General features: G+C 42.5%; 2 protein-coding genes across 2 annotated transcripts; both read right to left on the minus strand.

Annotated features, from left to right (window-relative positions):
* Window positions 1–3,279: 3,279 nt before the first annotated feature.
* On the minus strand, window positions 3,280–20,676 carry pdgfra (platelet-derived growth factor receptor, alpha polypeptide). Its single transcript, XM_075484697.1, has 29 exons — window positions 20,471–20,676; window positions 18,339–18,410; window positions 17,960–18,250; window positions 16,831–17,091; window positions 16,353–16,492; window positions 15,341–15,503; window positions 14,741–14,936; window positions 14,246–14,361; window positions 13,856–14,152; window positions 13,506–13,772; window positions 13,250–13,380; window positions 12,973–13,141; window positions 12,667–12,856; window positions 12,402–12,517; window positions 12,116–12,242; window positions 11,814–12,010; window positions 11,207–11,301; window positions 10,808–10,940; window positions 10,443–10,547; window positions 9,469–9,579; window positions 9,005–9,158; window positions 8,227–8,387; window positions 7,826–7,941; window positions 7,172–7,294; window positions 6,959–7,070; window positions 6,420–6,519; window positions 6,114–6,219; window positions 5,155–5,390; window positions 3,280–5,073 (listed from the first exon to the last, which is right to left on the minus strand). Exons 2-29 carry the CDS (start codon window positions 18,394–18,396, stop codon window positions 4,926–4,928), a joined length of 4,419 nt encoding a protein of 1,472 aa, XP_075340812.1. The 5' UTR covers window positions 18,397–18,410; window positions 20,471–20,676; the 3' UTR covers window positions 3,280–4,925.
* Window positions 20,677–24,854: 4,178 nt separating this feature from the next.
* gsx2 (GS homeobox 2) lies at window positions 24,855–26,130 on the minus strand. The gene is made up of 2 exons (XM_075486195.1): window positions 25,755–26,130; window positions 24,855–25,534 (listed from the first exon to the last, which is right to left on the minus strand). Exons 1-2 carry the CDS (start codon window positions 26,128–26,130, stop codon window positions 25,191–25,193), a joined length of 720 nt encoding a protein of 239 aa, XP_075342310.1. The 3' UTR covers window positions 24,855–25,190.
* Between the last annotated feature and the right edge of the window lie 45,959 nt (window positions 26,131–72,089).

Here is a 72,089-nt window from a genome sequence, read left to right on the forward strand (position 1 = left end):
CTTTGTTGATATTTCTATTCAAATGTGACAGTTTAAGTTAAAAAAAACAAAAAGCAAATTAATATTTTGTTCTCCACTTTCTTATTTCACAGTCTGTCAGATTAATCTTGTAACCCTACCAGACGGGAATCACTGGAAAGACTGTCACTGCCAAGATGAAGTACTTTAAAGTGGCTACAGCAGTGAAATACAAAAGATTTTACATCAGTCTCAGAGACCATTCCATTTTTTAAAGTGAATGGAATAACATTTATCAGATATTATTTAGTACTTTTACTTGGAACAGAAATTTGATGTTACAGTATCAAGTCAGATTCTCCACCACGTTTTGTGTCACTGTTTGATTGTATTTGAAAACACTAGACAGGAAAATGCGCATACAGCGAAATTCAATTCAATTTTATTTATATAGCGCCAAATACAACAAATGTCATCTCAAGGCACTTAGATAGTAAGTCCAATTCAAGCCAATTGGAATTCAATTAATTAATAATAATCATAATTCATAAAATAATCCAATTCGTTCATATAGAGCCAATTCAAAAACAATTTCCTAGCTAAGAAAACCAACAGATTGCACTGAAAACTTTTTGTTTTTCGGTCCAATCTCCCGGCCTGAGCGGCGTGCCTGAGGCGACTGTGGAGAGAAACGACTCCCTTTTAACAGGAAGAAACCTCTGGCAGAACCAGACTCAGGAAGGGTGGCCATCCGCCTCGACCAGCTGGGGTTTGAGAAGACAGAAAAAGGGGGGGGGGAGGGGGGCAGGGGGCCACCGCGACGGCGGCACTGTAACACCATTCAAAGGATATCTGTTGGAACAGGGAAACACGAGTTAATGACCACAATAATATCACATATACATAAAGAGAGTAAAGTGAGGAAAGGTGTGTCAGATGAGGCCCCCCAGCAGTCTAAGCCTATAGCAGCTTAACTATGGGATGTTTCAGGATCACCTGAGCCATCCCTAACTATAAGCTTTATAAAAAAGGAAAGTTTTAAGCCTGGTCTTAAAAGTGGAAAGGGTGTCTGCTTCCCGGACATTTACTGGCAGCTTATTCCACAATTGAGGGGCCTGATAACTGAAGGCTCTGCCTCCCATTCTACTTTTAGAAACTCTGGGAACCTCAAGTAAACCTGCAGTTTGGGAACGAAGTGCTCTGTTAGGAAAATATCTTACAATGAGATCTTTAAGATATGATGGAGCTCGGTCATTAAGAGCTTTATATGTGAGGAGAAGAATCTTAAATTCTATTCTGAATTTAACAGGGAGCCAATGAAGAGAAGCTAAAACTGGAGAAATATGATCTCTGCTGTTAGTTCTCGTCAAAACTCTGGCTGCAGCATTTTGGATCAACTGAAGGCTTTTCAGAGAATATGTAGGACAGCCCAATAATAAAGAATTACAGTAGTCCAATCTTGAAGTAACAAATGCATGAATTAGTTTTTCTGCATCACTCTGAGACAAGATGTTCCTGATTTTAACAATATTACGAAGGTGAAAGAAGGCAGTCCTAGAAACCTGTTTTATATGCGAGTCAAATGATAAGTTCTGGTCAAAAATAACTCCAAGGTTCCTCACTGTAGAACTAGAAGCCAAGGAAATACCATCTAGAGTAACTATATAGCTAGACAATTTCTCCCTGAAACGCTCAGGTCCAAAGATAACGACTTCAGTTTTGTCTGAATTTAGCAGCAGACAGTTCTGAGTCATCCAGGTCTTTATGTCTTTAAGACATGCTTGTAGTCTGACCAACCTATTGGGTTCATCTGGTTTTATAGATAAGTACAGCTGAGTATCATCAGCATAGCAATGGAAATTTATGCCATGCTGTCTAATAATGTTACCTAATGGAAGCATGTATAAAGTAAAAAGAATCGGTCCAAGCACAGAACCCTGGGGAACTCCATGACTTACTCTGGTGTGTGAGGAAGATTCTTCGTTTACAAGAACAAACTGAAATCTATCAGATAAATATGATTTAAACCAGCCTAATGCAGTTCCTTTAATCCCAATAACATGTTCAAGTCTGTGTAATAAGATACTGTGATCGACCGTATCAAATGCAGCACTGAGATCCAACAGGACAAGCACAGACACAAGTCCGCTATCAGAGGCTAAGAGGAGATCATTGGTAACTTTCAGCAGTGCTGTTTCTGTGCTATGATGCACTCTGAATCCTGACTGAAACTCTTCAAACAAATTATTTCTGTGTAAATGATCACAAAGCTGAGCTGCAACTATTTTTTCAAGAACTTTAGACATAAAAGGGAGATTGGATATAGGTCTATAATGAGCCAACACTTCTGAATCAAGAGTAGGTTTTTTAAGTAAAGGTTTAATTACAGCAACCTTAAAAGTCTGAGGTACATATCCTGTCAACAAAGACAGATTGATCAAATCCAATATGGAAGTGTCAATTAAGGGGAAAACCTCCTTGAACAGTCTGGTTGGGATTGGGTCTAAAACACAAGTTGATGGTTTAGAAGAGACTATTGCTGTTGTTAGTTCAGAGAGATCAACTGGGCAGAAGCCGTCTAAATACAAATCAGGTTCTAAAGATACTTCTAAAGCTGCTGTACTTGATGATACATCACTGATAATAGTGGGAAGGACTCCATCAATCTTCTCTCTGATAGAAACAATTTTATTAATAAAGAAGCTCATGAAATCATCACTGCTGAGAGTTAAAGGAATAACTGGCTCAGCAGAGCTCGGACTCTTAGTCAGACTGGCTACAGTGCTGAAAAGAAACCTGGGATTATTCTTATTCTTATTAAGCGAAATGGCTTCTTTGTTTCAAGGGTTCCAATATATCAAACTGTCAGATAAAATTAGTACTATTCATACACTGAATTCTTCTCTGCATATCATATTTTTGTGGCTAGAAATAAACTGTAGAGTTTTATTCATCTGTCTGTGTTTACCTATGCCATACAGACAAGCACCTCATAAATATCAATTCTGTTACTGTTATGTTATATCTGTTTGGGTGAGTAAAAGTTATAGAGGGCGAATGGATTATTATAATATAAATCATCTGAATGTACATGATGTAAAAATAAGGAAACATGGTCTTAAAGCACCATACTGGGTGTGGTTATCTATACCTAAGACAGGCTACCATCATCAACATGTCACTCATCTGTGGCCACGCAACTTTAAACATCTAAGGACAAAGGAAGCCTTTTTTTTTTTTTCCTATTAAAGCTCAGTCTGGCTAATTTTACTGTAATATCTAGAAACATCAAAAAGCAAATGGGGAAAAAAACAAAAGTGCAACAACTGATTGCAGTTTACATCACAGTCGATGGAAAGAGGCACAGCTCATAAAGCTACAGGAAGATACAGAGGGTTACACAGAGTCTGCATGTAACTCACGTTTACCACATCGGATCAACTTGAAAACTGATTCATCATACGGTTGTGTCTTGGTATGACTAGAACCTGCTACACATTATGAGAAATAGTGGAAACCAACCTTTCTAAATCAGGGAATCTACATCTGGTCCTCGAGGGCCGCTGTGTTGCAGGTTTTAGATGTCTCCCTGCTTCAAATCAATGCATCATTAGCAGCCTTGTGCAGAACTTAACAATCTTTTGAAGAGATCTATTTTATCTGAATCAGGTGTGTTGAAGCAGGGAAACAGAAAACCTGCAGGAAAGCGGCCCCCCGAGGACCGGATTTGGACATCCCTGTTCTAAATCATACAAATACTTAATTGGCCATTTTGCAGTGTTTACTCATATCACTTCCCTTTTATCTTAAACCTCCTGCAGTTGTAGGAGGTAAACTGACGAAAACTACACAGAATACATTACAAACATGTGAAAAATAAGTATTTCTCAAGAAATGCTTTAATCCACAAACTCTATGGTATTCCCATGCTGGTTTGAGGAAGTTTATTGTAATAGATTTGTCAAAAGCAATGGCTTCAAATGAGCAGATAAGGGTGCAGAAGCTTTATAGGTGCTCACATAAAATACTTGAGTACTATCCCAATAATTCTCTCTTATTAAACAACTCTGCAGCTATTTACATTACAATCACACTTTGTATCATAAAGCCCATATTAAGGATAAAACTTAAAAGACGGGATCTTTTTGTGTTTGGACGAAAGGAGAGACAAAGCAAATATGTATGCAACTCAGAAGCTCTTTTCTCATAACCATTCAAACAGTTAAGGTCAGTATCTACTCTGTGTTCACAAATAATACATGTTCATATAACAATGACGTACAAAAATAAAATTGAATTACCTCATGTACTGACTGATTAAGGACATTGTATGATCATATAGAAAATTGCACACAGTCCAAATGTTCTTGCTTAAAATCAAAGTATTGCTTCTGATTGTACCAGCATCAGGTCCTTCTGTTGTACCATTTCCAACTTCCTTGTAATATCATTCCTATCATTGGATTCATGATGTTTAAGTAGTGCATCTGTAGTGGTTAAATACATGAACTGACATATCAATGATATTGTCTTTTGCTTATTGGAATTTGATGACCGGCATGTTTAATTGGTCCTGTCTTGCTTATACTGCTGATAAAAGAATGCCCATATGAATAAAGCTCTGCAAATGACAGACAATCTATTTTCCCTGTTTCTTTCTGGATAGTTCTGACACGAAGGCTCCCGTGGTTCTTGGAGTCCATTATGTAAGTCACATTTTCAACAATGTTCATCCATTCCTCCAACCCATAAGAAGGGACTGTCCAGGGAGAAGTGATGGCCGTACCTCACGTCGCCACAGTCTCAACCGGGCTGTGAAGTGGTTTTGTTGTGTCCTTATACAGGGCGGCCAGAGAGGAGGAGGAGTGGCGGGGCTAGAGTCTTTGGTTGATTTACAGGTCTTTCTCTAGTTTCCCCAAGTTCTTACAATCCTGTCCCTTGCAGCTCCTGCTCAGACTGAGCAGTTGTCACAGAAAGCTGTCCTCCACCAGGTCACTACAGTCCAGACACATTTCGTCCAGCAGTGTGATGTCCTCCAGGGTTTCGCCCTCCCGCTTAGCATAGGTGGAGCTGCTCGACCCTGTCTCGATGGCACTCTCTTCAGATGTTTGCGAGCTGCAAGAGCAGCGAATAACTCAAGTTAATATAATCTTTGGTGTGATGTTGTACGCTGAAAATAGAATTGAGTCCATTTACCTGTGTCTGTTCCTCTTTCCATATTCTTCATCAGATATGGGGTCTAGGTCGGGGAGGGGGATAATGTAGCCGCTGTCCGAGCTCAGCCGCTGCTCATCGAAGCCGCTCTCCCTGTCCTTTAGCTTGCCCTGGTTCTTGTATGGAATGTCGACGTAGTCTGCATCATTTTCCACGCACACCCGAGTTACAGCAGGATGGTCACTCTTCAGGAACTCATGGTTCACCTTCTCATAATGCTGCACAGGACAGACCGACACATAATTTAGATACTATTAAAATGTTACAATTCTCTTGCTCAAAAGAAGCAATGTTGATGCAATACAGTGTGTACAAATATAAACCCAAAAAGTTCAAGGAGTGAAGGACGGTGGCATGAACGTGTGCAGTCATTAGTTTTGTCACCAGCTGGATGGTGTGATCCTCATTTTGGATCACACCATCCAACCCAAGCTCAATGTGCTAAAAGAGCTGGTTCCTCTCTCTGTCACCAATCATTAAATATTGTGACGAAGGCAGAGTTACAGCTGCTCTGACATGCCATGTGTGGTGCAGAGTTTAATTGGGTAATTAAGGTTGGGCGGTGGAGGCGAGAACTCGAGCTGTGTCATTATCAAGACTGAGGCCAGCAACTCTGACTTCCAGCTGCAGCATTTAGACTCTAATCACTTTTCACACGTAGACAGCAAGAGCCTCCAAAAATTCTCCTAATGCACTCACAGAGGATGTGGAAGGGGTTTTAAATGAACAGCCTGTGACTTTAATGGTGTTTTTAAAGGATTTTCAACCTGTACTTTGCTCGGAAAAATGACATCTACAAAGCCAATAAAGAGCCACTAAAAGGAAAAAAATAAATGATGGGAGGAACAGAATGTGCAAGTCTGGGTGGTGGTACATTTAAAAAGCAGGTGTTAAGGACCACAAAGGTCTGGGGACGTGAGAGGTCACAATGAGAGGCTCACCCTCTTGTAGCTGCAGGGCAGCAAAGATGCCACAGTTTCACTTAGACCCATGAAAGAAGGCCTTTTCTCAGGCTCACTGTTCCAGCACTTCATCATCATCTCATACCTGAAAATGCAAACACATGCAACGTCACCATAGAAAACAGTACGGCCTGTCCTGTGCCTTGTAATTTTGCCATGACTGATGTCAGCTATTATATCATAGCTCACAAACAAACAGCCCAGTGCATTCTTGAGTTGAGATGATGCGAACTCGGCTTCAACAAATACATAGCAACAGTATAAACATTGTGTGTGATCACGTACAGATCATTAGGTGCATGCTCTGGTTTTGACATCCTATATCCACTCTTGATCTTGTTGTAGAAGCTGGAGTCCACCACCATCCCCGGATACGGGGTGCCACCTAAAGAAGACGACATGATATTTTTTATTTTAATTAGTTTCCCAACTCTCATTTCTGGTATTCATTTATTTTTCACAATATAGTGCCTATATTATAAGGTGTGAGTTTTCCCCTTTCCTTTTGTGTGTTATCTAACTTTTTGTGCATGCAAAAGGTTTACAAATTTTGCCCACCCAAAGTGCGAACCCCAAAAAAAGGTTATTCCCTCCTGAAAACACTGCCTCTGGGCTGCGTTATCATGAACAACATTTGTATCGTGCCTATTTAATGGCTACCTAGGCACACCTTAAACATTCTGGAATATTCTGGACAGAAACGGAAAAAAGGTGCTACAGCCATGTATAGCATATACAATTATTGTGGTAACCCCATATGTAAAATGAGAAACCTCCACATGAAAATAAAATGGGCTCTTTAACTGAGGTTTGCAGAGGCTGACCTAAGGAGAATATCTCCCAGAGGAGGATGCCATACGACCAAACATCACTGAGGGTGGTGTACAGGTTGTCAAAAATACTTTCTGGTGCCATCCACTTCACTGGCAGAAAAGTCTAGGATGAAAGAGAGGAAATGGTTGACCAAACTCAGAGAACCCTTCTATGAAATCATATTATGACCTCAGGATGATTTAGGGCTGTGAGAGGACACTTACGCTCCCTTTGGAGACGTAGTTGTTGTCATGCATGATGTCTCTGGCCAGCCCGAAGTCACAGATCTTCACTATTTTACCCTGAGAGAGGAGAACATTCCTGGCAGCAAGGTCTCGGTGCACACACTGTAAAAAAAAGAAGGAATAATTAGAGTTGCTAAGCCGTTAAGAGCTCAAAAAGAGCTGTTTTCATCAGTTCTCAATCTGACAGCCCGCTCCCACGGCTACTATTTCTGTTTCATTTTAGCCAAGTTCACTTTTTAATGCCATTTAATTTTGCTTTATAAAGCATAATCTTTATGTAAACATGCCAGTTGGAGGGATTGCTGTGACCACTGGATATTTAGGGATAATAACTATGAAGCTGAATGAACAGCTTCTGGCTACAGCATGTCCCTGCCCGGTAATTCCAGCTCTAACTTTGCAGCTACTATATTCAGCCTTTGGCCGCTCTCCTGCGTGGGCTCAGCAACCTTAACAGGACTGCTTATCATACAACCGCTGATTTCCTCAGGCACCCCCTTGGCCGGCACAGCAGTTGCCATATAGAATACTTTACAAAACCCAAAACCTGCCATTAGTGCCTTTGGAAGCAGGGGAATGTGAGGTTGAAGGTCTGTAGATGAAAACAAAAAAAGGGTTTTCATTCAAACTTACATTTTTGGAAGCTAGAAACTCCATTCCTTTGGCCACCTGGTAGGTAAAGCTAAGCAGGTCGGTGGTTGTAAGGCCTTCGTTCAAGTCATCTGACAGCTGGTTGTCCATTTCACAGTCTGGATTGGAAAACACACACACAATTAGGCGGTCCATGTAAATATAGTACTCCCTGCTCAAACCTGGCTTTTACTAATGGCAGGGTAAAAAGTGGGCATTATTACGGGTGTGCTACAATTATCTTCTCCATGTAATTACAGGCCTATGCCAGCACTAAATTCTGACAAGGGTGTACCCCTCAACCAACAATGACTCAAACCCAACACCAAGGCCAAGTAAGCGCACACCAATAACTCAGAGGAGAGTCAACAAAAAGGGAGAAGAGGAAAGGCCACAGTGCGTACCACTCGAGTCTTTCTGCGAGGGTGGGTGGTCATAGTTTGAACTCTGGATATCAGAGTACTTGGAGCCATTGCTCATCTCCAGCATAGGCACATACTGAGTGTTGTCCGCCTGCTTCATATCCATGTAGTCTCCTCTACTCTCAAAGGACAGGATCACATAACTGTGAGCAAAGACAAGACAGGAATGTTGTTAGTGCTGACAGGTTGTGGGACTATTGTAACCTATGGTGAGAATACAATAAGCATATCTGATTCAGTCATGTAGAGAGCAATACATCAGTATTTGTCCTCTCAGTCCCTCTGGCTGAGGTTAGGGGAAGATGTGGTTCAGGCTCAAATGGTAGCCAGGATTAAATCATGTTATGGTCATTTTGAGGTGTGGTCACTGTGAGTCATCCATCAACACAGCTGAGCCTCACAGAGGGAGAGGACAGGCTGGTGTTTCACAATGAACGTTTACACAGACACAATTAACAGGTACCTCCATGGTAACCAAATTAGGCTGAAAGCTGAGACCACTTCAGACTTCAATTAGATTAGGGGAAGATGTCAGACAATATCCTCGACCATGGAGAAAATGCTGATTGAGTTACAGATTAGAAGCTGAGGGATAATAAGTGTGTTTGAGACAATTGTTGTAAATTGGCTGCTTGGGATTGTAAAAAGTATGTAAAGTTAAAGTAAGTATGTAAAAAGTGTGTTTTCTCCCCTTTTCCAACCATGTGACGCTCAGTACATAACAATAGATCATTTGAGAAACAAACACTACATGATGTACCTCCTGCTGCTCTCATCTGCAGGGTTGATTCCAAAGATATCCAGCTCTTTTTTATTTTTCTCTGGGCTCAGGCTGAGGAAGTTCTCCCTGTTCTTGTGCAGATAGTTCACCAGGTCCCCGTAGAAGCAGTACTCAGTGATAATGTAGATAGGGCCTGAGAACAGCACAGCAGATAGGGTCATGCACCGGCATCAGTCTGCAGGCTAATCTTATCAGAGGCTCGTAAAGGCTAAAAGCACAGTCAAGAAGACAAGCCTCCACTTTCCCATAAAAAGCCTATTAAAATACGGCACCCACCCGCTGTTAGAGTTGTAAACGTCTACAGCAGCCGAATCTGAATGAGTTTGAGTGCGTGTGTGCATGTGACTGTGTGCGTTATTCTACACAGTAATCATACAGAATGAATCTCCCCATGAATGAGTGTGTTGGTTTACATCTGCTGTTTGTCAGTGTTTACTATTCACCTGACTTGGTGCATGCTCCCAGGAGGTTTACAATGTTGAGATGCGGTCCAAGATGAGTCATGATCTTCAGTTCAGACATCAATGCCTGTTTTTCACTGGAACGGGCTGTGGCTGGAAGAGGATATCAACCATGACAATCACTAAACTGTCAAAACTCTCACAAATTAACAAGGCTACCTCTTTCATCTAGTTAAAGCTGCAGTCGGCAGGTTTTCAAAATTGCGAGTCTAAAGTCGGAAAATTCGAACTGATACAACTTTCAGGTCCCTCCCCCAACCTCTAACAAGCTCCGAATCGCCCCCCAAACCCCTCCCCCTCTGTGGACGAGGTTGTGCACGTGAGTTCACACCAGTGTGAGCGCACACAAGCTGGGGCAGACTCACGCTCAGCAGCGTGTGCACAAGCTGTGATTGACAGGTAGGATTCCTCCACCCTAACTTGATTGGTTAAAAACAGCCGGGAGCGCTCGATTTTTGCAAGCATGATTACAGGCTTCAGAGGGAGCTACAGATTTCGTTATTTTTCCTAAACAGCCTATTTATTATTCTACTTCCAGAATTCCATGACAGTTCAAGCTAATATGACTAAAAAAAAGTTGCCGACCGCAGCTTTAATGAAGCTGATTGTTTGATCTTGGTTGGTTTTTATCACTGTGTAAATTCTTTTGTGTTTACTCTTTTCATTACTTTTTTTTTTACTTTCTCATGTTGCCCTAAAAAGTTCCCAGGTGAGCAACAAATAAAAGACGTTGGCAGATAAGGTGCTGCTACATCCATCAGTTGGTTCGGTAATTTGTAGATGATTATCTATTTACAGAACAAAAAAGATTTGCAAAGACCACACACTTGGTATAATGACACCACTGAAAGTGTCACAAATATACTTCACTGGCACTAGCCTGCACTAGTAGCCGAGCAATGATTGGTAGCAGCATGACTTAACTGCCATGCAAATTGTGGTTTTATCAAACTCACGTTTCAGCATTTTCACTGCCACCTTCATGACCGGTTGAGAGCGGCTGAGTCCATATGCAGTACCTTCAACCACCTTCCCAAAGGCTCCAGAGCCCAGGATACGACCTGTGAATCACAGGAAAGTATGGAGTTAGTTATCCAGGCGGAGACAATACACACACATTCTGCTTTGTCATCTGTGACTCGTTAAGTGGTCGAATATCCCCTTGATCGTTAAGTCAAACCAAAACCCAGCTAGATTAAACCTTTCCGTCCAAGTCGTAGCTATCACAGACTCATTTCAAAGGCAGAGTGAGATGACCTGGTTGGAACATGTCTGCTGGGAGGACTATAACGTTGGTACATTTCAAGGAGAATCCACTCACCGAGCACAAGTCTGTCCCGAGGAAACTCCCATCTCGAGTCGTAAGGTAGCTGCATTGGATCTACGTAGATATACTCATGGCCATCAGGGCTCACAGACTCTATGACCCTCCAGCGGATCTCATACCTTGGTTTCTAGAGGACAGAGAACACATGAGTGCACTGTTACTCATTTAAAACCTTAAAATACAAGTCATGCAACTGAACAGACCAGCTTTTAACTAGGGGAAGCAATAAACCAAACACTCATTATAAACTTGGTCATATTTTATGCGAAGAGTAATATAGAGAAAACATCACGAAATATAAACTTGCTCTGAATCTTGATATGAATGCTGAAAAAGATTAAGTGGGTGAATGAATGGGAAGTGGAAATAAATGTTAAATCATTAAAACAGTACCTGTTTCCAGATAACAACCAAGACAATGAGTGAGATGATGACAATGACCAGGAGCACCAGCACAGCAGCAGCTACAGTCAGCTCAGGGTGAGGGCCTGTTTGGGAGTAAAACCAGTGGTCGCACATATTAGATGGATGCTTGCAATGAAATATACAGTTTGGGATGCATAAGAAATATTTTCTATCAGGTTTTAGATCCATGGGGTGTCTAGATAACTTGCCCCAAAAGGCATGCTGGGAAGATAACATGGAAATGAGGATGGGGGAGCAGACATGGAACTGCCATAGTAGGGGGGGTGGTGGAGAATGGGAGTGTAAAGCTCATCTGGTAGGACCAAATGGCCTAGAGATCTGTGGTTTCCCTCATTTATCTCTTATAATAACAGTCCCTCCCTGATAGCCTGCTTTCAGCAGTCTCACCACAAACTTAAATGGCAGCTGCTGCAACACTTACTGTCCCTTACAAAACTTGTTGCACTCTGAGTGGCAGAAATTGAGGAACTTCAGAATAAACAAGGAGGGAGCAACAACATCAAATGCCCATTCAAAGTGCAATGAAAGAAGATTGAAAATTGCCCCAGAGGATGGGACGCGCGTTTTTCCTTACCGTTAGACACCAGTTTGACCTCCCTGGAGACGGTGGCCATTTCATTCCTAGCCAGGCAGCGCACTGCCACTGTGCTCTCCAGATGACCAAACATAACCTCGCTCTCCAAGTTATAATCTTCATCGGTGTGTGAGTCCATTTTAATCTCTGTGGAGTTGGCAGGGAGAGGCACCCAAGACGACGAGTCATTGGCACAACTGGATGGTTACAAAAGAAAATAGACGAACAACCAGATCAAGTTATGCATTCATTTTGAAAAGAAAGCCTGTAAACACTTTAGTACTGAAGAAAGTTGATCTTACTTTTTGATGTTTTTGCAGATGAACCACTCCACCACAGGAGTGGGTTGCCCTCTGGTAATGCAAACCACGGACTGACCTGTGGCTGAGCCGTGGTGGATGTCCATCAGGTCCACAATAACTGCCGGCACTGCAACATTGTAAGACAGACGTACAGCAAGTTGTAAGAATAGCAGTGTGTGTAACATTAACAATGGCAGACTGTAAGTGAGGCTACAAGGTTGTAAAATAGGAGAAACATCCAAGGAAATAAAGGAAATAATTTGCTTATATTAGTTTACTCCCTGACCTTTGACTTCAAGGATTAGGCTGGCGTCACGACTTTGGTTTCTGTTCTCCACTCGCACGGTGTAATTCCCGCTGTCCTCCTCCTTGGCCCGAATTAGGGTGAGGGTGCTCATGTAGCTGCACAGAACAACAACAGCAGAAACTGTAATAACAATACAGCCACAGAAGCTTACAAACGCACTAAATCCTAATTAGAGGCCTGCATGGTGTGTGGGAATGTTACTTTGAAGTGATCATTAGCTCTGCTGTCACAGGTGGAGACTCACCTAGTCTCGCTTATCTGCCGCAGGCTGGTGGAGATCTCAGCTGTCACATCGCTGAGTGTGATGCCGTCTTTGAGCCAAGTGACACGAACGTCAGGAAAAGAATCAATTCCAGCCCTGAACTCCCGCACTTCATCTAGCTCTGCAAATTCATATTCTCTGAACTCCGGTTGGATGGACAAAAACTCACTGGCTGTTGGAAAAGGGGAGAGGTTGACAAATAATCAGCACTTATCATCACTACTTCAATTAAAAAACCCAATATAATGCAACATGGTATTTACTGTAGGTAGATATAGAGATTTATACCAAACACTTGAACGGCTAGCTGTTTCGTCTGGCTTTCATTGCTCATTATATTGGTGATAGAACAAGAGTAGATGCCGCTGTCTTTGGTTGACGCTTGTGGGATGGTCAGGGTGTACAGGATCTCCTGATCCTTCTTATTGTCACGCACGGTTTTCATACCACGATTGGCCTGTCAAGTGAAAAGGAACATCAGGTGCTTTGAGATACAAACCCACAACAAAACCCCCATTTAGTTTGGATAATGTTCTGTGCTGTACAGAATGACATGGGCCCTCACCATTTTGCCCGGGTATTTCCAGTGATCTTCCAAAATCTCAGCTCCTTGAGCACGACAGGTGACAGTGATTGTGTCTCCCACCAGCAGAGCAGTCCTTTTGGCGGTCAGCTCAACATGCAGTTCTGTGCCAGCTGAGGTACAAGAAATTCTAAAGTAAAATTTTGTCACTCAACAGATCCAGCAAAAACATTGTGGTCAGCTCATATTTTTCAAGATTTCACCAGTTTCACACATTCACAAACACTGGAAAACACACCTGTCCAACCATGGACGATGTATTCTCCACTCTCGTGCACCTCTCCATTGATGAGGGCCTTGCAGACATAGGTTCCAGCAGTGAATACGCCCAAGGCACCTCTCTTACTGTCATAAACACAAGGCACAGGCTGCTGGGTGTCAACATTCACCAGTGTCACGTTAGCGTATGGATCAGACACCAGACACTGGATCTCCATCTCATTGTTGTTGGTCAGGACATGGTTGCTATAAGGCACCGGTGACGGCACGAAAGGCACATCAGGATCTGTGTAACAGTGAAATGAGTATCTCAAAACCAGAAAATAAAAACAAATAACATAAACACACAAGTAGCTGTGCACGCCATACCTGGTACATAGATGTAGATGCTACTGTCGTCTGCATCCTCTGTGGTGTTTCTGCTGTAAAAGCATGTGTAGTAGCCGGTGTGCATTGCTGTGGCGCTGTTCACGGTGATGGTGGTGACAAACAGGCCACTGCTGTCTTCCTGCGTTTGCTCGGGCAAATCGAACGGTGTTTCCCACATCAGTTTTGCCTCTCCGCGACATGTCAGAGTGAACGAATTGTGGAGCGGCACTATCACCTCATCCAAATCTGGCAGCAGCACAGGGGCTGAGGAAGGTGGGATCACTGCTCCGATGGAAGCTGAAAAAAGGTCACACAGAAAGCTCAGTCATGGAATCATCAATCTTCAACTATATTTCTAATCTGTTTACCTTTTTTGTCTTTGTATCTTACCTCTCACTTTGAGGATAAAGGAGAACTGTGCAGTGCGAGAGCCACTTAGGACTGCGATGGTGTAATTTCCGTTGTCTTTCTCCAAAGGGTGCCGGAATGTCAGAATGCTCTGATACCTGTAGGAAGAAAATTAGCAGTTACAAACAAATATTTGAATGGGAAATTCTTTAAATGTTGGCAAACTGGATTTCTTGCTTCGAGTTGCATGATAAAACTGATACAACTCTCTCATCAACTCTCTAAATCTAAAAGCAACCAGGAAACTTAACGTGAGGACTGCATGCAAGAGGAAACAGTTAGTCTGGTTTTGTGACTTTTTTTTCCACAAACACCTTGCTAATGTATGACGGGTTTGATTTGAAAGTTTGAAATGACCACTTTCTGTTTTTACAGGGTGTCATGTGCATCTCATATCCTTTAAGTTTAGAAAAAAAAAGAAAAGGAAAAAATGCTATAGCACTGAGAACTGTAATAAAACTTAATCTTTATACTCACCGATTCCCTTCAACATGGCTTGTTTTGGTGGAGACGTAGTAGCTCTCTCCTATGGCTTCTCCATCTTTCAGCCACGTCACTTTGGGGACTCTCGGATATGCATGAATGAGGATGGTAAACTCTGTCTCCTCTAAAATGTTGACAAACTCCGTCGCTAGAATCCCACTGTGGTCCAGGGTGACAAAGGAGTTCTCCTCTGAGTGACAAACAGTGAAAAAAACAATTATCAGATGATTGTAGATGGTTCAGAAACAGACTCGGTCAGTAAAAGCTGAGTGACAGCGGGGGAAAACGAGTCAGTGATTCAGGGGTTGAGGTGAAATAAAGGCTTGACACACATCTGTTGAAGCCATCTCATAAAACACAGTAGCTGATGTTGAAAGCAGATCTAAAGCTTTATGGTTGGATAGTAGAAAATGACTTCCACACACTGTTCAAAGCACCTTGATCACATATGTGAAGCCTCTACTTCATCTGAATGATGATGAGATTATGAGATATAATTATAATTAATGTGACTGTAAGTTATTGATTTGAGCACTTATCCTGCTGGAAACCTATTGAGCACATCTGTGAAATGTTTCTGAGAGGGAGACTTACCAAAAATGGTTACAGCCACCCTGCTGACTCTAACGTCTCCACTGATTTTGTGTGTGACGGAGCATTCAAAGGTGCCGCTGTCCTGAGAGGTGGCTTGTGAGATAATGAGGGTATAGATGGCCCGGTCAGGGAAAGTCTGCTTTGTTAGAATGCCATCCACAGCCTATTCAAACCACAGAACAGTACGGGTTTAAGAAGCTACTCACTGGAAATTGAAATAGATAAATAAAAAGAAATCCAAGTAAAAACATATTTGAATATCATAAATTTCTGCTGAAATTTCTGCTGAAAGCTAATGGCTAAAGCACTGGCTTGACCACAAGAGATAAATCAGGATCTCAGACTCCTAGAAAAGGCCTGTAATTGCAGCTGAGACCAAATTCCAGGAGTCAGGACTCCTGTGTTCCTACCTCACTATCTCTGGAAAAGGGCTTAAAGGAATCCCAAGAAGAAAAACCACCAATGTGCAGTATACTTTAAAGAAATATAGTATAAACAAACATAAATTGCTTGTGAAACTTTCTCAGATTGAAATTATCTCATCAAAAGCATTAGATCTTTAGTTGGCTGTCACGTGCGGACAGCATCTGCCGTACACGTCTCATGGTCACTGAGTTTAAAGGATTTACCATCATTTTATTTCCTCTCTTTTGAACTGCCTCCTTGCCTCCAGCCATTTGTCCTGAACTTTAAATTCCCTGCCAAACTCTTTTAAATGGGGTTAACTGCCACAGCGAGCTGTTTTGGCTGATGTCCTCAGAAGGAGGACACAACATTCAGCCGCTGCTTTCCTAACACATGCCTTGCAACCACTATGGGCTGTGCTCTGAGCTATATTCAATTTGCCACTTAAAGGTTTGGATCCAAAACCATTATTCGCTTATTTAAGGCTCGGTGCTGCTGGTTAGGAATCCCATGGAAATATAACAAGACAAGGAGGACGGGTGGATGGAGCCACAGAGCAGACAAAAATTGAAAGAAAGAAAAAAGAAAACACAGAAGAGAAAATTGCCTGTTTTTTCGGATGCAGCCACTGCTGCTGGTAGTCAGAGCCAGAAGGGGCGACGCAGGTGATGTTGAAAGGCTGCCCGGCTCTCACTCTCTCCTCGGTGGCCCTTGCTTCCACATTGAAGTCCTCCACCTCCTCAGGGGCTACAGAGGAACCACCAGAGAGCAGACATCAGCACCGCAAACAACTTGGTCATCTTGACCTCGTTTATCACAGAGTGATGGCTCAGTAGATCATTACTGACTCACACACACAGAGCGAACACGGCCTTATTAAGTCATCCTCTCTTGTACAAATGACGTCATGTCATGGCTGTCACCCTGCAGCCTTCTTGTGTTAAACACGCCTAAGGAATGTTTTCAGTTATGTTGTTTTCAATCTATACTGTCACTTCAGAGTCACAACAAGCAATCTCACTGTCATTATTTCATTTTATAAATAAACCGCATTATGAAAGAAATATATCTCTGTCTTGGCTTACCCTCGGCATTCACTGTGTAAATGGCACTTCTGAATGTCTGGTTGTTCACAGTGGTCTCACATTGGTACTGCCCAGGAGAGAAGCTCCCGATAAAGCCCATCCTGCTATCATAGTGGGCAGGCATCTCCTCTCCGCTTGGGACACTCCTCAGGGTGACGGGAGCATCGGGGTGGGACACACGGCAGGTGATGGCCACCACAGACAGCTCCATGGAGACAATCAGGTTATCAGGCGTCTCGGGGACGAACAGGACGTGGGGATCTAGGTGTGCAGACACAGGACTTTTTAGACTTCATGTCATAACTACAACAGTATATGTTGGTTTGTACATTTGTACAATGTAATCATTTAAAAGTAGACAAACTGTGCCTTTGGAAGGGAGAAAGAAGAAATAACACATTGTCCCCCTTACAACCACACCCTGAATTCATTAGAAATGCAGTGGCTTGAATTGAATGATTGCACTCAGAGGTTTTGCTGCTTCAGGTGTACTTGGTCTGGTATGCTCACTTAGTTGTCTATATTTGTCCCACCCATGGACAAATCTCAAAATAATGATACCTTGGGCAAGAAAAAGACACCTAAGCTTAAAATGAACACAAGCCAGGATCATACGAATGCTTGTTTTGTTTCTCCGACTGTGCATCTCGCTTCTCTTTGTGGTCAGTAAGCTTTATCTTTCATATCTGTTTTTCGGTCACATTTTGATTATTTTGTGTCTCATTTTGGTTGTTTTGTAGTTAAGAGTAACATTTCTAACTTCTTTTTGGTCATTTCGAATCTATTTTTTTCAATGCTTCTTTTCTGTGAAATCATGCCCATTTTTTGTAGCAGTTTTGTCTCTTTATTGTACATTTTGCATCTTGGCTGTACTGAATCTCAGGCTGTTCATTAGAATAACATTGATGAGTTGAACCTCTTCGTTTTTACAACTCTTCAGCATCTTAATCTTTTTTTTCTTTTCTTCTGGAAACCAATTCTGGGATAAGACCAGGATCCTCACTCCTCGGGCCCTGGTCCTGCGCACTGTAGGCCTTTTATCCACTTACGTTTGTGCTTTAGCATTAACAAGTACTCTTCAATATTTCGGGCTGCACAAAAATTGCACAACATTTGAAACGATATTTACCTGGGACAAAGATATATATTTCCGCCTCATGTTCGTCATCCGATTCAGTGTCCGCTTCTCCCTCCCGGTATTCATACGTGCACATGTAGTAGCCGGTGTTCTCCACTGTCGCGTTGATAATGAAAAGAGTCTCGGTGTAGTAGCCTGTGAGAGTAAAGGCGTTTTTCGGCAGGGGCTCAGCCCAGACCACATTTCTTTTCCCGGTGCAACTTATGTTGAAGATGGAATTGGGCTGCAGGATGAACTCCTCCTCGTTGGACACGATAGTTGGTGGCAACAGTCCAGATGTAACTGAGATAGACATTTGCCAACATCATGAAACAGTCAGAAAAATGACTGAAAACAACAGTTTTGTCTGCTGTTTCTCTCAGCTACTTACCCGAGAGGAGATGCACAAAGACGCCAGCAAAGACGACGTGCGTCCTCACTCCATCCATGGCTATGCTCAGGCCTGTGGAGACAAAACAGCGATTAGCTGCACGGGTGATGGAAATACTTTGGGGGTGCTCTTGCTAACAAACACTGTCTCCACGTTGAACCAAGCGTGCCACCGTTTCATCAACCGATCATCATTAACTTTTTTTGGAGCAGTCACACTCCTCCCTCGGTCATAATCCCAAGTGACACTTAACAGCAACACTTCATCTTCGATTTGATGTTTTACTGAAACGGAATTAACTGGAGAATAACGTGACAGGTTTGAACCAGGTGAGGGTGGAGATTGCAAGCCTGTTGCATAGAAAGAATCCACAGTTATGTTGGAGAGGACGGACGCTGAAGCCCTCTCCGCTGCGCACCGCTGCCACTAGGGGGCGACACAGTCCATCTATTAGGATCGGACAAACCTCGCAGGAGCTCATTGTCCGAAACTTCCCAACATATTTTTTTAATGAAGTTTTTGTTTTAAAATAAATGAAGATCGTGATTGTTTTTCGATTTTGAAGCATGACTTAAAATGCTTCAAAAAGTCTGCACTGGATTCATCCACTGGATGTCTAATTAACACAATCTTAACTTTTCAGTGTCTATAGATTTCTTCCTTTCTTTCTGTTTTTTTCAGAGCTCTCTCCATATGTAGTTGTAAAACGGAGCTCTGGAAACCATTAAGGCAATCGCTCTGTCTGTTGATCTGTCTGTAGTCTGGATTAGGGATTTCATCGGGGCCACGTAGTTTGAGAGCCGCTTGAGAGCTCATAAAACCCAACTTTCTCTATTCAAATAAACTCTGCTTGTTTCTTTTTCTTTAACCCTCTCCATTTTCCCCTTTTATTTATATTGTATTCAGTGTCCCCAAACAATAAAACTTGTGGCTCTCTCGCAGTTTCCTGTGGTTGTCCGCTCTGGCTCAGCCGGAACAGCCTAAATAATCCATTGGCAACCTGGGTTTCTGAGCTCTATAATTAGCGCACCCACTCCGCACAAAAGTACATATTCGCGTGGGAATCAGTTGACGAAATGCCTAATGCGTTTTGACGTGTTTGTGCACACGCCTTGTCTCAAAAGATTTCTGAAAGGGACTTTTTCTTTTTTTGCTTTGGATTAGCGTTGATGTTCGAGTTAAACACGTTAAAAAAAAAACAAAAAAAAACTGGAGTGGCAGTCAGGGTCCGCTCATTTCTCTGCTCTTCTCACCCCCCCCCCCCCCCCCCCCCCGCTGTCCCACCAAGTGAATCAACAAATGTGCAGATCCAAAATGCATCTTCTGCTGGGCCGGAATACTTTCGTGCAACATCTGATAGCTTATCTCGACTTTCAGTGGATTTCCGTTAGAGTAATCGTGGCACTGTCTAGAAATGACAATCTTGCGTGTAATGCGCGCGACACAGCTTCGATTTTTTTTTTTCTGTCTAAATATTTAAGAAATTCTGACTACAAGCAGTATTCCTCTGAAAACCCCCTTAGTGACACAGCAGGGTAGGTGGTAAAAGAAGAATGCGCCGTGGCTCCAAAACACGCAGCTCTTCTTTCCTCTCACTTGGACCGAGTCCACCGAAGTTCTGAATCCCCATTTTGCCTCATTCCAGTGCTCCCAGTGCTGACTTTCCAGTTTTTAACCCCCCTCCCCCGGATCGCACGGACAGATGAGAAAACAATGTGATGCACAAATTCCTATGTGTTTCCCATTAGATGCCAAGCAGCATCCCACAATGGTGCTTTCAGTCTTCGAGGTGACACGTCCAGCTGTGAGGCCGAAATCCAACGCCAGAGTCAGCGACATCTCCGCACTCAGCGTCCAGCGGTGAGACCATATGGTGCAAGAATTCTCAAAAAAATCTAATGTAATATCTGACACAGAAGTTGTACACAGCTTTCAGTGCTGTAGAGCATCCGTTGTATGACGAATGAAAGCTTTAAAACAACTTTTCTATAACTATGCTATAAAAAGTAAGAAGGACAGAAAATCCAGTAATTGAAAAAACTAATTAGGACTGCAAGGAAAATTATTTCAGCCTCTAAAAATGAGTTTAAAAACGACTAAGAAAGAAATGTTTCAATCGACCTTTCAGTTACCTTTGACTAATCCCCTCTTTATATTCCTTTCTTGTAAGTATATCCACTGTGAATTGGTCGCTCCAAAAGGCGCAGTAAGGGTCCTTTGCAGAGGTTATAATCCTCAGAGATCCTGCGCTGTGAGAGCATATGTGAGACCCACTGTCCGCATCCACGACCGCCTTCACAACTGCACTCCAGCAACGGCGACCTGTAACTGATTCAATGTTACAGTCCACCCCCCTCAACCCCCATTCGAAAAAAAAGCAATCATCTGGCTCAAAGTAAATAACTCTCAGGAAACGACAACCCCCCTCTCGCTCCTCTCTTTCTGAGCGCTGGACCCCTTTTCAAAGTTAGAGTCGTTTAGTGGGAAATTCAGACGAGAACGGTCACTTAAATCACAGCGTAGGACAAGACTTCCGTTGAATTAATTGGGAAACGAGACCTTTTGCGTGTCAAAATCAGTTATAAAAGTTAGATCACATGGGATGTTTCTTCTAAAAGTTCACAAATGTTCCATTTGTGGGTTTATTTGTCAATGCTGGTCTCACAAAACGATTCCATCACTTAAAGTAAAGAAATGCACTTATGAGTTGTTGTTTTTTGGCACTTTGCATTATAGCTTGATAGTGAACGGACACAGTTATTCTGCACCAAGCAGAAACTGTGAAAAAGTGACGCGGTAAACTCATAGAGGGCGCTCCAACACCATCATATCCCCGCTCATCTCTCCAACACACACACACACACACACACACACACACACACACACACACACACACACACACACACACACACACACACACATCTCCCTTAAGTTTCATCAAAAGAAAATACACAGACAAGAAAGTTCTATTCTTCTTTTTTGTGACAGAATTAATGGGACCCCTGTTTACTGCACACATGCGTCAGCTGTGAGCCGAGCACTTATAAGCGCTGCCATTTTTTCTTTTTAACCAAACCCCCTTTACCCTGAGGCTCCCCTGACGGGTAGCAGAGGAATAATGGGCCCCTATGAATCACCTATCTCTGGGCACAGAATCGGACTCTCAGACCTGTGTTTCTGCAGGGCCCCGGGGCCGTTGCTGCACTCCCCCTCCTCCCCTTCCTCCTAACTCCGTGCAGCCGCTTGGCGCAATTACTTCCACATGTTAGCGAAAAGAACAGTATCCTTGTTCTCCAAACAAAGGATTTCAGCTTCGAAAGACCAAGCTTACCTCAAAGCTGCTCGAGGCTCTCACTTTTGAGGGACTGTCTAACAGATTACATCCAGGTAAACTGCTTTTGAAAAACCCCAAACCAACTGAAACTGATGCAGATAGCTGATGTTGTTTCTGAGTCTTCCCAACATTAAAAAGAAAGGCGATCATAAGCCGTCACTAAAACCATTCTCCGGGGTCTTTTGAACTAAAGTCATACAACTAATAACCACAGAGCACTTCTCCTAATTCTTCGTTATCACATGTCACGTATCCTTAAAATATTCCCTGTTATTGAAGGCAATGAGCCCCTTTTATGTTTACGAATCAAAATATAACCCAGAGTGATGTTTCTGGGTTCCAATTTTCATTTCATCCACCAAGAGGAATCCTGGCTAACATCACTCACCTTCCTTTTAAAGCGACCTGCCTTGTCCTGTCTCCAACTGGCCACCAGGGGGCTTTGGATTTAAATAAATCATCTGTGGCCGACCTAACACATGAAGAATAAGATGTTTTAAAGAATAAGATCACATCAGGGTCCTCATATTACGTGTACTTTACACGCACAGCGTGTCTCACATTTAAATCTGGAGAAATCTTGAGAAACAAGAGTCTTAAATCCCTAATCTGTGCCTGATAACGACATTGTGCTATAAGTGCTTTCGTGTCTTATTCATTCCGTTTTCCAAAAGTCATTCATTTGTCATTTAAGGTGGCCTGTTGTGTCACTTTCCTTGTTGCGTAAGTGACCCGTGTCCTGCGTTTGAAAAAAATTGACAGTGGCCCCTGTGGGCGGATGTCCCCGTGGGAGCTGTCCAGCGTGCTGAAATCTGTCTTAACCAGGTGGGGGTGGTGTTTCTATCTATCTATCTATCTATCTATCTATCTATCTATCTATCTATCTATCTATCTATCTATCTATCTATCTATCTATCTATCCTTTTACAAATAAGAATCCATGAGCTGTTCAATATATATATTTTTCATAGATATATAAAATCATTTGTCATACATATATTATGACAAATGATCTCCCCCCTTGCACAGTGTTGCCAATATCTCATGTTCGTTGTGTTCTGTTTATTTCTTCCATGAAGCCTCACATAGCACCACATCCTGGAGCTTAACTTATCCACATTTACCTCTGTGTCTCGCAGCCATAGGCCACTATCATCCTCTATAGGTTTGATAGTACATAAATGTACCATGAATAAAAAAGACCCTCCTCTCCCACGACTCTTCACACTTGGCTATATGGGAATTAAATAAGAGATGTAGGCCACGTGTATGGAGCACCGATTCACTAATAAAGTGGACTTCACTGAAAATAGAGCCAACACTGTTCCCCCCTCTTCTTCTCGGGTACTTCAGCTTCTTCTAACCTCTATCTCTCCACAGGAGACAGCAGCTGCAACCGGCTGAAAAGCGCTCTTATTAATTGTCTTTTGTCATGCGTAATTGCAACGTTTTCAATTGAGGGCAAACGTCTTTGGAGTGTTCTCGTTTTGCTGTGCATTAGCAGGTAAAATCCATTTTCTCGGCAAGTCTAAATTGGACATTTTCCATGTTGCATGATTTTAAACACTTTGCCTGATAACAGCGATTTGATCAGAATGTTTGGGTTTGAAAGAGACCATTTCGACCTGGACACGTCTTCAAAAATGAGCTTCAGTCCATTAAAGTGGCCTTACAGTCCAGGGTCACGTCCTGGGGGGCTGAAAAAAAAAGGGGGGGGGGGGGGTCTTTTTAAAAACTGTGGTTTATTCTATTGTTAATGCCTCTAAATGCTGCGCTGGTCCTCCACACCTGCAAAGGGAACTCTAATTCGATTAATGAGAACTTCAATATATATTCATTAGATGGCTTTCCCCCAATAATATATGATCACCAGCGGGATGTGAAAGGGGACCATTTATTTCTGCTCTGAATGGGCCTGCGTGGGACCAAAACTTCACCTGCTTCCCCTCTCAATTAGGAATGTATCCCAAACTCTGACAGAGACGAGTTAAATTAGGCGTCAGCTAATTTTCAGTGGCTCCTCCCATATAATCCCTTTCCATTTGAGCATGTCCCCTTTAATTCACCATAAGTTGAAAGGTTCAAATAGGGCCTAATGAAACAGTGACTAAATCGTTCTCTGTCGCTCGGAGGAACCCTGTAGCTGTCCCTCAAAGCTCTCTGAGCACACAGCCGTCGGGGGTCTCGGGCTAAATGCGAGTCCCAAGGCAGGACAATCTAACCTGTCAAAGCCTTTGCCCACTTCTATATATCCTCGTTCAGTGGTTTCAGGCAATAGCAGCATAATCAACCAACGTGGGACCGAGAACGCAATTAAACTCGCTTTGGACGACTAAAATCTTTTCAGAAGCAAACATTAATGGACGATTGGCTGCTCCCCGGTGGGCGTTATCGGGTACCCTTTTGTGGTCAGATCTAAGGAGAAATTACAGCTACACTTCCATAAAGCTCACCCATTTAGCATTTAATAGGCAAAATCATATAAGCCGGGCTCAGCGTAACGTTTCAGAATGAAACACGTACACTTTTCAGCACCGAGGTATAGCGTGGTAATGAGAGCTTAATAAAGAATAGCCGTCCTGATAGAAACAAACAAAGCTAATGCTGTAAAATGTATTAAAGAAGCAGAACTGTGCTGCTTTGATGGTGGCAAATTGAATGGATCCAACAAACCGGTCAAAATATATTATTATTTTTCCAAAAGATAAGAGTTATTGCTGCTGTTTTGCTTGATTGAATCATGTCGCAATGACATTATATAGATTATACTTTTATTGTTCTTCATAATACCCCTACAGCTTAAGGACTAATTTATCTTTTCAATGGCATAATAATAATAATAATAATAATAATAATAATAATAATAATAATAATAATAATTATTATTATTATTATTATCTACGTTTGTTCAGGTGAGAGTTTTTCTCTCAAGAATAATAGATGAAAATGCATACTGTTACTTATTTTCCTCCAAACATTGATGTATTTGATTTAATTTGTAACCATGTATTCATAATATTTGCAATTTTAGGTCACAAAAAGTCAAAGCACCCACACATTCTTGACACATGCTTAACTCGTCATATTTATTACAATAAATACAGATATACACATTGTTTACAAGTCGCTGCATACAGGCACCAGGTCTACAAGTTAGACCTAAGGGCTTTTTTTGCGCCACAACTTCGCTGACAGTGTTGGAATATCTGGCAGCAGCTGATAGTATTTACCGGGGGCAATTAGGGAAAGGTAGATGTAAAGATGTGAACCCCAAGAAGAACCACACATCAGTATATAACACACAGTGGCTCATGGTTCCAAATTACTTTACAAACATATATGGTCACATTTATTCTCTTTTAATTGAACAACAGGAGTAAACATTCAGCCAAGGACAGTTTAAACACTTTTCAAGCTTCATGCAGGAGACTTTTGGCTGAGAAGTTGCCACGACCCATAACTGCAGCATGCAGGGCAGAGTAAGTGCCAGCTGTGGGACTCGGGGAGTGGAGTTTCTCTCACATGGGGGACACCTCTTTCTCCTCCGAAGCAGAGGCCGGAGATAAAGACTCCTCATCCTCTGATCTTGAATAGTCCGTGTGAGCTGGTGTGCACTTGCAACCGTTGTGTGCTCCGCTCCTTTGGGTAGCTTTGCCCTCCTTCTTGTGCTTCACTCTGCGGTTTTGAAACCAGATTTTCACCTGCTTCTCCGACAGGTTCAAGTACGTGGCGATTTCGATTCTTCTGAGTCTAGAGAGGTACATGTTCGTAGAAAACTCCCTTTCAAGTTCCAGGAGTTGCGTGCTTGTGAATGCCGTGCGCATCCTCTTGCCATTCTGTAGGTGGCTGTTCTCGGTGGTACCTGTTGGAGGAAAAAAAAAACATTTCTTTTAAATATCAGAAGGTTAGGTAACTAATATCTGACTGAAAAAGAACGCACATTATCGCGCGTAAATCCTCATGCGTAAAAGTTGAGTCATAACGTTAATTTTAGTCTGACAGAACGGCACTGAGGAAAATCAGACACGTGCCGGAACAGTAGTTGCAGTAATAACTTGAGTCTGTAGCAAACAGGTGCTTACCAAGAGAAAGGCAGTGGTATCTCCTGGGATCTGTGACGCTGAAGGTGGGCGTGCAGACAGGTGTATGTCCAGGATGCGCGAGCGCAGGAGACTGCTGCTGAACTATTCTCTGACAGTACTGTGCCTCTGCTCCTGGAAAATGACTCTTCAACATGGGAATGCCGCTGCGAGAAGAGTGAATGTGGGACGTGACGCACAGCGGGCAAACACAGAAAGTCCCGTTTTTCCTGGACGGGCACACCGGAGCGCTGACCGTCATTACGCTCGGGGAGTGCATGCTGATGGGAATAAAGAAGTCCTGTCCTGGATGCTCAGCTGGTCCAGGTCGCACTGTATCCTTGATTATTAAAGAATCAACGTAGAAAGATCTCGACATGACTGCGCCGTTGATAAGTGATCGCTCCGTGCGTAAGATGATGGCTGTTTCTCATCTGAACCCTCGGGATCTCCAAAGGTGCTTATGTTTGATGGTTCAACAAAAGGGACCCCGAGGAGGGTTGGCCCTGCAGCGTCACCCACGTGCAGCCAGCTCCAAGGGTTTATACTGTCAGTGACCCAAACCACGTGATGTTTCTCTGGGTCTCCAATCAAAAACAGATTCACTCTTTTCGTCTTGAATTTAGAAAAGTCCTAAAAAATTTTACGTAAAAGACACTTTTGAAAAAAAAAAAGTATTATTATTTTGCATTATTTTTTCTCTTTAGGTCCTTCACTGACACACTTCTCGCACTGTTGATTAAATGAAGTATCTCTTCATATAAACAAGGATTAAGCAAATCATATTTCACAAATATCACAACGTTGGTATGTTTTATTTTTAAATAAAAAAATATGGTAAAATGTCATTTGGAAAGACTTCCTGTGAGGTCACTAAACAACATTTTATAACATGAACTCCCCCTCAAACACAAAGAAAAGAATGAAAAGAATGTGATTCCCACCTGAGATCAGATCATGTTAATAATTTCTTCAACATTAATGCGAAATAAGGTCGGCATATAAAAAAAAGCCATATGGATACGATTCAGACCTACTTTATTTATGAGATTTAAGGAATTGTTCACGTGCCCATAAGCACTAATCATACTCTGAATCCGGTTGGTCCAGGTTTCACTTCCAGCAATTAAAGAATTATGAAGTGATGGCGAGTCTGGGCTTGCGGTTATTTGACGGCGATTAGGATTCAATTAGAAAGTGTTTATAATAGTGGGTCTGTGCGGGGGTAAACAGGCAGCTATTTCAGAAATGCAGTAATCCTTCATCTTGTGACAATAATTAGCGAGTTTGATCCCCCGGGCGGGTCACCGGCAGGTTTAGCTTCTGCTTTCATCTGCCAAGTAACGCTTCAGACCTTCAGAGTCGAGCAGGGGTTTATGGCGCAAACGGGCCAATTCGAGGTGTGTTAGTTTCTCCTGTGGTCTCAGATAAGAAAGCAAACAAAAAAGTAGACAAATGGTAAGTGGAATAAGCCTGATGAGGAGTACGAGTTTTAAGTTGCTCGTTTACATTTTAGTCATTTTTTGTAAGATTTACTAAAACCTCTTTGTAGAGCAAACACGACTAAACAAACCCCGAGCCGTGACTTTAAACGCACTCATTGAAAGAATTAGAAAGTCTTTAAAATCCAACCATCCTACAGATAAAATAGGCATGTCTGTCACACAGACGGTAATTGCTCTAATAAAGTGGATTCAGCGTTTGACAGGGAAGACGCACAGTTGTTATGGTACAGATACGAACAGTATAAAACCACAGAGGAAGCGAGGGGGAGAGGAGAGCAAGCAAACCAAGCGGAATGATGCGTGGCGCGCGCCCTCATCACACCATGCGAGGTCTAATATTATTTTTCTATAATTCTGCACGATAAAATTTCATTGTCTATTAAGTAATCCCACAAATGAGATCCTTTATGAGGCTATAATGAGGCCTAATTGCCAGGACTAGTGGGGCCACGTGGAAGGATTTAGGAAGCTTTAAGCCGTACCGGGTACTGAGCACAGGCTGTTACCTAGCCATTACTTTCATAATTCAAGGAGAAAATTAGTCCATTTAAGGGAAAAATCCTTTGATTCCCTTTATTCTGCTCCAGGTGACAGGGCTGCAGCTTTTTTGTCTGCTTTGGTTAAGAAGCCGGTGCAATAAATTAGATGGTGCAATATTCCACACTCTTTCATTGTGAAATACTATGTGATTCAAAAAAAGAATGTCAGAAAAGGATAAACTTCCAGGACCCCACTTCTCAGTTGTCTGTCCTCTGTGCTGTGGGCCCTTTACTTTATCGTGCTGCAGCTCGCCTCCACCATTCAGCCCCTTTTCAAATCTTGTTGATGGGCCATCAATCACTGCCCTATTCAAAAACGGGGAAATGAAATTTGAATGGGGGTACATCTGAACAAAGTTTTTATTATATCCTCCAGATAAAGTTTGTTCTCTTTGATCAAATACAGCATAATTAATTTGAATACGAGAGTGCACAAGTGCATGGAAGTGGGGGTGAAAGCTGTGTGCATGTGTGCGTTTGTGTGTGTGCGTGCATACAGCTCCGCACACAAACTTGTTGAAGTATACCGCTCAAGTCCCCCCCTCCCTCTCATTCACATGGCATCCCATGCCATATTATACCGTGAAGAAGTCCATTAATGTTTTGTTGAACAAGCGTCATTAACTTGTATCAACGCCTTTTTACAAACTCTGCATTGTTGTGCAGGGCCAGTCTGCAGCCCATCTTGGCCACTACAGTGGTTGATTTGCCCCTTTATTAGTTTCCAGGCAACAGATACTGAATACCAAAACTCAAATGAAAACACTGGTCCTCCATATAGATCTCAGTGGCTATGGGGGAAAATGAACAATGATCCCGTGGACAACATAATGTCACGCAATGACTTTTCATTGGCAATTATCTGGTTGATGTGAACAGCAGCTGCAGTGGCTTCTCTCCATCTTATGGTTTGCAGAGAAAAGAGAGGAGCAGGGGAGCGAAAGAGGTTTGCCAGTGAATGGTGTCCTGCAGGAGTCAGGGGCTCGTGGTGTCCATGAATGTGGAATCTAATTTATATCTCAATGAATAATTAGGTTTCTATGCAAAAATGAGTTGGAAATAATTACGCGTTAAAACACCGTGACAGCTAAGCCAGAAAAACAAAGCAAAGCAGCGCCTTTTAATGTCTCTCCCCAGGAGTTTTTTGGCCCTTTGAGATCAATAAATTGCATTTCAATTTTGGAGCAAAAAGAAATGGATCAGGAAGCAGGCTGTCTTTCAATATTGTACCACAGGTTTGCAGTGTTGCAGATTTATCTTTGAAAATATCTACAAACTGTTCCACTGATTGGGCACAGACAACACTATTAGGGAGCCTGGCCCTCAGCCCTATAGAAAAGTAAAGTGACAGCCTCAGTGTAAGAAGAGGTTGCTGAACAAAGCAAAGCGAGGGCCCTGTTGATGGCCTATAGAGATGTCCTGCACCAGGCTCCCTCTAATTAGAGAGACGTTTCTCAGTCTCACAGAGCCACTCAGAACAAACACTCCAGACTGAAGTGTGCCCGTGCACCAATGAGAGCGTCTGGATGTCCACACAGAACGCAGTTTGTGTTCGAGTCTACGCTTAACGGCGCACACAATCAAGGAGTCCCGAAAATGAGATAAACACCGACTGATAGTGATGCCAATCACGCTTAAGTTCCCAGAGAAATGTCTTTATTAAAGCTTATTGTTAGAGCCCTGATTTGTCCCTGTGCCTCCTCTCTTGTTTCCAAAAGACTGAGCAAATGCCATTAGAGACAGCACAGAGCAGCCCTTATTTCAATCTTTTTTTGCTTGAGTTGTCAAATAGCCCTGAATTTCAGTCCTTATTGGAATAAGAAGCTATTCCATTGTTGGTCACTTTGAAACATATCTCCAAATTGCAGGAGTTGGGAGTTATCTGCTGTAAGGACTCATAATTGGATTCCTCACTGGTTTTCAAGAAGATCAAGATGCTGTTTTATCTTTGTCAATGATTGGCCTTTTAGTAAAATTATCTAGGGTCGAAGTGATGCCTTTAAAATTGGTCAGAAAACACTCCAATCTGGGGCGGTCGGTGGCGTAGTGGGTTAAGCAGCCGCCCCATGTACAGAGGCTCTACGTGTCTTTCCCCTCTCTCTGCCCCCTGCTTCCTGTCTCTCTCAAACTGTCCTAACATTAAAGGCATAAAAAGCCCCAAAAAATACTTTAAAAGAAAACACTCCAATCTACACAGAAAATGTCTTACTGAAAACCGCGAGTAAAAATGTGAACTGGAAACTTGTCAGGCCCCCCTCGTCCTTTGAGCAACTATAACCAAAGCTTAAATGAGAGATTTGGATTTCCAGTGAAACCTGAATTAGGGAATGTCCAAAAGAGTGAATGACAGGAGTCCCTCCAGCCAGTTACCCTCACCGGTCTGTCTCTCAGTTTAAAAGAGGTGATATTGTAGCCTCTTTTTCTGAAAGGGGAAATCACTAGGATTGAGCTTGTGTGCTGGAGCGGAAGCAGACTGGAATGTGTGTCCGGGCCGCATCTTTTGTCGCCAGTCAGGCCCATGAATAGACATGAGTCGCAATCTCTCTGTCCTCTGTTTATCAGACTGTGAAGAAGCAAACAAACCAAAAGTGTTTCATCCGCATGTTGTCGGGACCTTGTCACACCTGTCAGTCACTTTCATGACCGACAAATTTGACGTCTGAATTTTTCCAATTACAGCAATCATTAAATGAAATCTTTCATCCAATCAGCATAAATTGAACAACCTGCAGTTTTTGGGTTTTGAACTTGGCTCCTCTGTGTTTGGTGTACTGCTGCTCCTCTTAATTCAAACTAAATTTAACCACAGAGGACTTGGCAGGACTGATCAAATGTTCCACCAATTTTCCATTTTCTAAATGAACACCATGTGTGACTCATTTTTTTCGTGTGTGCTCTCCAGATTAAATATTGATTTAGAGAAACATCACGCTGGCCAGAGTCTGTCATTATGTTGATTTTCATTGTTGCCTGTTAGAGTCTCGCAGGCAGCTTGTCGCTCCCATCTATTCCCTGTGTTTTAGGTCAGATAGAAGATTTTCACGCAAATACTCAAACTTGTTTCTTCATTGAGACATTGTCCACGTTTTTTCATCTGTTATGATTACAATGGAAGATATGTAGAAGTTTATAGGGGCGGAGAGTCTGTCAGGCTGCATCCTGACTCTGATTTTTTCTCATTTGGACAATGAATAACACATCGATCTGACCCTCTGTTTTAATCTTCATCACTGTTCCAATTTTTAAAAAATTGTGGAAATCCATTTTCCACAAAAATGGTGTAAAATTTTTTTTGTATGTTGAATATCCTGTTTGCAGGGGACCAAATATTCTTCAGCAGCGGTTCTGAAACCTTTCACAGCCTATTTTACATGTTTGTTGCATGGCAGTCTTTGATGTTTGATCAAAATATGATGAGAATACAAATCTAAGTTGTGGTGCATGTTGACTAAAAGTAAACGGTCTGAATGTTCAGACCCTATAGGCATCACTTAAGATCACCACTGATAACTGTATTTTTTTGTTGCCTATATTTTACTGTTTTGATCCACCCAACACCAACAACATGGCATGAACCAGACTGAAGGCCTCACAGGGTTTCATAGCATAGAAACTAATAAAGTGTTTTAATCCCAGCAAAGCTTGTGATGCAACAGGCAGCTAATTGTGTTGTAGGTAGTTTTGAATATCACATGAACTGGCAAGAGTTTGGTGGGCGGCAGCATCTGACCTCGAGCCCCAGAACCTCTTTGACAGGATTTAATTTTGGTCTAAGCAGATAAATCTAAAAGAGTGAAATTTATTCTTGTTATTCACAGATTTCCCTCTCCGTTGTCACCTCTCTTAAAAACAAATTGCACTGAATAATCACTGTGTAAGTGTGATCTTATTTCATTATGAAGCTAAAGAGGTGAATTGATGAAACTATAATCACATAAACACACATATTTAATCACATCTATGAATATTATAGACTTGCACACAGTAACTGCAATCAATATGAAAAGCAGTGAAACAAAAAGTGAAAAAATATCTAAGAAGGATTTCAAGGAAAAAGTAATCAGTCGTGTGATGGATAATTGTTGGATGTAAATGGTTGGATCTCTGCAAGTTCATGCGAGTAAATGCTTCCATATTTTATTTTCACATCACCATTGTTAAATTTTTGGGACAAAAAAAATCCAAAATAAACAGTTCAGTTACACTGTCAGTAGTCAGGATATGGATTAGAGAAGGTTTTATTTGTGGACACATTATGCTGCTATCTTATGCTTATCTACAGGAATCTGTTTCAACAGTATATTGCTGTTTATTAGTTTGCGGTACATAAAAGCAAAATAACTCAAAGTTTTATCAGATTTAACAAAATCGTGTCAGTTTATGAAATCGAACACCAAAATAATCTCTGTATTCTCCATAGATCTCCAAGAGTTACGGAACAAAGCGGCACAACTTAGTGTAGAATTTAGAGATTTAACCAAATACTCTTAAAAGCAAATAATGACACTGAAAAAACTGAAGGGTATGCATGAGCATACTTTAACTACTTTACATGAAGCCAGTGTAAAGGGAATCTCTGCTGAAGCGTGTTTGCTCTGCAGGTTAGTTATAGTTATTAGGAAACACAGATACTGTGTTAGATCATTATAATGTAGCTAAATTTTAAACCCTCCTCCCATCCACCACCAGCAAATTACTACACATTTCTTTATGAATGTACATTGTACACCTCACAGCAAGAAGGTTCCAGATTCGAATCCCGGCTGTGGGATTTCTGTGTGGAGTTTGCATGTTCCCCCATGGGTTCTGTCCGGGTACTTCAGCCTCCTCCCCCATCCAAAAACATGCATGTTAGGTTAATTGGTGATTCTAAATTGACTCAAGGAGTGCGCATGAGTTTGTGATTCTTTAAAAAGCCCAAATGATGTGCTTTTACTGGATCGTCATGTTAATTTGAAATTCTACTAAAATAGGTTAACACACATTTATGTACAAAAACAGAAGATTGTCTCTTTAAAAGAAACTTAGTGTAATAAGACTTATAAACCTTAATATGTTTTAATTACCTTTGCCTGCTAAAATATGTTGTTAAAAACATGTGATTTTTTTCATAAAATATATAAAGTTTATGACATATTTTGAACTACAGTGCCTGCTGCCGACAGTTACTGTCACGATTTACCAGCTAACAGGACTGATATACAGTACATTCAGTCTCACATGGTGCAACTTTCCGTTGTAGATTATATTCAAAAGGCAACAGGGGAAATAAAGCAAGTCTTTTGCAGCTTTCCTAACTGACATAAGAATAAAAGGCAGCTTCTGAAAGACCCAGGGCTTTGCCATGCCTTGTCTTCTGCCACTAATTAATTTGATAGTTTTGTCAACGAATGTTGTTGTAATAGGGTTATTATAAGCAGATGTTGTAGGCTAACATTAGAATAGAAAAATACTTTATTCAACCCCCAGTGGGGGAAATCTAAAAAAAAGACATTATAATGTCCCACTTCATCTGCAAATAACGGTAAAAGACAAATGAGCTATGCTTTCACAGAGGTTTAACACAATCAGCAACTCTAAGTCCCGTACTGCAGCAAAATCACCCCTTCCTTGATCCTACTCCTTGTGGTAAACAGTAAACCTGAGAACTAGTCATTCCCTCATCCATAAATACAGACTGAGACTTGTTTCCCACCGAACGCACAGTCACGGAGCCCATTGTTTGTTAAATTTAACACTGTTCTCAGCCATTCAAACACAGAAAAAAACTGAACCAGAATTCAATTTTAACACCTCTCAGATCTTCTTAATCTCGATGTACATTTAAAGTAATGTATTCATTGTTGTCTTCATCACTGTCATGGTGCTCATTTTAAATTGAAAGGACTGAATGAAAGTGAGATTTTTCACACTTTATCCAGCATCCAGAGACTGGAACCATTCTGGCTTCAAGACATTTCATGTAATTATAGTGCATTGTGAAGTGAACAATGGCGAACTACAAATGAACGTATTTTCTCTAATCCTATCAAAACAAAGACATCTTGAGTCTTTGTTTGGCTATATAGATTGCATTTATATAGCCAATGCCAATTACAATCCAATTAGCCATGCGAGTCATATTAGTCGGCATTGTATTTATAGTGCTTCTCCTTAAAAGCTCAATCTGCTCGCTGATAGATGAAAAATTAGAAAATGATCTGTTCTTTGTTTGAGATGAGCCAGACTAGCCACAAGGAAGGCATTCAGCTCGTGTTTCAATCGGATGTAGTTCAGTAAAGGAGAAAAAAGCAAAGTGTTTTCAGATTGTTTATGTCATTTGTGGGAGCAAATAACTGCCTTTAGTGTGGGCTTTAGGGTTTTAACTTTACATTTCATATGTACTAAAATGTATAACAAAAAAGCACAATATGACCTCTTTGTTAGCGTATACACTATGAATGACTTACTACTAAAACTACAACACATACACAGTTGTCATCTTAGAGTCTACAGTAACCTTCCTATTATTGATATGATCAACATATATGATATGATATGATCATCCTACTATCATTGAAACTATGTGATGAGTTGCTCTTGTATCACCCAACTGAAAGAAAATCAGAGTAGAAGGAAGTGGAAGTACTGCATTGTCCATCTTTTTACAGTCCATGGTAATACTTTTTCAATGTAAATTGTAAATATAGAGGTCAGATGATGGTAGGACTGTGGAGAGTTCATCATCCCAACCATCAGATCTTTGTGCATTAACTCTTAGACAGCTGAAATCTGGATCAAAGTAACTTGAAAACTACACCACCCTGGCATTATATACTTCTCATCCATCTTTTCCACTACAAACAAATCAGTTTATGGAAATTTAACAAGCATTTGCTTCACTTTGTTTGTATTTCCAAGTGTAGTGGGCTTCCTTTTGAGCACATTGAGACAGCTGAGGTCAGGGCCAAGAGCTCCTGTCTGCACCGTCCCAGCTCTGTGTCAGCCAGATAAATGGAGAGTGTTTGTGAGCTGTCTGAGCTTTTTGTGTTTGCACAGAGTCGCAACTTTGTATGGGGTCGAGGGGGAGTTTGGGGCAGCAAACCAGGATTTGTATGCAGACTACATCGCACAGTCACCCCCCCCGTGTCCACTCTATGTCCTCTCACCTGCCTGATGCAGTAAATCATAGAGCTATCAAGTGAAGCATGTTGATGGGCTTGCACGTGCAAGGGCTTTGCTGCACCTGTCGGGTCTATGTGTCCGCACACATGTGCAACAGAGTTAACTTTAGTTCTCTGGAAGCATTTAACATGTTTATTTTTACATCTCTGTACTCATATCTTTGTCTGCGTGTGATCCATCTAGCAGGCCTGGCGGTTGGCGATAAGAGAGTTTTGGGTATTTGTTGGTTTGTGCCTGTGTGTGTGTGTGTGTGTGTGTGTGTGTGTGTGTGTGTGTGTGTGTGTGTGTGTGTACAGCTCTCTGTGTTACTAGTAGTGATTGAAATTGAGGTAGCTTGGTGTCAAACAGGAGGTCTGCAGATGCCTGTCCGGCTGAGAGCTGCAAGGTTCCTCCTTTTGACAGAGTATCCATTCAGAGTCAATGAGCTGGGTCACAGCCTGCACATCAGGCTGCAGCTCGACCTTGCATTGGGGCGGTCCAAGAGGTCAGTCTTATTCACATGGCGCTGTCATGCAAATGAACCCACCCACGCTTAAACAACTCTTGGAATTTTTATGTCTGCTCTTTGGCCTTTTTTCCTCAATTTCTCCCTTTTTATACCTACTTTCTTCACTCCATCGCTCCCACTTCTCCTCTCCAAAGCTCTCTCCCCTGTATTCACAAAGTCACTGACGAGACATTCAAAGCTTTTTAAATTGGCCAGCTTCATTGTGCCCACACTAAAGTAGGTGGGGGGGAGGTAGGGAGAGGGAGAGTGTAAAGAGGAGTGGGCCTAAATATACTCCGGTCTGAAAGTAGTTAGATCATGTTCTTTTCATGGTCCGATTAGAATCAAATCGATCCCCCCGCCCCTCCTGACACTCCAAGGTTTGAAGAGGAGCAGTCAAACAAAGATTTCTTGGCTTAGACGAGGAGAATGAATGACCAAACCTGAATGCTAAACACACTCTTAAAAGTGTCATTCTGAGGCATGACAATACACAACAGAGTAAATTTGTTTTGAGTTTGAGTGAGAGATGTTTGTGTGGATGAAGAGAAGTTATCTCTACGGGATGATACTGTTGGAGCATCTTTGGGTGAGACCTGATCTACATATAAATCCGAAAAAAAACACACAAACTTCAGAAGCTCGTCTCTATGCTGAGAACAGAGTGGGATTCTACAAAAAGGTACTTCGTCAGAAATGGAGTTTTTCTTTTTAGGAGTGAGGTCACACACAAAGTACAAAAAGTGTGATGGGCCGGCGACGCCCGGTGACGTCCGGTGATAGAGAGGAAGACCACAGGACACTGCGGCTCTCCTCCAGAGAGGCGCCAGGGGAGGGTGAGGGGAGGGTTTTTGTACTTGCTGACACCCTCTCTGCACCTGCAGCTGTGAAAATCCTTTTCTGCCAAAGTGCAACAACGCATTTAGTTGTTTTATGTATTTCTTAAGTACACAATTCATAATCTCAATAAGTTGGCTCAAGTCTGTAATATAGAATATTTTTTTGTTTGTTTGTTTGTTTGTTGCTGCCTGTTGTGTCTAAAAAAAAAATATCTAAGGGGTTGGAAAATTTACCTTTTTTAATGTTTAATAAGTATGAACTTTAGAACAACAAAAGAAAATAATGAATCCTTTCGTTTTTGTAGAGAACTTTTCCAAATGAAATGAATGAAATTGGAATTGAAAAAACTTACAAGACAAGCTTTTTCAATTCAATCAAATTAAATTAAAATTCAATTCAAAGAACTTTATTTGTCCCAGAGGGGCAATTTAAGGCACATAGAGTTACACATATTACACTCAATATGAACATTGTGCATTGTACACGCTCACAGATGTATAAAAGTATAAGAACACATTGACACCTTGATTGGATGGAGTCCCTGCAGAGGCTCTAAAATCATCAACTGAAAACATAATAGCAGTGGTATAGCTATGTTAAGTTCAGAAAAGATAGTAGCTGGGTTTCTATTACCATTTTTGATTCGAACTGGAAACTGTAAAAAGTTTCCATGTGTGCTTAAGGTGTTTTTGCCTGTTTTGATCGAGACTCGTTGTTTATCAGAAGAAATGGAAAAGACTTTGCAAATGTTCTGACCTGGCAAAGATTAAAATGACATGGCTCTCCAGCTGTTTCCAGTTGGAGCCGGCAAACAATGCATTAATGTGACTGTCATGCGTTCTTCCCATGTATTCCCAGATGTTTTATTTAGTTTACTCCACCATAAGAATTGTTTCCATTTAGGACAACTACCTTCGCTACTGAATCACAACCATTAGCAATGTAACCTATACCGCCACACTATACAAACTAATTTATTCACTTCAAACCAGTCAATGGAAACATGTCCGATTCATATGAATTTCGGAGCACTTCAAATGTTTGTTTCAGAATTGATTTTATGAACGTGGCTTATAACAGTCTCAAAAGCAATCAGAGTTGTGAATCATTGCTTTTCTAAAACAGAAAGGAAGGAACAAAAGAATAGGCACAAAGACTCTTATTTCTTATACAAATTCACAAATACACAAATATTATGTTTAACGGGAACAGAGGGAAAAGTTGGCTGCTTCTCCTTTGCTAATGAATCAGCATGAATTATTTCTTTTTCTCTCATGTTTTTTGTCCGCACAAACTCATTCTAAGTCCTTTCAGCTCACATACTTATCTAACCATTAGATTAGGCATTAGCCTGACAAAGCTAGAAGCTCTTACTGAAGCTTCCGAAGGCTGAATTTGGAGACATTTTTGTCAAAGGATGCAGAATTGATTATAACGAGTCACAAGAAGTAAATAGTTTATGTATTTCAGTCAGCATAAACAATATAAAACTTCAGAGAAAAACTGGAATGAGTTGATGCTCTACGGTTTCTGATTCTGCAACAGAGTGTAGGATGAACTCTTCATGCTGTTGAAACACGTTGACCATTCTCAGAGCACATTCCTCTCTTTCTAAGCTCCATCCCTCTCAGTTCTTTCAGCTGTGTGTTACAGGAGCAGTCTGAGCTTATAGCGCGTAGCAGGACGACTTAGATGTTTGTGTTCTGAATCCTGAGAAGCCAAACAACTCCGTTGAGGTGGAGGGATGGAGGGGTGGGACCACCCTGCAGCTGCCCCTTCTCTTGCTCTAACTCCCACCTCATCTCTTCATCCCCTCTTCTATTCATCCTGCAGCTGCAGTCTTGTGCCCCTCACTCTCGCTCCGTCATACAAAGTTTCTCTCTTTCTCTATTTGTCCCAGAGACACAAAGATGGATGGAGAAGCTCCTGGAATGGGCCGCACAATAGGTTGTGCCACAAGGTGAGCAGCCTCAGCTGCATACGGCCCAGTGCTGCCTTTTTTAGCTCCTGCGAGGCTCCTTTCCCGACTGGGGTACGAGTGTGTGAGGGTAGGGGTGGGGGGGCGGAGGAGGTCTGAGTGGCACAGTATGGCAACAGATGCTTTTGTTCGGCCAAAAGTCTGAAAAGGGGCCTTGGGTGGGGGGCTTAGCAGTGTCAGAGCACAGAGTCATTTTTCTCTCCTTTTTCTCTCACTCTGCCTCTCTTTCTCCGTGGCTCCTTCTCCCCAGCTGTGCCTGCCGTGGTGACTGAGCAAGAGGAAATGTGAGGGCAACGGCGTGATGGAATACGTAAGTGGGGCGCGCGGTTTTGGCCTGTTTTGTGGGCGACTTCATTAAAGGGTCGTTTATCTGGCCTGTGATCCCATTGTGATGGGCCTTCTTTATCAGCCCTGGTGTGTCAGGGGGGTGTAATTGGCCGATTGGCCACGGTCTGCACATGCTGAGGTGATTTATAAAGCTGTGAATGGAGCTGACTTCTCTCAGGGCAGCGCTCCCTCTCCCATATAGGAGACACTGCACTGCAGAATAACACTGACTAAATGCAGAAGAAATGTGAAAAGGATGAAACGTCCCCAAAGCTCTTTGTGCGAGTGTGAAATCAGAGGCTTGAATAAAAGGGCTCTGGAATCACTCTTTGCCTTGTCATCTATTTTGTCCACCTTTATTTGACTTTGTTGTTTCACCTCTTTAGTCTCTTCTCTGCTCTGTGGCGCTCTCCCGCCTTTCATAGTTTCTCATTTTAATTTCTTCTGTTTTTCACCCTGTGAGTCATGGTCAGAGTTGAACCAACTTTTTACCTTTCAGCCAGGCTTAGTGAAGAAATGTCAAAAACAAAGAAAACTGTTCAATCTTTGAATTTAATTTTATGATTTGACTTAGCAAAGCTGCATATCTCATGCAGTCTATGTTGATATTTCCACACTAATGTATATGTATTTTTGTGGGGTACTAAAAGCTGTGCAGACGTTGTTATTGCAGGTGGAGTGAGTACTGGCTTTCTGTAGTCCAGTGGTGTGTTGAGGTTGGCTCTTAATGACCTCCTAATTAAAGCAGGCCCTCCTCTCAGTGGGCTGATCATGTAGTGGAGGTCAGAGGTCATTTACAGGGCTGCTGGTGGCCAGAGTTCTTGCTCCATGCTAATTGCCCTCCGATATACATAGATTAATGCCAAATGATCATTCTGGCAGCTAAACGCTCACAGTATATCTGATTCCCACAAGAATCAGCATGAGAGAGCTTTTTAAAAAAACGTTATTGATAAATGTGTTTTTTGTTTTTTTTTCTTAATTCTTTCTTTTATTTTAATCTCAAATTAGCATAGATGATCCAGTGGTTTTCCTCAGAGTACACAGATGGGCAGCCTCTCTCTGGAACTTTTTTACTCTCCTACAAACTCAGACCCTGAGTTCATTAAGCCAGTCTAAGTGTTCATCTAAACACTTTAAATCCCCAACAGGTGCATGCATGACCTATATGAAAATTTATATCTTGAAGTGTTTAATTGCAGCCACATTTTAGCATTAAAATTAATGCTTCTTAAAGTGGAATATTACCTGGTGGTTCTGAGAAATAATTCAAAGATATAAATACTTTTTTTTCTCTTTCATAGCGGCTCATTTGAGAAGGTATAATGTATTTAATGGCATCAAAAACTCTTCAGAAAAGAGCTGCTCTCTGTAAATTCTCTGGAACGATACAAAGTCCCATTGGAAGCCTCCATCCACAAGTGAGGAGGAGGGGCCTGGCTTGGGTTTAATGTAGCTGATTGTGTTCCCATGAAAAAAGGAACAGTTTCTTCTCTGTTAATTTTCAATTTTGTTGCTGTCTGTGTGCCCAGCCTTTGTGATCACTTCTTCTTCCCTCCCTAAAAGCCACCACCACCCCTCTCCTTTTCTTTTATTTTCACTCCTCCTCTCGTCAGGCCGTCTAGATTATGTTGCTAAGGAGATTTTTCTCTTTCTTTTTCTTGCTTTTTTCACTGTTTCCCATTGATTTGGTGTTAATGCGTTTTGAATGCCCCTTGGTGTGTGCCGAGCGCTGGGGGAGGAGATGAGTGAAGGGTCTCGTCCAGTGGAGGAATTTCAATCTGAAGCAGTGGGGTGGGGGTGAGGGGGGCAAAGAGAGGCACTCAAGTGAGAGCTGAAGTAGTTTGCAGAGCTGAGGAACCTCTCCACCAACCGTTCCCCCCTCTTTTTCCCCCTTTTCAGGGTCACTCCTTCAGAGGCAGTCCACAGGTGCACTGTCAATCTTTCCTTTTCATATCCGAAAACCGAACCATGAACAAAACAAACATATTATTTCCCTCAGCGAGAATTTGGAAGAAATGGGTCCAGCAGCTTGCACAACGAATTAAGTGCTCCACAGTTCACTTCATAATACAAATGATGTGGGGATCAAGGTTTAATAGATATCTTTTAGTTTTTAACAGCAAAATGTTCAAGTGTAAATGGTAGTATTTATCGACTATACTCTAGCCCCAGCTCAAGCCTTATCCCGTGAAATAACTGTAACTTTCTTATCATTTGCTGTATATCCAGTGCCAAGACTCATTGCCAAAGTTTTGCGTCCTCTTTATAAAGTAGACCATTGGAGCTTCGAGACTAGGGAGATGGATGCAGCCAGTTCAGCTTTTATGCAATGAGCTGGACTTTTGCAGGCCTTTTGCCTCACTAACCATGATTTTTCCCAATGGGCTGTGAAGAAATAAACAATATTGACATCTTAGTCTAATCATTGGTTGGCTCAAAATATGAAAGCACTCAGGGTGGAGGTTAACGTTTACCATCAGAGGTCCCTGTTTGTTTCATATTGTAATACTTGGAGTGAACATTGGCTTCTTCTAACCACAACCAGTCTTTCCCTGATAAAAGTAGTTCTTTATCAGAGTTTTCAGATCAGAAAAACTTTGCAAGAACTTTGAAAGAATTTCTGCTGTGAATCATCTTTATTTGTTGTTGCAATCCAACCTCCTACATATCTTTTTTTCTTTAGCATTGTTAATGATTATGATGAAAATTGACTCTCATGAGTCTAAAAGGACTACACTTGTACAAACAGCTTTTTCATCCATCTATCCATTTTCTACCACTTATCTGGGACTGGGTCCTAGGGGCAAAATTCTAAGCAAAGATCCCCATACTTTCCTCTTCCCAGACACCTCCTTTAGCACTTTCGGGGCTACCCCAGGTGGTTCCCAAGCCAGCTGAGTGATATATTCTCTCCATTGAGTCCTGGGTCTGCCTTTTGGCTTCCTACCAGTAGGACATGTCCAAAAAACCTTCCCTGGAAATGAATTCTGATCAGAAGGCTGAACAGCTTTAACTGGCTCATTTTGCCATAGAGAAGCAGCGACTTCCTCAACTGAGGCACTGACACACTTCCAACCTGGAGTGGGCAATACACTCATTACCACCTGAGGACCATGGCCTCAGATTTGGAGGCTGCATCACACTTGGCTGCTAACCACCCTAGTGCCTGCTAGAATTCTCTGTTGGGCGCAGCCAACAGGATCCCAACATCTGCAAAAAGCCAAGATACAACTGGCAACCACTTGGCTGCACCTCGAAACTAACATTATAAAGATAATGAATGGAATCAGTTATGAAGGGCAGCCGGTGGAGTTCCACATGCCCCGGAAAAGAATATGACACACTAGCCCCTTTCAGACTGAGACCCGCTACCTTAGCGGGTCCAAATTGCCACTTCGTCCCGTGTTGAGCAATGTGAAAGCTTGGCGTATTAGGTGACCCGTGTCGCCTGAAGCCAAGTTCAGGGGGCGTTGCCTAGTGGCAGAGCGTTACACAAAACGCAGTTCATGGAGATGTTATTTTACGGGGTGTGGATGGTCACAACGTGGGATGCCGCCGAAGAACATACGCGGAGAATAAAAGAGCACTATGGTGGAGCACGGTGGTGTGGGAAGAGGAGCGGGTGCGAGCTCCATGCTGCCGTGAATGGCAATGGGGTTGGCAGAGTGGCTTCCTCCCCAGATGGCGTGGCACATGTCGAAATATGGCCAGTCCAATCGCCCTCTGCCGCTCCTGCCGTTGTGGTCATTAACCGCATGGAACTTTTTCCTCATGGCCTTTAGTTTGTTGGTCACCTGCGTCTTGCTGCGTGGGAAAACGTGCTCTCCCATCTTTCTCGCCAGCCCTTCCAGCAGAGGTCCATCTTTCACCGTCCCCGACATGTGGCGGTAAATAACGTCCTCTGCTCGGAGGCTGAGGAGCTTGCGGACCTCCTTGTCTCCCCAGTTGGCCATCTTCAAAAATGTCTCGAACTTGAAGTGAAACAGAGTAAAACTTGAAGAGAAACTTGTCCTCACCTGTCGCTGTTGTTCTGAATCAGCTGTCCATTCTGTCTTTTAAACTCCTCACGTCACGCCACGCCCACGTCCAACCCGCGTCAATTGCTTTCACATCAAACTCGGCTCGGCAAAAAGACTAGGGTCCGACGCGGGTCAAATGGCGAGTCGAGTTGACACGCCAGCCCGGGTCGTCAGTGTGAAAGGAACAGCGGACACGCTAAATTTGCGAATTAAACGCGGGTTCTTCCTCAGTGTGAAAGGGGCTACTGCCAGCAATGTGAACCAAGCTGTCAGTCTGGTTGAATTGCCTGTAACATAGGGCCCAATACTCCTAATCTCCCTTAGGACACCAAAAGGAACATAGCTCTAAGCCTTCTTCAATACCATAAAACAGAGGAGGACTGAAGGGGCAAACTCCTATGCTTCCTGCAATATCCTCGCAAAGGTAAAAAGCTGGTCCAATGTTCCATGACCAGGATGAAAATTGCATTGTCCATCCATCCATGGGGGGCTGGAGTCTATCCCAGCAGTCATCGGGCGAGAGGCGGGGTACACCCTGGACAGGTAGCCAGTAAAATTGCATTGTTAGAGATTTGAATATGTACTGGACTGGAACATGCCCTCTGGTTTCCTTTTAAATAAAACAGACCACCGCCCAGTTCTGCCTATCCAGAGGTATTGTCTCTGACTTCCCTGCAATATTGCGCAGGTGTGTCCAAGACAGCACCTCAACATCAAGCGCCTTGAGGAACCACCTGGGACCCCACCGCCACAAATTTTTTTGACTACCTCAGCAACCTCAGCCCCAAAGATAGGCAAGTCCCTCCCAAACTCTCCCATCTTTTTTGATTTTATGGAGGATGTATTAGTTGGGTTCAGAGGATCCTAAAAGTATTCCTACCACTGCTGGACTGCTTCCCCACTTGAGGTCAGTATTTGAATCTTAGAGAAGCTCTGCCAAAGATGGCTGTTAAACATCTCCTGGACTCAGGCCTCTATCAAAAATTCCAAACACACCCTCACTAGATCCTTGGGTACATCAAATCGGTCTGGCATCCCCCTCTCAGAGCTCAGCTCTGTCTCTATCTAAGTCTCCAAGATATATGGTTGCAAATCCAATGATACATTTACAAAATCAATTATTGGCCTGTGGCCTAGGGCGTCCTGGTGCCAGGTATGCTCAAGCATGGTGTTTGTTGTGGACTAGCACAGAACTTAAAACAAAACAACACTCATGTTCCAATTGAGCAGGCTGTTCCTTCCAAACACACCCCTCCAGGTTTCACCGTCAATGCCTATGTTAGCATCGAAGTCCCCCAGCAGGAAAATGGAGTCCCCAAGGGATGCATCTTCCCACATTCCACCCAGACTCCAAGAAGGCTGGGTACTCTGAATAATTGTGCATAAGCACAAGCATAAGCAAAAACAGTCAGAGCTCTTTCACCAACTTGAAGGTACAACGAAAGGGAAAAAGTCCCAACCAGCAGGTGCATGTTGACAAACCTCTCCCTGAGGCCTGGTTATAACTTTAACTTTACATAAAAACAAAAAGTTATATATATATATCTTGGTTATGTACAAACTTCATATCCAGAAAAGCTGTTGTTTTGAGCCTGGATCATGTTAATATTCTCCCATCCCATCAGAGTTTGGTCTTGTGCTGTGGTATGTGTGTTTTCTTTTTGATTTGTCTTTCAGGTTGGTTGGTGATTAGTCAAAACATAGATGGTGGCTGCCTTAAATGGGCTCTTATCAGTGCTGGCCTTTAGGCTCCTCCTCCTTCTGGGCTCCCAACCAGACCATGCTGAGGCTGCATCTGTTTATAACATGCTATTGAAATTTGAATCTGTAATTTGTTGATATGTTTGACATTTGAACTATTAACAGTAGTTAATGTAGACATAAGAAGTAAAAAAAAAGTGCCTTTATTTACCAACTTTATTGTATTTAGAAAATATGACCCGAAAAATCTGATTGCTGCGTCACACTCAGAAAAAGCTGAGTGCGGCAAAGAAAGACAAGACAGTAAAGTTTTACGGAATATCCAAGTCTATCTACAGATCAGTTTGTCACTGGTGAAGGATTCAGGCTTTCTAGCACAGATTGGTCGTGGCTCAATAGTCTGTGCTAGCCTGGCTGACGCGTCCACAATCTCGATGAGATGGTGGTCTGGGAACTAGGTGTGCATTTTCTCGTATTTGAGGCGTGGTTTACGAATGCCTAGAGCCGTTTATTGGGCGCTACGAATGTCTATCAAATGACCTCAGGTTCTTCCCATGCTGCTTTGCGCGCGATTCATAGCCAATTGTATCACTTATACCAGATGACGACAGAAATTCGACGAGGAAGAAGAAAAAAATGGAAAATAAAAGTAAACTTGCGCTCTAAGCTACTTAAATTGACAACAAAGTAGGCCTATATGCTATATTCTACATGAATTTTTATGTTGTAGAGTTGTGAATTTATTTTAATAATGGAGAAATTGAGCAGCCTTGCTTTGTTGTCTACAGTAGTAGATCAACCTTCATCTTACTTTGAAGCTCCCAGCTCCCAGAAGTGACGTCGACACAGCTTTAGCAGCAGAAAAGCTATCAGGCTTGTGTTGATGATAATAATAAACTCCTGGACTATGTACAAACTTCCAAATGCATCGTTTTGTGAGTACAGACCATATTTGTACTACTGTAGAAGTTTGGTGTCATGACATGTGATTTTAGTGTGGTCATTTTGGAGATACTGCCAGGGTCCGTTAGCGCTTGTACTAAGCTATTCGGGATAACTCAGTAACTCAGCTGATGTTCAGCCAATGTCGGAAAAACTTCGGGTGGGCTACTTGGCTGGATGTCACGGTTCAAATGACCCTAGGGTGAATCTACTCCGAAACACTTTCTAAGGCTGCATTGAACGGTAACGTTGTGTCCGCTGTCATGTTGGATTAACACTCTACAAGCTTCGGTGTAGCGCATAGACGTCGTCATCGTCTTTCTGCCCCCCCCCGTTCTGTGATTGGTTCCCAAACTCTGGCAAAAATAAGGGCGGTGGTTTCCAGGCTGACTTTGCAGTGAGAATGAAATCGAGCGCAAAGCAGCATGGGAATTCCCAGGCTAAGTCTGTGCCAAACTCAGAGCAAAATCAATAAGTTCCAAAAAATATTTCTCAATTCAAGACTGAAAGGAACTGTGGACTTTCAACATCTACCGCGCATAATATTGTGAAAAGCTTCATTAAGTCTGGGGAAATCTCAGTGGGTTAGAGCAAAGGAGAGAAACCCCTGTTGGATGCATGAGAAACTATCATGCCACCATAATCAAAATAACCCATATAGCTTGAAAGTTTCTTGGAAAGCCTTCCTCACTCAATACAACCAGCTGCTGTATCCAGAAATGTAACCTGAAACTGTATTACGCAACAAAGAAGCGATTTTTCAACCCTGCACAGAAATGCTGCAGACTCCTCGGGGGCACATGCACAAGATGGACAGTAGACATATGCTGGTTCTATTAGCCAGAGATTAGAAAGACTGTCCAAGTTGTTATCAGCTAAATGCAACATCTGTGATGATATTGGGGAGTCCATGGCATGGATGACTTACATATGTGTGACATACAACAGCATGGCTTCCTGGAGAGTATATGTGCTTGACTGACTTACTTGCAACACCAGGGGGGTATTCCTAGAAGCCGGCTTAGCGGAAAGCCTGGCTTATTTCGCTTCTTCTGGCTAAATTTAGCGAGAGTTCCGTTCCATAAAGGTGGCTTATTTGACCGCCCGCTGAGTAACCATGGTAGTTTATGCTGCTGAACTAGCCTGGTCTCGGGCAGGCTAAAGTTGAAGCTTAGCTTAGCTGCAACTCAAAAAATGTTCGAACGGCTGAAACGGACTCCGGAAAGAAATGTTCACCTAGAATTCGTTCCCGCAACTCATGTCTTGTCTAAAAAACGAAGCAAAAACTGTGGTTATCATATCACCACTTTCACTGTCTCGAAAAATCAATCAGTCGGTGCCAGTGCAACTAAAGAAACGCAACTACACACGTGAGCACGAATATAATGAGAGAGAACATGGTATTCATTAAAACTAATCAATACCTAACAAACATCCGATCTACACCCACGTAGGACCAGACTCAGAAAAATGGGGGACAGTTAATAATGTTAATGATACAAATTATTTGTACAGTCAAGGACTGTACAAACAAGATATTAGATAAAACGCAGGAATTAAAACATCTTACCATATTAAAAATATGACCTCTGTCCTTTCAGGCTGCTGCTCCACATTTACAGTAGCCGATAATGTAAAACAACCTACTGGCTGAAGTATTTGCATTAAGTTCATCATCTCCCTCAGGCTTCCCTAATGTTATTGGTGCACTACACTGTGCCCATGTATGCATCCAAGGCAAGGCAATGTGTAGAGCACAATTCGTACACAAGGCAATTCAAAGTGCTTTACAGCTACATAAAACCACAAGAAGGGAATAAAGTCATTCCAAAAAACAAAAAAATCATTAATCAATTAATTTAAAAGTGAAGAGTGCAGATAAAATACTTTCAGGTGTCATATGCACATCTAAATAGAACTGTTTTCAGTCTGGATTTAAATATTGTCACATTGTCCAGGCCCCTGCTGGACCCGTGGAGGCTGACTATGTACACCGGACATTTTTCCATATCCTAAATGTACAGGTACACTTGGGGATAATTGTCCATAGACTCTGAACTGGATTTCTCATTTTGAAAAACACCACATCAACCCCTTTGAGTAACGCTGAGCAATGTTACATTCATGCCCTGTGATACCTCATCATTGACTCCTATCCTCCGTGTGTACAGATGATCTGTGATGGAGGCCATTTCATTTCCAACATTGAGGCTAAATGGCCGGGATCAGTTCATGATGCTAGGATCTTACGAGCATCCTCACTGGCACAGAGGTTTGCACAAGAATTTTACTTACCTGAAGGAGTACTTTTGAAGTAAGGTGTATATAGGCAGAATTTTGGTAATCTAATGAGAGGTCAGGTGTAGAGGTCATCTTAAGGAATTTAAAGTGCTCATCATACTTTATTATAGATAGCCATATAAGGCACATATTGCATCAAATTGCCTAAAGTCTTAACACATGTATATCCATCCAACAGTTCTCTTATTCTGCAGGAGAGTTCAATGGTGTCCTGCTTGGGGACAGAGGCTATGCATGCTGGCCGTACCTCCTCACGCCATATCCTGATCCAGGAACAAGGGCATGCACATGCACATGCACATGCTACAACAAGGGCACGGATAGAAATGACCTTTGGCCAAATTAAATACAGGTTCATTGCTTAAAGTTCTCAGGCACCATGGCTGACTTCTGACAGAACCATCTTAAATTAATAGTATACTTCATATTTTATACATTTTGTCTTGTGGACAACTTTTCAGGCTCAAGTCTTTTCTTCGTTGAGTTCTAGTGCCTGAAAGGACTCAGTTTCTCCTGACACAGTGAGGGACCTATACAGGGACACATATTTCCTTTGATCCTTATTGTTGGGACCTTTGAGTTAGAACTTCTTTTCATAATTTAGCATTGACACAGTAGCAGTTTAAGTCAGAGCAAGTGTAAGAAGGCTAAATGGATCAGAGATGATTTATAACTTTCCACACGTTTAGGTCATGGCACCCCACTGTGAATATAAATGTATAAACACATTTCTAACACGTTGCATGAACCGTACAATAATGACAAGTTTGAGTTGTGTTGAATTGTTTAATTATTATTACATGTTTCTCAAGCTGTGGAGAGAAAACAGAATTAAATACAGTTCACAACACGAAATTCTCCTTTATCTGAATTTATACTAACATCCATCTCCAGTTTCATAATCTCTAGCTTGATCTTTTTTATTTTCAGTTTCTTGTATTATTCTGTCCTCAGTGTGTGTGTCTGTACACAAATTGACAGATAGCGAACAAGATCCAAGAGAACTCAGAGGCTGGAGTAAAGTTGAATGGCCTTTACTGTTGTCTTCATTCTCATGAACAATATTTTATCTTGTAAAACTAAAATGATACAAAGATAATTACCAATTACTGGATTGTTACTAAAATAACAATATATTCACAGAAGATGACAATACAAACTGTTAATAACTGTTAATTTAGCAGTAGCAGAATTTACATATAAATAAACCAAACATTTATGTAACAATACACTCCAGGAATCTGTGTAACAACAAGATTAACTGAAAATGTAAACTCAACTCACAAGCGATAATTTTCCAAGGCACAAAAGTAGGAGGAAAGGAGACAATAGCAGGAGCTGCAAGCAGGCCGCATGGCATGTAGACACTAAGCTCTTCCTGATCAGACTCTGCACAGTGTCATGTGACTAAATCTACCTTTTCCAAATAAAAGCGTAAATAAACAAAGTAATGAACTACTCTTAAACGCCAGTAGGGGGAGAAAAGGCAACACAAATACAGGCAAAGTTCACATAGAACATGACACTCCCCGTCTGGTATTATTCAAATACCACTATCTGAATAACCCGAGCATGTGTTAACAGAGAAACTAAATTCACTCTGTGTCTTCCGCACTCTTGAGAAGAATCGTCTCAGAGATGGATCTCAAGAAAGTCTTAGCTGACCCAGATCTCGTGACCTTGAGTTCAATCTTCCTGACCTTTCCATCTTGGCCAGGGAAAGTTTTCGTGACCAGAGCCATCGGCCACTCGTTCCTCTTCGCCTCGCTATCCTTAAGAAGAACCAAGTCACCTATCTTCAGATTAGGACGCACGTCCTGCCACTTACTACGACTTTGAAGTGTTGGTAAGTATTTGCGTCTCCATCTGTTCCAAAAGGTATTGGCTAGATGTTGGACCTGTCTCCACTGCTGGCGGTGGAGATCTTTGCTGTCAAAGGTTCCCGGAGGAGGAGGGTAAGTAGACACCTTCTGTGTCAGGAGTGAAGCAGGGGTCAAAAGAAAAGGTGAGTCTGGGTCTGAAGAGATAGGCACAAGCGGCCTGGCATTAATGATCGCCGTGACCTCTGCCATAAAGGTTGACAACACCTCATGAGTAAGGCGTGAAGGGCTGGTTTGCATGAGCATGGAGTTCAATATCCGTCTGGCGATGCCAATCATTCGCTCCCAAACTCCCCCCATGTGGGAAGAATGGGGAGGATTGAAAACCCAAGTGCAACTTTCTTCACTCAAATACCTTCTAACATTGGGTTCATCGGGATCCGTGAGGAGTACATGCAATTCCTTGCAGGCGCCTGTAAAGTTGGTTCCGCAATCGGAACGGATTTGCTTAGCGGATCCCCGCAGAGCAAAGAAGCGACGCAAGGCGTTAATGAAACTTGAGGTGTCCATTGCCTCGACCAACTCTATGTGCACGGCATGTGTGCTCATGCACGTGAAAAGTACGGCCCACCTTTTGCTGTTAGCTTGACCTCCTCGGGTGCGTCTTGTTGTAATAGTCCAAGGGCCGAACACGTCGAGACCCACATAGGTGAAGGGTGGCTCTGTACTCAGGCGATCGGGGGGCAGATCTGCCATCTTCTGCTCAGCAGCTCTCCCTCGAAGCTTGTTACATGTGACGCATTTGTGAAGGATACCGTTGATGCATTTCTTGGCCCCAACAATCCAGAACCCTGCTGAGCGGACAGATCCTTCAGTAAAAACACGACCTTGGTGTTTGACCTTTTCGTGATAATGCCTCACGAGCAGCGTTGCGATATGGCTGCGGCCTGGGATGACAAGAGGCAGTTTTTCTCTTGCGTCGAGTGCCGACTGGTTGAGCCTACCTCCTATTCTTAGAAGTCCATCTTCGTCTACATAGACATTCAGCTTTCCTAGAGGGCTATCTTTTGAGATGTTCTTCCCGGCAGCTAGACAAGAGAACTCTTTGCTGTAGGTCTCTCTTTGCACAGACTTGATGATGAGAGTTCCTGCTTTGAGCAGCTCTTCTGCTGTATGAGGCCCTTTGCATAGATGCCAGCCATTACAGTCTTTGTGTTTGACCATAGCGGAGCTCCCGTGAGACTGAGTGACGTGTGTCAGGAATGCTATGGCTCTCACCAAAGACTTCCAGGATGAGAATCGCTCAAAACGATGAGACCCCAGGTTGGCTGGAGGAACAGAGAGCATGGTAGCATGAGAACGCACCTCGGTGTCGAGATCTGGAGTGACAAGGTCATATGACTCCTCTTCTGAAGTGGACGCTCCTTCAGGCAGGGACAGGAAAGGAGGCCCAGTGATCCAAGTCGTGTTAGCAAGCTCAACTGCGGATACAGATCGAGTGGCGTGATCTGCTGGATTCTGAGTGGTACGGACATAGTGCCACTGCTCTGGTTTGGTGGACTTTCTGATCCGCTGTACTCTGTTGGAAACATACATATAAAAACGTCTGGTTTGGTTATATATGTATCCTAAGACAACCTTGCTGTCTGTGTAGAACTGCAATGAATCTACACTGATGTCTAACTCACTCTCCACTAACTCCGCCATCTCTACCGCTAATACAGCTGCACCCAGCTCCAGCCTCGGGACAGTGTGGGCAGCTGCGGGAGCTAGTTTCGCTTTTCCTAGGACAAAACCTATATGACACTTTCCATCGCTGTCGACGACCTTCAGGTAAGCTACAGCAGCGATGGCCTTCACCGAGGCGTCAGAGAAGATGTGCAGTTCCTTTCTGCGGGCTGTGGTAAGGGTAGTAGGAGTGTAAGCTCTCGGGATCCTGAAGTCACCCAGACTTTGTAAGGAGTTTTTCCACACTCTCCATTCAGCTTCCTTTTCATCTGGAAGTGGACTGTCCCAGTCAAGGATCTCACCGCTGGTAAGTTCACGCAGTATGAACTTCCCCTGAATGGCGACTGGTGCAACGAGTCCGAGAGGGTCGAAAAGACTGTTCACAGTGGCTAGAACACCTCTACGAGTGAAGGGTTTCTCTGTAGCAGCCACTCTGAAAGTAAAGAGGTCATGTTTGAGATCCCAGCTAAACCCTAAGCTACGTTGGATGTGATCTGAGTTGTCATCAAAATCCAGATTCTGAAGACCCTTTGCATGGTCCTCTGGAAGGAAGGCTTCCAAGACTTCAGAGGCGTTTGATGCTATCTTATGGAGCCGCAAGTTCGAGACAGCAAGCAACTCTTGTGTTCTTTTGAGCAGGTCGATGGCCTCAGCCGCTGATGAGAGGGACTTGAGGCCGTCATCGACATAGAAGTGTCGCTCTACAAAGTGTTTGGCATCCGTGCCATATTCGCTTGCTCCATGTAATGCCGCATGACGAAGACCGTAGATGGCTACCGCCGGTGATGGGCTATTGCCGAATACGTGGACTTTCATCCTGTACTCGACAATCTCATTGCTGGGTTTGTTGTCCTTGAACCAAAGGAACCGGAGAAAATCTCGATGGTCTTCTCTGACTATGAAGCTATGAAACATCTGTTCGATGTCCGCTATCACAGCCACAGGCTCTCTTCGGAAACGCAGCAAGACGCCAAGTAAGCTATTGTTCAAATCCGGGCCAGTAAGTAGCACGTCATTCAATGAAACACCACGATACTGGGCACTGGAGTCAAAAACAACTCTGATTTGAGTTGGCTTACGAGGGTGGTATACACCAAAGATGGGAAGATACCATCGCTCTTCTCCCTCTGACAGTGGAGGAGCTAACTCTGCCTGGTCGTGATCAAAGATCTTTTGCATAAAGTTCAGAAAGTGAGTTTTCATTTCAGGCTTTCTTTCCAGCGTGCGTTGAAGAGAAGTAAGGCGACTGAGAGCCTGCTCTCGGTTGTTTGGGAGCTGTTGCCGAGGGGATCGGAATGGAAGAGGTGCCACCAAGCTATTGGTGTTGTCCATGAACATCTCTTTATCCATGAGCTCCAGGAAAAGCTTGTCTTCGTTGGAGAGACCCACCTTATCATCATCCTTGGTTCTTTCAAAGATTGAGCTGCCGAGGCTACAGTCATCAAAGACTGTGGTGCTGAACTTTTCTTTCACTTTCAGGTGCTTAGGGCATGGAGAAAGGAGGGACGGACGCCCGTTTTCAAGCACGTTGGTCCGAAAGGAAGTGACAGCCTGGGGCTTGTGGGCCGAGCCCAAGCAGACATTGCCAACGACAACCCAGCCAAGGTCTAGTCTCTGAGCGTAGGGGGCGTTGGGAGGACCGTTATGATGATCTCTGACCTTATGAACCTGGAGGATGTCGCGTCCTAGGAGAAGTAATATCTGAGCCTCTGGATCTAGATGTGGGATCTTATAAGCTATGGACTTCAGGTGAGCATGGTGCTGCGCAGCTGCAGGAGTCGGGATCTCCGACCGATCGTCTGGCATGTGATTACACTCGATGAGTGTGGGAAGCATCACCCTTGTCGTTTCATCCAATGACTCCACCACAAACCCTGTAGCTCTTCTCCCAGATGTCTCAGTAGTACCTGCACACGTACGTAGTGTATATGGCGACTCTAACCCTTTGATTTGGAAGAGGTTGAAGAATTCGGACCTAGCTAATGACTTGTTACTTTGATCGTCTAAAATAGCATAAACTTTAATGGCTTTGTCTTGGTGTGCATTGGGGTAGACTCTCACTAGGCAGATCTTAGAACAAGATCTAGGTTCCTCACCTCTGTCGCAAACTTCTGTGCACCTGGATGTGACTGCTGACTGAGGTGCCACTCCTTCACCCTCCCCGCCATGCTCTAAGGAGGGGTCTCTAATGTCCCATGGAGCAGGTCCAGGGTGTAGTGCAGCGATGTGGCCATCACTCTCACATTCTTTGCACTTCAAGGCCACTTCACAGTTCTTTGCAAAGTGAGCAGTAGAAGAGCAACACCTAAAGCAGATGCTGTTCTCTTTAAGAAAGGCCTTGCCTCTCCAAGTGGCTTGCTTCGAAAACCTCTGCACTTTTTTAGAGGATGGGGTTTTTTATGGATGGGACATTGCCTATCGATGTCGCTCTGCTTGCTGCTCAAACTGTCTGACTGAGAAGCTGAATGTTGGTATGCCACTTCAGTTTTGTGAGCAGACACATGACTTTTGATGTATCCTGACCTCCTTTCCACTCGTTCAGGCTTCGGTGGGTCTGTGGAGAATCTGTGGGAACTATTTTGATGAAACCATGGGGAAGGTTGAGAGTGTGAAGCTAGGGTCGTTTCTTCTGCGTGCTTCTTTACATATGAAGTCTGTGAAGAAAGCAAATGGAGGAAAAGATACATTGTGCTGCTCTTTGTACAGAGAACCATGAGCTAGCCACCTCTCTTGCAGATTGTATGGTAACTTTCCCACGATAGGGTTGACTCCCCTGGCGGTATCCAGGTATGAGAGACCAGGTAAGTAGCCCTCAGACTTAGCAGACTCTAACTCCCTTAATAGGTCTCCCAGCTCCCTGAGCTTCAAAGCGTCCTTGGGACCGATTCTAGGAAAGCTCTCTATCCTTTTAAAAAAGAGCTCTTTCGATTACTTCAGGGGAGCCGTAACACTCCTCTAAGCGATCCCAGGCCATCCTTAAGCCTACAGCAGGGTTAGCGACGTGCACAGAACGGATCCTTCTGACGTGCTCTGAAGACTGATTTCCCAACCACTTTGTTAAGAGGTCAAGTTCCTCGCTTGCGCTTAAGTTAAGTCCATCTATGGCATTGTGAAATGAAGATTTCCACGCCCAGTAACTTTCTGGGCGATCACTGAACTTGACTAGACCAGAGTTCACAAGCTCGCGACGCACTAAGTACCTTGTGATATCACTCATACCAGTCCTATCATCAGTATGTGGCTGAAATGAAACTTTGTTGAAAGAGAAAGCATCTGGCTCTGCGAAGGGAGGGTTAGCAGGGGGCTGGTGATGAATTGCTGACGTTTGCCTTTTGGGTTGCTGTGCCTTGTGGTTGTCGTTGTCCGTCGTGGTGCGTTGGCGAAGAAACCGGCGTTGCCCTCTCAGGCTGATTTACTGCAGGAACATCACTCTTAAGTAAGACGTGAGAAGCACCGCTGTCAATGTTAGGGATGCGCTCTTTTTTATCTGTTAGGACATCAGATTTGATAAGTGGCAACAAGGATGGTGTATATGGTTGAAGTTCTGGAGGCCCTGCATCACTGAGATGTAGCTTGGAGTGCTGTTCGACATAGTCGCGGGTGCGCTGCATAGCGACGTGAACTGAATCGCGGTGACTCAAGGCTACAGCTACCTCCTTCTCATGTTTTAAAGTGGATAACTCAGCCATTATGCGTGCCTCTTTGACTTTCACATCTGCAGTTAGACGGGCCTCTTCCACCTTCAACTCAGTGGCTAGACGAGCCTCTGCTAACTTTAATTCAGCTTCGCGTTGAACGAAAGGGGCACTTGCACGTGCGGCTTCAGCTTTAGCACGGGCTCTGGTTGCTGCCCTGCTCGCAGAGGAAGAATTAGATGAGGTGGAGGAGATAGAACTCTGTGATTTTGCTTTGGGTGCTGCGTTCTTCTCTGTAACACCATGATTTTTGTCGGGTGATTGACCCTGTCCAACTTCACTAGCATGTGACATCATAAATTGAGCTTCTCCAATGATGTACGAGAAGAGGAGATATGGAGACTTTTGAGAGAAAGGCGTTGAGCTTGCACAGTACCTTGCTTTCCAAGCTGTCGTGCCTGTTGTGACAACGCTTTTTTACTATTCTGTCCTCAGTGTGTGTGTCTGTACACAAATTGACAGATAGCGAACAAGATCCAAGAGAACTCAGAGGCTGGAGTAAAGTTGAATGGCCTTTACTGTTGTCTTCATTCTCATGAACAATATTTTATCTTGTAAAACTGAAATGATACAAAGATAATTACCAATTACTGGATTGTTACTAAAATAACAATATATTCACAGAAGATGACAATACAAACTGTTAATAACTGTTAATTTAGCAGTAGCAGAATTTACATATAAATAAACCAAACATTTATGTAACAATACACTCCAGGAATCTGTGTAACAACAAGATTAACTGAAAATGTAAACTCAACTCACAAGCGATAATTTTCCAAGGCACAAAAGTAGGAGGAAAGGAGACAATAGCAGGAGCTACAAGCAGGCCGCATGGCATGTAGACACTAAGCTCTTCCTGATCAGACTCTGCACAGTGTCATGTGACTAAATCTACCTTTTCCAAATAAAAGCGTAAATAAACAAAGTAATGAACTACTCTTAAACGCCAGTAGGGGGAGAAAAGGCAACACAAATACAGGCAAAGTTCACATATGCCCCTTTTCCACCGCCAAGCTAGCCCTACTCCACTCGGTTCGATATAGCCCGACACTACACCACACGACACGGCACCAGTTACATTTCCTTTTCCACCCAAACTGTGGCCTGGAAGTGGGCGGAGTCGGCCCGTTCACCACTAACGTGACGTCGGTTTCAGGTGACTACAAATCACGCCGCGGTTAGTCAAAAGTAAACACAACGATGGAGGCACTGGATGACATCGAAGCGTTGCTGCTGTTGCTGATTTTTCTGTGGTATGTAGTCACTGAAAACGCCAAAAGACAGCGAGATCAAAGGAGAAGAGACAGCCAGAAACGCATAGAAGAGGCGAGACGAAATACAGTCAAAAAAGAAAGGAAACTTTGGCAATACCTGCAGGATTATGAAGCAGAAGACCAGTGGCGAGCTGCAAAGAGACGATGTTTGAAGGTAAGCTAACCATAACGGTTGAGTTAGCTTTTCAGTATCTCAAGTATAGCGTTACATCATTGTAAATTGACGTGAAGCACTAAAATATGGTGTGTTTTGTGTGCGTTATAGGCGGTCATGTCAGGACGCCGCATACCGTCGGTTTGGACGTTCAACCGAACCTCCGAATGGTGGGATGTGATTGTTACCGGTTTTACGAACGCGCAGTGGGTCGAAAACTTCAGGATGTCCCAAGAAACATTCGACCATCTGTGCAACAAACTGCGTCCAGCTATAGAACTGAAAAACACAAACTACCGTAGATGTGTGCCCTTCAAGAAGAGAGTGGCTATTGCACTCTGGAAGCTTGCTACTGGATCTGAGTATAGGTCTATTGGACATCTTTTTGGCGTTAGCATCACATCTGTGTGTCGATGCGTGCAGGACTTTTGTACTGCGGCAGAGGCGTTGTTGGTGCCAGAACAAATCCGGTTTCCAAACCAGGAGAAGTTCGCTGAAATGTCCACCTATTATGAGAACAGGTGGAGCATCCCACACTGTGTTGGAGCAATTGATGGATCTCACATACCCATCATAGCACCACAAGAGTACCACTGCGATTTTTTTAATCGTAAAGGATGGCACTCAATCATCCTGCAAGGTGTTGTTGATGGAAGGGGCCTGTTCTGGAATGTATTTGCTGGAATGCCAGGGAGCTTGCATGACGCCAGAGTTCTGAGATTGTCCACACTGTGGGAGCTTGCCACCCGGGGAAACCACTTTCCAGCTCAAACCAGGAACATTGGAGGCGTTAGTATGGGCTACTACATCTTAGGAGACTCAGCATACCCCTTGCAGAACTGGCTCCTGAAGCCATTCCAGGACACAGGACGACTCACTGCAGAACAGCAGACTTTCAACAGAAAGTTCAGCAGAGGACGCGTGGTTGTCGAAAATGCTTTTGGCAGACTGAAGGGAAGATGGCGTTGCCTCCTGAAAAGGAATGACTGTGATCTCCCACTGGTGAAGTCAATGGTGGTGACGTGTTGTGCTCTTCATAACCTTTGTGAAAATCATGGTGAGATATATGAGACAGAGTGGGATGCAGCTGCAGCAACAGCAGTTGAACCAGGGGTGCCAGTGGCACAGGAGGCTGAAGAGGAGGGCAGTGATGTACGTGATGGTTTGATGCGTCACTTGTTGTCAAACGAGTAAATGTTTATTTATGTTTGTTGACAATTACAATGCAGACATCCCCTTCTTGTATCACTGAAGACTTGAATAAAGCACCTGTGATATATATTTTTCTGCATCTTTCTGACCCGGTATATTTTAAGCTTCCACTTACATCACAGCACATCTGGCTATTAGGTAATCTGTACACAATAGTTTGTATATGTCAGTTAATGGCTTATTCACATTCTCCTATTGTCAAAGAATTTACACCTGTAAGCACATTATGTAAGCCAGGTAAAGGCCCCTAGGATGTTGCTCACTTGCACTACACCTGTACACAATAGTTTGTATATGTCAGTTAATGGCTTATTCACATTCTCCTATTGTCAAAGAATTTACACCTGTAAGCACATTATGTAAGCCAGGTAAAGGCCCCTAGGATGTTGCTCACTTGCACTACACCTGTACACAATAGTTTGTATATGTCAGTTAATGGCTTATTCACATTCTCCTATTGTCAAAGAATTTACACCTGTAAGCCAGGTAAAGGCTCATCCTGGTTAATAGCCCCCAGGATGTTGCTCACTTGCACTACACCTGTACACAATAGTTTGTATATGTCAGTTAATGGCTTATTCACATTCTCCTATTGTCAAAGAATTTACACCTGTAAGCACATTATGTAAGCCAGGTAAAGGCCCCTAGGATGTTGCTCACTTGCACTACACCTGTACACAATAGTTTGTATATGTCAGTTAATGGCTTATTCACATTCTCCTATTGTCAAAGAATTTACACCTGTAAGCACATTATGTAAGCCAGGTAAAGGCCCCTAGGATGTTGCTCACTTGCACTACACCTGTACACAATAGTTTGTATATGTCAGTTAATGGCTTATTCACATTCTCCTATTGTCAAAGAATTTACACCTGTAAGCCAGGTAAAGGCTCATCCTGGTTAATAGCCCCCAGGATGTTGCTCACTTGCACTACACCTGTACACAATAGTTTGTATGTGTCAGTTAATGGCTTATTCACATTCTCCTATTGTCAAAGAATGGTGTAAACACCTGTAAGCACTCAGGAATTTTGATATGGTCGAAGTGTAGCTTACACTTAAGCTCTGAATAAAGCAACTGTATTGTTTAGTTAAACCAAGCGCTTTATTTAAAAAAAAAAAAAAAAAACAAGACAAAAGTACACAGTACACAGAAAAATCACTCTGGTGGTTGGGCTGCATTGCGGCCCGCGAACGCCTGCACAAGCTGGCCCAGCACTCCAAGAAAGCCTTGGTTAAAATCAGCAGCAGCCGCAGCCTCTTCTTGTCGTTCTTCCCTCCTTGCTTCCCGTGCTTCACGTTCTTCCCTCCGTGCTTCTTTGGTGTCCTCCAGAAGCATCTGGAAGTGGCGTTCCCTTTGTGTCAGCATCCTCTCCTGGTTCCTCTCATCAGCTCCCATCATCTCACGCAGGACATTGCTGTTTTCCTCAAATAGGCTCCTTTTTCTCTTGCCTAAACAAAATGAAGGGAAATATAAATGAGAGGTAGTTGATCAAAGTGGTGAAAATATAGTACAGAAAGACTTTTAGATAGAAGCTACATGGTGTGCCATTTCTTTATTCTTACCAGAACGTGGAGTGGTAGCAGGAGTTGCCTCAGATGAGACAGGCGTCGACGTCAGTGTTGGTGCAGATGTAGATGCAGATGTAGATGCAGATTCAAACGTTTCTGTAGGAACGTCGCTGACCCCAGGAAACGAACACTCATCCGTTGCACAAACCGAGTCTTGCGGGAAAAAAAATAAAAAGTGTGAACATACGAAAGCATACACGTAACCGCATCGGTGAGACACTGTGCTAGCCTTCCAAAACAGCGTTGTTTGCTAGCTCACTCAGAACAACTTACATGAGACACCTGTGTAACTTAACTGTAACTTTACACAAGTTAAATACTGAACATGCATTTGTTAAGATATAAACGTGGCACCAAAGGGATAAGAACAACACGTACCATTTTCCATCGCCTCCAACAGAGACGTCGCTGAATCCACGCAACTCTCCCTTCCTCGGTTCGCCGGGCGGTGTCCGTAAATTCCGTCCATTTGGTCGAACCACTTCCACGATTTTCTGTTGGACCCACTCCGACTGTTGTGGTCCTTTACCTGCCGGTAATCGCTCTTGAGCTTTTTAAGTTTGTCTCGGCACTGCTGAGAATTACGGTGATAACCGTGGCTAGCCATTAGCTTTGCTATCTCCTGGAACACCTTTTCATTTCTCGTCGCTCCGTCAAGTTCCTTTTGTATGTGGTCCTCAGCAACCACACACAAAAAGGTCTGCACCTCGCTCACTGTCCACGGACTGGCTTTCCTTCTGTGGTCTTCCATAGTTCTGTTGCTCTCGCAGGTGTGTTGTCATCCATGGCGGGTGATTATTTAAAGCTCCCCGAGCGTCGTAGCGTGTATGACGTAATTTCACCTGACCAATCAGTGGACAGCACTGATCACGTGACGTTTTAGCACCGACTAGTCCCTACTAGACCCACCTCTGAAGTAGGTACTTGCCGGGGCTCAAAATTGTAACGGGTCCCACCTTCAACCCGCGGTGGAAAAGCTCCCAATCGGGGTAGAGTGGGACCGTGTAGAGCTGTGTTGGTACAAAAATGTTCGGTGGAAAAGGGGCAATAGAACATGACATGTATGTAGTTTGGCGCTCTATTTATTGGACAAACACAATTCTTCAAAGGCTACTTACCACTCTGAAATATGTTCCTGTACTTTACCTTCACTTGCTGACAGGTACGCTTTTGGCTGTTAAGATTGCTCCTGTTGAGATGTAACAGTGAAAAATAATATGTGTGTCACACACACAGGATAATATAGTCACAAAGTATGATGATGCGTGTCGATTATTGGGTTATTAATAAACTGAGCAGGGCCAGTATATTTGTGCTGTACATCTCATACAGAGACAATTCAGCATGCTTTATGTAAACAAATTATAACACAAAGAGGAGAGTATAAATACATGAGGACAGTAAAATGAATGTCAATGGTATGAAACTTTCAGAACTTACGCATTTAGTCTGTCAGCAGTTAGCCTGGCCATGCCGTTTCTTCGCTTTATTGATCACAGCTGTATTACTATTTCTGGTCATGACACTTTTAAAATCCTCATACAGCTCCATCAGCATTAATTGTTCAGCTGACGAAAAAATAACAGCTCTTGTCTCGCTCTCCTTTTCACAGAGATCTCCGTTTTTCCACCATCCACTCGTCAGGGCTTCTTACGTTCCTCGTGCAAGCTAGGCTATGTAAGCCTCGCTTGGATTAGCCTCACCGAGATGCTGCTAAAATATCTTTGAGGAACGATTTAAGGCTTAAATGGGAGATGGCGCTAGTTCAAGCGACGCTTACCGGCTATAGCCTGGCTTTCTTTAGCTACTTTCTAGGAATACCCCCCAGGTCTGTCTCCAACTGAAAATGTATGGCTAATCATTATGAGGGAAATCAGACTATTGTGCAGCCTAAAACTCATATTCAGCAATAGTGGACCCACATTCCGACAAGAAAACACCAACAATTAGTTCCTTAGTTACCAAACCATTTAACAATGTCATTAAAATGTTATCAAAGGCTGACACAATGGAAAACATGCCTCTCTTCCAAAATGTTTGAGTGTTTTGCTGCCATCTAATTGTATATTTGTTTATATTATTAAAATACGATGGAGTTGGTCAATGGAGACACTGACAATTATTCCTTTGTACTTGAGTTTGTTAAATTGAGGGTCAAATAAATTAACAAATTAAATTCTTTCATTCCATTTTGGAAATTCTTTAAATAATTTTGGACATCCTGTACATAAGGAAGAACATTACACAGGATCTTGTGAGGTTTAATTTTTATTGATAACGATGTTGTTGTTTTGGAAATCCCAAGCTGATACAAACAGCACATAAGGCCACATTAATGCAATACTGTGTCTTTCTAGAACAATTCTGTACATCATTTCAGTAAAGACAAACATGCATTTCCAACCCTGTGTATATTTATAAAACCCGGCAGCACTTGGGACTTTTGTTTCCTTTCATTTGAATCAGAATCATTTGCTGACAGAATTATTCCTCATCCTCTGCAGCTTTATCACCTTAGTACCATCACAAACTCACACACATCTGTTTCTACCCTCTGGCTGTGTGTGGAGTATCACCCACAAAATAACCTCTCACAAACTTAGGTGACATCAGTTTTTAAGATAATTAGGCAATCAGAGATTTGCCTCCAGCAGATGCTGCTGTTCTAAGAAAAACACTAATGCAGTGTGTGTTATATTTGTTTTTCCTTTGCTGAGATGCAAGATTACAGAAGCAAACAGAGGCAGAGGAAACTCTAGCACTTACTCTTAACCATATTTCAGCTATTCCCATGGGTTTTCTCTGTTACATGAAAACATATTTTCCTTTGATATCTGACTTCAAACACTCGTTTGCTGGGGTATAGTTTATTAGCAAAGTTTTCCGATATTAGAACGAGTTTGAATAATGAAAAAATAACGATGTAACCTTCACAACAAACAAAATAAACTGTAAAAAATAACCAAAAGTACTACCATGGAATTGATTTTTTTTTTTTTATCTGAAGCTGTTGGTCTGAGCTTTTGTCAGGGATCAACTTGAAAGGGATCAGCTCCTGACATATTTCAAGCTGATCATCACTGTACTGATCACAGAGCTTTGCACCATATAAAAAACAGGACTATGTGCTGGTCACTAGTGGTCATTTTTTTACATGACCCTGAACTAGCCAGGAGATACGATTCAGCATATGATGAACATTTTACCCTGGTATATTCATTGCATCTAATAGTAAGTGGTATGGTCAGTTTACTGTGTTGCCTCTCAAGTAGCTAAACAATCAGTTCTTGAGATTTGAGTCTGACTTTGTAAGTCTGTAAACTAAGTTCTGTTGGTTTTGGCAGGAAACGGCACTTGAAGTTTTAAAGCGGTTATCTCCAGACATGTTCTCCTGTCCTTAGATAGACTATTGTTGCAGGTGACTGCCTTCGGGTGTTGTCTCAAAGTCAATTAAACGTCCTCTACACCAGGGCCAGGGTTGACCTATGACCTGTGAGTCTAATTCAGCTAACCACGATTAGTGTACTACAAGGAGACAAACACTCCCAGCTGCTGAGGATCTCAATAGTCTTTAACTAAAGGGGAGGAGATGCCATTCTGTGGAAGCAGCCAAAGAAGGCTCCAGGCTCTTGTAGTGCACTTGGAGGAGTCACTTGAGATGGTTGTCAACAGATACAATAATTTAAATGCGCATGGGCAGTGTACTTCCACAAGGTATTTCAAATATTTCTAAATTTTCATTTAGGATGAGTACAATTAACTTTTTCAAAATGAAGAACTTAATTCATAACAAAGATTAAGTTGTTTTTGCACTTTCTTTTTGGTGTTGTTGCTGGGAACTTTCTGAGCGCTAATCAGTCTATGTATGCCTGCTATGCTGACATAAATCATTCAACATGTGGACTGAGAGAGGAAAAAAAGACAAATCACCTGAAACATTTCTGATGCGCTCTGTTATTGAAGTGATAATGCTGGTTTTGTTGGTAGAACAGACAAAATTACAGACTACTGTGCAGTTTATCGTCAATTACGGTCTGCCTTGTTTGTTTAGTTGGGCTTCTGTCTGATTGGATAATGACACACTGAGCTTTAACAAGTGACATAGATGAATAAAGAAACATTTCACTCTACATATACAGTTAGAGCGATTATCTCTCCACACTTTATGCTTACTGATGAACTGTAACCCCTTTCTATGAACAAACATGGGTTTGCAACAGTTTTAGACAAATACTTTGATGACAGGTCATCTCAGCAGGATACACTTTTTGGCTGCGTAGTTTTGCAACCAGATACAGACCTTAGAAAATGCATATTTCATTATCTTTCACAACAGCCAAACTCAATTAAGTGAAGTGTAATTGATTCATTCAGTTAAAGACATGATACTTCTAGAATGGTGAATAAAAAGAGCATTTTTGGGCACAAACAATCGATGGACTGCTGATAGGACTGACCCTTTAAAGTGTAGTTACTAAATGTGTTTAGATTTATTTACTGTTCAATGAAATGCAGGTTTTCTCTTTGAGTGGAAAGTATTGATTGTGGTGGAGGTTAAACTAAATCTACGTTAAGTCCTGTTGGAAACACGACAAGCATTCCACTAATGTTGGCCCCACTCGTTCACAGGCAAAAATGTCTTCAAAATGTTTACTGACGTACATACGTATACATCTGGTGAAGACATTACAGTAACACACAGGCGAAAACGCACACATATGCATGCACATATAAATTGCACGGACATGCAGCGCAACAGTAGCTACATCAGCTACAGGGGGGTGCCATCCCTGGTCATGTCTTCGTACGTTTGATCCTTTTGACTGGGAGCTTTACTGCTGGAGGAGAAAAAACAGCAAAACTGAGCTAATGTGTGTCTTTGTCCTCCATGGGAGGGGAGAGCCTTTCTTCTCCCCAAGTACAAATCGCAAGACTTTGGCTGCATTCTCCCAGGACAGAGGGAGGCAATGGCAGAGAGAAAGATCCCAATCAGACATTGATCTGAACCAAACTAATCCCCCATTGATGCCAATGTGACCTTAAAAAATCGGCTTAGAGCAGCTCAGTTAAACTGGACACGGTTTTCTATTTAAGTGGTCTCAGCGCAGCCCACCCTAATTTTGCCACCCACAGACATTAGTGAAGGAGAATTAAGGCACATACATTCATAACACTTTTCATTACCACGAGGGCGGGGCCTTGGGTGGTGTATCTGCCGCCCTCACACAGCGAAAACTGCACTGCAACGGGGATAAGCCTGTGGGCCTGATGAGAGGAGATGGCATGATATCTTCCTTTTTATCTTCCTCCATTTTTTCAGTATTTAAATTTCTTTCTTTTTTGTCTTCCTAAGTATGGAAATGTAGATTTTCTTTGAGCGTATGTGCTTTGGACTTCCCACAGTGGATTTGGAAGTCTTTGTAAAATAAACTTGCTATATTCTTCAGTCTTGATGCTTCACATTTGACGAATATATATTAGAACCACTTGTTTAAAGACAAACCCTATGAGGCTTATGAAGACTGATAGACAATGATTTATTTATGTCATCATTTTTTAATTAACCACAAGTGTTTGTTATGTGTGGCCTACACTAGAAAAACTGGGTCTTTATTGGAGCTTCTGAGACACTTAAACAATATGATAAACAACATTTAGATAACAGTTACTGTGGAATCTGGACACCTTTGCCATTTTTCCATTACAAGGCAGGGTACAGTAGAGTCCGATTTGACTCAGCACAGCTCTTCCATGCTTCATTTTCCATTACAGACAGTATCCCCTCACTGTGCAGCAGTGCCAGGTGTTTATCGTTGCAGCGTGTGTGAAGCTGCAGCGACACAGACAAGACACGCAACTTCACTGTGTGTTTCCACTTCATTCCACTGATTTAGCAGACACCTTTATCCAATGCAACTTACACATGAGGGGTATAAAGGAGTACAGATTAATCACTGCACTGAATGAGTTTCCAGCCTACTTTTAGCTCTGCAGGGTCTGAATATCTTTGGGGGGTGATCATGATGACTAGGCACCAAAGTGCTCATGTACTGTCAAAAGAGAAACAAAGATTGATCTGCAAATGAATTAATGGTACCGAACTGTACCATGTAATGGAAAAGCACCATTCATGGCTGATTATCATCATGGTTTCAGTTTTGTTCTACTTTAAGACTGTTTTGTGTGACCTAAGTTTTTGCTCACTTTGTGTTCTATTTTAAAAAGGATTTGGCCTCTGAACATTTTTGTTAATGTTTTGCATTTCACTGATTATCCCACTGTTCTGTTACCGCTGTCCATATGGTTGTAATCAGTCATTACTCACTCTGTGTATTCTCTCCCTGATTTCTGTGGCTCTCTGCCAGATTGCTAAAGTTTCTTTGTGAGTAGCTTTCCAGCCATTTATTATTGTGGCTTCCTGAGTGGATGACCGCAACTTGTTCCTGGTTTTTTGATTGTCACTCCGCTTCTTGAGCCTTTCTTTCCCCTGCATTCTGTCTAGAAGTTTGCCTCATGTGCTTGACCTCTGCTCAGTTTAATAAAACTCACTTTTTTGGATTATCCTGCATTTGGGTCTTCCTATACAACACAATGAGAATGTGTATGATATATGAGGAATCTAATCACCTCTATCAGCATGTTGTGTCCTCACACCCTTTTTTCTTTTACTTTACTGAATAAGCTCACTAATTCCACCATAACTTGCCCAACCTACAGTATAGGCTTGGTAAATAAGAGCATACTGCACTTGAAAATCTTTCATTTGGGTAAAATTTTAAAAGATGACAATACATTTAGTCTTTTGTTAGTTGTTATTTTTAGTTACACATTGGGCATTGATGGGATCTGTCTTATCATTTCAATATTAGAATGTTTGAACTTTCTAAACAACGTGTAGGATATCGTTGAAATGCTCCTCAACAAAAACAGAGGCAATCTTTGAGCAAAAATCATTAGCTTTGTTTTCTGCACCAGCCAGTCTCACAAAGGCCTTTCTTGGGTTTCAACTGACATCTTTACTTCTGCCTCTGATTAAAGAACATTAGCCCCAACAGCTATCCGCAGCTCCTCTTCGTCTGTGCCCGCCTTTCTGTCTGTGACTGTGTAGGAGGCTTACACATGAATGTAGTAGAGGGATACTTGAAAGGACGTGGTTTATAAGAGCAGCACTGTGAGAATGGGACAAACAAACATTAAAGAGAAACATTAAAAATGTTGATCTGTGTTGTGGCCTGCTGGCTTATAAGCTTGTCAGCATACAGAAGAGTATTTTGAGCATGGATAACGAGCATCTCATCTTTGTCAGACGTTATAGAGATGGGAGGGGGGAACCAACCACAGTAAGAACAACCATATCCTCTGATTTATATGAGCACCAATATGGCAGCAATCCTCCACCGCCACTTCCAGGGATCAACGGCTAAACCAACAGCCGGTAAGAGGTATTTGGGGTTGCTGGCAGTGGGCCAGGGCCCAAAGAGAGGGTCCCCATAATAAAACCAGATCCTCCTATTGTACAGCCTGCACCACAAAAGCTCCACTGGCAAAATTCACACACAAAAATTACACAGATGCACTGAACACATAGATCTTATAGAGCTTGCCATTCTTTTTTCGACACTTTACCCTGTAATTACAAGCACAGTCCAAATAATTATGTGTCTGACTGTCAATGGCACTATATTTCAAAGAGTATTTTCTATCTTTGAATGTGAAAGATTATGATCTTTTTTGCTTGTGGAAAATATGTGATTGCTTGTTTTCTTTGAGCCTTTGACAGTTCGGCTAAACTTTGACTCTGCCCTGTGAGCCGTCTGTTTACTGTTTAGTCTGCACCCTCTGACAACACAGGCCTGGCCAGCCGTCCGTCAGCCCCCGAGTCTGTCTGCGGGGAGGCCATGAGGGTGTGCTCCAACACCTTAATAAATCACCTATTGGAGTTCTTGTGTGTGTCTTACTGACACATCAAAAGACTTGCTATCGAATTAAGACATGAGTAGTAGTCTTACCCACCTTCAGCAGGAAAAAAGGCACACAGGCTGACTTCAGGGTGACTTCATACACTTCAGCACAGAGACAAACACTGTTATGCCAGTTGCTGTCACCAGCACACATTTTTCTTGTTAAAGGAACGAGCAAGATTGAGAAAGTTTGGTGTGAAACTTTAGAAAAAGATGTGACAACCCTGCAAATGAAATGAAACCCTTTTTCAGTCTTCTCAAATCGCCCCCTTACTCAGAAAAAAAAACATTAATAAAATGAAAAAAAAAAAGAAAAAGAAAAGAAACCCACAGTTGTATCAATATTTGCCCAAGAAAAAATTGCCAGCACTGACAACTACACCATGATTTGAACAGGAACAATCTGCTTCTATCTGTCCTGCTCACCTTCATTATTTCTGTGTTTGTTCTAGATCAAAAGGTTTCCTAGCACCAGTGTTCTTGGCAGCAAAGCTGAGAGTTTTCTGGAGACAGACTCTCAGGGTAAATGAGGCAGCTTTCAAAAAGCACACTACTCTTAACTCCTCAAGAGAGACAGATGCACTCAGGACTATTCTCAAGACGTTCTTTAATGTGTCTCTTCAGAGGAGACAAAAGTATAAGAGCGCCAATTACGGTGAGTAATCCCACTTAGGAACAACAAAGTACTGTAGATTTGCAAACAGCAAAAAGAGGGTTGTTAGAAATTCCCAGCCCAATGAAGCAATGAGAAAGGAAGGACAAACTTGGATGAAGTTACATTTTTGTTGTTTAAGGGTCTAATTGACTTCTGCATGCTGCTTTTGTGGCATTTCTCTGGATACCTAAGATGTCTTTTTTATATGAAATTGTTAGATAGAAATTCTGTCGAGAGACCAGCTCATCTTTCGATAGACAAACACTGCCCTCTATCTCTGTTACATGGAAACACAGCCATGCACATTCCTGTTGTCTATGCAAACAATGCACCCAAACTCCTATCCATGCCCATCAATAATTATTAGTAACAATGTATTTTGCCTCAGATTATGCTTTTTTCTCTTTTTTTTGAAAAAAATAAATGTTTTCGCACGTCTTTCCTCTTACTTGTTCATAGCTGAGAGGCCTGAGCCTTTGGTGCCTTTGTTGACTTGGTCAGAAGTGCGGTCAGTGAGTCGTTAAATTGTTCCTTAGTGGGAACCAAAAGAGTTTCTATTAGCAGCCCAATGACAATGTGATGTCTTCCTTTAACCTGGGGGAGTACCTCGGGGGCCATTCATTCACTGAGTCCACCTAAAAAAACAGTCATTGTGAAGCTGTCAGCCTGATCTGCATGGCAGCACAATATTGCCTACTCACATACACCATTTTATTATAGGTTTATGAGAGCAAAGCAAACATTTTTCAGCCAGATACTTTTGAAAAAAAAAAAAAAAGCTGAAATGTCCACAAGTAAACTATAGGGAGAGTATTAGATAAATAATACAACTTAGATGTTACTGTGTTCAAAATAAATAAATAAAGGTATGGAGGGTCAAGCAAGAAAAAGTCTTCATATTGTTGCTATTTTTTTTAGCCATTTGCAAACTTCCCAGGGGCTGTGGTATGAATAAATTGAGGGATGTAAGTATGAATTATGCATAACCGCACTGCTCCAGTAACTTGCAGATAACCTTTGCTAAAATGAAATTACATTTGCATCAGATTATGTATCAGATTATGTGCCAGATGCCTCAGATAATCAATCTTTATCAACAAAATGCAGAGAAACTTCAAAAGAACTTTTGAGATAAGACAAGGCCATCTCAGCGTCCTTTGACAAAACTACTGAGATTATTTCCAGCATGCTAAATATTAGTTTTATTCATCATTTGTCCCACTTCCACTTGATTTATAGCTCCTTACTTTACAAAGCCCCTAATACACAAAAAGAAAACGGCACTAGAGACACACAAATTATTTTAAAACTCAATCATAAGCCTGACGATGAGCTTGATCCACTTTTAAAAGACAGCTTCAGTTTGAGTTTAAGGTCAGTCCTTTTTTAGTTTATATTGGATTATGTTGATAATGACTTTCAAACTGTGTATAAAACATGCAGTTTCTCACCAACAGACAGACCTACTGATGCGGAAGCCTTTGAGCGATGTCTCAAGTTGCATCTGCTGCCACTCAAGGTTTCCCTTTGCTCAAAGCAAATATTCAGTCTGCAGTTTGTAAAGGAATCCAAAAGTCTCACTGCATGATGTCACATGCTTACATTTTCCTTTGCCAATTGAAATGTGCCTTGATTTTACATGACTTTAATCTGTCATAAATCTGTTATTGCACAGCTATTACATGTTAAACAGTGCTTATGAGAGGGAGGGAGTGAAGATGGTGCCACACCATGGTATGCCATGCCAGAGAATCTAGTTTGAGCTCAAGCCATCCATGATTTTTGACTTCTCTCCTTTGTTGTCAGGATTAGGCATAAAAACCACATGGTGCACCTTAAATAACTATTAATACTTACAAGCCATAACATCATGACCACCAGATTGATATTTAGCAGGTCCTGGAGGCAGGTTGAATACCTCAGACTAAGTTTTAGTGTTTGTGTGGCCCTTGCGAAGCAGCCTTTGACCACTTGGGGAGGATGCTACTGGGGGGGTGTGCTGTTGCCATATGGGCCATGGGTTGTGGGGTGACAAATTTAGGTAGGTGATGAGTTTTTTTCAACAAAACAGAGCAGTCATAACATTGTATCAAGTTGAAGAGTGTTACTCACTCACCTTTTTATGGTTTCAGTGATGTGGCTCATGAGTGTACGAGGTTGTCATCACATTACCTGAGCGGCGATTATACAAAACAACAGGCAAAACTTTACCAACCAAACAGTTTCAGTACTTTCACACCACTACATCTTGGACAAAGTGAGACTTGTGAGACTAGGCTATTATTACTATTGTCTCATCACCTCTCAGATTTAAGTTGATAAGCCTGGATTGAAGGGATAGTTCGCCTCTTTTGACATCCCATACTAGCAATATCGTGCATGAACATTGACAGTACTGTGTACTGTGAGCCGAGTTCCGGCCTCGTTTTGGCGTTGACGAAGGTAGTCCGGCTAGTTGGCTGGGGTTTAAAAAATAAAGTGTTTTGCTTCTCAAAACAATATGTGTTCAAAAAAGTAATACATTTGCATCACAAAATCGTTGTCCAGGAAAAAGTCAGACTTCACAATCGCTTGGCGCTATTTTCTCTCCCTTCATATCAATGCGAACTATCCCTTTAAACTGGTGAACCAACAAATAGTTCCACCAACCCTGTGGAGTGTAAACTTTGTATGCAAAAGCTTGCTCGTAAAGGTGTTACACTGAACAGCTTTCATGAGATCTAACAACATTATTTTCTGCATGAAACCCTTCCTTAATCTTTTAAGACACTCACCAAACTGCAACAAGACAACAAACATAAACTCAACTTTCCTGGACCCACCATCTCTCCTGATCCTCATACCACCATTTTCCCTCGATGACAGTCCTTATGAGAGTTGTATCCATTTCAGACATGACATCTCATCATGTCTAATCCCCCTTGTGGCCCTTGGGTTTCCATGGTGACAGCGTGCAGCAGTGCACTGGTGGTGGCTCCTGGGGAGGTGATCTATTACGATGGATAGGGACCAACTGCAAATGACAATGACTGCGTTGGTACGGAGAAAGATCTCTGTCATTACTTCTATCAGCCTGACCTGGCCTGCAGGGAGCTTAAAGCCATCAGTCTGACGGAAAAACTCATCCTCAGGCAAGAATGACTTCTCGCCACCTTTTAATGTACAGGACTGAGAGCAATTGGAAGACTTCTCTATCAATAAAGGTGATTAGATTACAAAACTCAACTGGAAGCGTTTATGCCTTTTTGGATTTTTTAGGGGTAAACATAGATTAGGTGTGTAGCTACTCACCCACAGCTTGTCAGTTGTGTTTTTCGATGTCAAACTGGTCCAAGCACCTCCTCAGCTGTCTACTCCATGTAGAAGGTTAGCTTAGTGACCTAACTCCACCTCTGCTATGTGTGTGAAAGAGCTTGGCCAAGATAAGGGACTATAAGGAAACATGCTGGGGAATTTGACATGGTTTGTTAGAGGGATATCACAATTTCCGGACTTTGCATTTTCTGTCTCAGTTGAGCCTGACTTGATTCACAGAAACCTAATCTTTTGTGACTTCCTGTTGATTTCTTAATGTCTTCATTTTTGGCTATACATCCCACCCCAATAGGTCTATGTTTTTAGCTGTTCTTTATTCAAAAAGGTGTTAATGATGCTTGCTCATTGGTCAATTCTCACTGATTTTGTAAACTAACCCTTCGTTTAGCCTCTCTGGGTTAAGGGTTAAAGGTCAGGAGGGATGGTCTGTTGGCATGACCCCCTGTAAACACTGTCACGTGCTTTGCTATGAATCATTCTGTATCTTGTCCTAATTTAATTGGATGCCCATCAGAGCATCCTGATTGAGCCAGTGTAAAAGTAAAAAAAAAAGTATTTTCAGACTAATATCACAGTCCGCTGCTTCAAATCACAGGACATTATGTTTGAGCAGCTTTCCGTGTGTTATTGTGTGAGCCAGATTGTTTTCCATTGTGTGTGTGATCCCTGTGTTGCTGTTCCTGTCTGCAGGATCCATGTTTTGCATTCCAAACATGCAGTGTTTTATGACGGTTGGTGTCAGTGGTGGGGAAAAGCCAAACTCCAGGCTCTGTCTGCTGAAGTCATTAAGCTGTTGACGGACAGCCTCTGAAATGTTTTACTGTTAAAGGCCCAGTGCCCAGGAACACCCTCCCTCTCCCATTCGGACCCCCCTCTGTTTGTACACACACATTCACATTGTGCATAAACACATACTGCAGTGCAGCTGCATGCAAAAAAATGTACCCCAAGCGATACTTCGTTGGCTGCAAAACCGTTCTTCTCGTTGCAAACGCTGACACAAAACACATCTTAACTTGAAGCATAACACATCAGGCGTTTCAATACGCACACGGCACACGTATGCCTCATGTGAAGTCAATAATACATTTAACAGTTGTCAGCGTCTCAAAACCTTAAAGCTACAACCTGAGCTGTGTCACC

The sequence above is a fragment of the Odontesthes bonariensis genome, chromosome 15 (assembly GCF_027942865.1).
Source record: "Odontesthes bonariensis isolate fOdoBon6 chromosome 15, fOdoBon6.hap1, whole genome shotgun sequence".
Classification (NCBI taxonomy): domain Eukaryota; kingdom Metazoa; phylum Chordata; class Actinopteri; order Atheriniformes; family Atherinopsidae; genus Odontesthes; species Odontesthes bonariensis.

Excerpts from the sequence above, each read along its gene's own strand:
- gsx2 (XM_075486195.1), bottom strand. The coding sequence starts at position 26,130 with ATGTCGAGATCTTTCTACGTTGATTCTTTAATAATCAAGGATACAGTG. Across the intron at positions 25,535-25,754 it reads ATACCACTGCCTTTCTCTTG|GTACCACCGAGAACAGCCAC; the intron begins GTAAGCACCTGT and ends TTCCTCCAACAG.
- pdgfra (XM_075484697.1), bottom strand. The coding sequence starts at position 18,396 with ATGGATGGAGTGAGGACGCACGTCGTCTTTGCTGGCGTCTTTGTGCAT. Across the intron at positions 14,362-14,740 it reads AGCCATGTTGAAGGGAATCG|GTATCAGAGCATTCTGACAT; the intron begins GTGAGTATAAAG and ends TTCTTCCTACAG. Across the intron at positions 14,153-14,245 it reads CTTTATCCTCAAAGTGAGAG|CTTCCATCGGAGCAGTGATC; the intron begins GTAAGATACAAA and ends ACCTTTTTTCAG.